Genomic DNA, 72,089 nt, shown 5'->3' with positions numbered 1-72,089 from the left:
AAGGTCTATTTCTGACTAATTTTCTGTTTCCTGTTAAAGCAAGTGGCGTTTTTCTCCTCCTCAGAAATGCAGGCTTTGCAATACTAAATTATTCCACAGGTGTTTATATCCTGTAGTCTTCCCACAGTGATGTTGTCACAAGAAACAAGGATTTCCATAACAGTCACTAAGTTCATTACACAATGCTGGTTAACTTCAAAAAAATCTTTGTGGTTCCCTCAGAAAAAATTTGTCTTTTAACACAAGAAGTACTATTTATTTTGAAGATTTCTTGACCTGTTCTCTCCATTTGGACTGTTTTATGATTACAATAGTCATTTATTACCCTGTCATGCTGAGAACACATGAGACAACCCTCACATACCTGGCTTATGGCACCTCAATGATCTGTTACACAACACCACAAGTATCTCTCTCATGTGTAATTATTGCCTCATTCCTTTCCTCAGTGGAAAAGATTTTGCAAATTATTTACATACATATGTGTATCTATTATTTATACTTGTATATTTTTAGATTCATAGATTTTTAACTACACAAGGGACTATTATAATCATCTATTGTGACCTCTTGCACAACATAGTGATTCCTTCAGGAAAACCAGCAAGCTAAGCTGTGGCTTATTTTTTAGCAAGACATCTTATTTTGAAGACTGCATACAGGGATATGTCACATTCCTAGGTAAATATGCCATACTGTGTATTTTAGAAAGAAACTTTTTTTAAATTGTATTTGAAACTGAGAGCTGAAAATGGAGACTGCTAGACTTTTGCACAGAATTTGCAGACAATCCAAATGTGCCAAGCATTGCAATAGAAACTTCTTGCTGTGGTTCAAGTGCGAAACACTTGCAGTCAGCATTACAAACTTTGCAAATGAGAAACAAAAGCATGAATATAAACATTACTGTTCAGAAGGGCAAGCATAGCATGTGGCTGGCAGGACTTAGGATATTAGAGAGGGCTTTACATCTCTGAGGTTATGCATTGTTATAGTTGGTACCAGTGCCAACTTCTTCAAAGCACAGAATTTTCTAACCATTGAACTGTTCAAACACATTTTAAACAATAAAAAATCCAGAGCAGGTTGTGAAAATCATACACTCTGCACATATGGAGTCCAATCTCATGGCCAGACTGGGTTCAGAGTGTGCAGTGTGAAGATTGCAAAGTGACTTTTCACATTTGTGGATACAGATATTCCATCAACTGAAAATATCTCAAAGGAAACCCTTAAAATATTAAAATTGTCCAGTGTTTTCACATGCTGTTTTAGCCTGGTTTCCTTCATCCAGTTCTGTGGCAATTGTGTCCTTGAACTTCCTGATGCAGCTGAGGAGAGGGAGTCTTTGTGTGAACAGGCACTTCTGCAGACTCTCATATTTTCACAAAGTGAGAGAGAATAGCCTAGTCCTTGCTGTTGGCTCAGTTTGCATAGACACATGAATTGTTCTTGTGACAACACTTCACTTTTCTCTAACACATGAGCTCTAAGGAGATAAAACAATAACTATGGCAAATTGCTGTAAGCCATAGGCTACAACTGTCTTCAAAAATGACAGTGATGAGCACAGCCCTCTGACTTTACATACTGGATTTTGATGCTCTACAAAGTTCAACTGAATTTGCTCTGAGATGTCTAGCAGAAAAGTCATTGCAAAGGAATTATCCTTTGCAAAAGAACTAAGATCGATCTTTCTAACCACAATTTTCTAAAATTACCACTTTTATTTTAGCCCAAGTAGAGATGTCAGATAAGTGCAACATGGACCTCCACTAGAAGACTTCTGAAATTCCACTCTACAAATATTTTGATTGAAAAGAAAAAAAAGAATAAGCATCCACAACTGTGGAGAATAAGAAAAATGTCTTCATTTTAAAAGAAATTTATGCTCTGCTAGGTACTCTTCTCCAGCTACAGAAATCCAAGTACAGGAACCCAAAGAATTCCAGTATCAACCAGCATTATCCTAAAGCTGAAAGTAAAATCAAAAGAAGAACACATTTTGATTCTAAAGACAATAATTATTAATCTTAGCAATAAAAATAACAGCAGCTAGACTATTATGCTGTGAAGATCATATCCTACAGCTGTATTAACTCCATGATTACTTGAAAGATAAATAAAAAGATAGAGTGGCCTGGATGAGAGAGATGATCCTGGATATAGAGATTTCTTTTCTTCTAAAAGTACTGAGAAAATTTTATGACAGTCAAATGTACATTTAAGCTGGAAACTCCAAGTTAAATCTAGATACTTGGGATTTTGAATCTGAATTGCTAATAGGGAGAGAGGAAAGCTGTTTAAACTATTTTTATTCAGTGAATTAAACCAATACATCTTAGAGACTACACAGATTGCAAGACTCTACTGAGAAAATGCTATGCCTATGCAGGAAATTTCAAGATTTGTAGCAAATATTGAAAAATCTTCATATTCTCACCATGCCTCAAACCTCTGAAATTCACCTGACTATATGTGTGCTCAAATGTTCTGTGCCTAAGACCCTGATTCTGCTTTAAGATGTTTTAAAACCAGGAAAATAAAAAATAAACACACACACACACAATCTGATTAGATCTTCCCTGTCAAATTAAGTCCAGTATTCCTGTGTAAGAAAGTTTCCCCCAAAAAATAATTAACCAAAGTGACAGCCACAACATTTTTGAGTCCTCAGTTCTAGTAACTAAATCCTTTTTTTTTTTTTAATTCAGAATATGAAATCTGGTAAAAGTAAAAAAAAAAGATTATGCAACTAAATTTCAAACAGCACATTAACAACAATCTTACTTTGCTGAGATGCAAAAGCCTTTTACTGCATGAATAACAGGTGCTTAATGAAATTCCAGTTAAATACAGAACTTGAACTTACACCAAAGATCATGGAACAAAAGTGGGGGCTTTTTGGCATGACTAGCTCCTCTTAAACATTGATGAAAATTTTCTCCCTGGTCTATCACTAGCATCTGCAGGGTGACATACCCCTGACTTCAGAGAGTGAGAGTAAGAAGCAAAATTGCTATTTGACAGAAAATTTCTAATTTAATAGTTGAATTTACTACATTTCTGTCCTAAATTTTAGGACAGAAATGATTGTTAGAATATTTTATTAGACTAACTACCTTGTCTTAACAATACCTGTGGAATTTTCACCATGCTAGCCTTGATTTAAAAGTAGTGCTGAGGAGGAACGGGGTCATATTCCAGTGGTTATTCCAGTGAAGTTTAAAAGCGTTAACAGCCCTCAATCTGTGCCATTGTCATAGTCAGGCTTGTGATCCTAGCCAGCAGAAATTCTTTCAAGGAATTATTTATGTGATTATTAAATGGGCCAGCAAGACAGCTGAACTGTCTGCCACTGGCTACAGAGGGACCCGTGGTGTGAAGATGGTGCAATATTTTTGAGTTCTCCCCAGCACTGTGAGCACCAGTGCTGGCCCCATTGTGGTGGGTTGCCCTGGTGTACTGAGCACACCCATCTGTAAGCTGCAGGGAAGAAACAGGCATTCAAAAGAGCAAGAATCTTTTACGTTTTTACATGATGACAGCAAAAACCATAAGGCTGCAAAGTGAAGGACAAAATATTGCTGTTAAGAGCTTACTGGATTGCTAAAAGCTATTAAGAAAATGGAAGCTATTAACATCATGCCAAAAAATGGTTCAATAAAGTGGCCTAATGTGAAATTGAGATACTTTGTATTACTCTAAAATGATCATACAACTAATGAACTGCAAACTCTTCAGCAGAAGATGATGTCTCCCACCCATGTGCACAACTATGCCCTCAAAATGTGACACTTGACATGGCTAGGTTTATCTGCAGATTTTCTGTAGACACACCCTGTGGGTTGTACACCTACATTGTAAGAGTAAAGTCCCAATCCTATACTTGTTTTTCAGGAGAAAATCCATCCAAATCCAGTTATCAGTAAGGATCAGTAACTAGAAAACTCTTAAAATCTTCAATCCATCAACCCTCAGTAAATATCTGCCTTGTGCACAGTGTCTTTTATTAGAAAGGGAACAACTAGCTTTGAAACCTCAACTAGAGGTTCCATAAGCTCTTTTAAAAGTATTCTTCACTATACTATATGGGCCAAAGCACATTGTCTGTGAAATGAACAGAATATATTTTAATTTATGTGGTTTATATACTGAACATCATAATAATACTATAAGAATATATATACTATTTTTCTTTTAATATCAACTATAAATATAATACTTTACAGATCTATGAAAATTATAGCAGCAAAACATTTTAAAATTTATTCTCTAAAAGAAATTCAGTTGATTACCAAAAGGCAGTTTTGAACCTGGATGTTTTCTGCAGATTGTTAAATTGCTGTCTAGAAACAACCATGAGAAACTCCACAAATCAGATTTTCATAGACCTTCATAACATGTTATCAGTTTGTTGTTGCAATCAGCCTCACACAGCTGAAAGCAATAGCAGTTTTTACCAGTGAATCTCCCTTGTCAGGTACCAGTCTAAGAGTCTGTGCTTCTTTTGCACCCAGAGTATTAAGACAAGGAGATATGGAGGCAAAAATAGAGACACCCAAACAGTCAAGAAATCCAGCTGAAATTATTCTGCTGTGAGTTCCAGGCGTTTAAATTCTATCCCTTTATTCTAAGAAGTGCCAGTATAAAACACATTATGTCCTCCCTATTTTTCTGTGAAAGAAAAGCCCACAGTATAAGAGGAAGACTTGTAGAAATGTACTTACCTGAGATGCAACAACTGAGAAATTGAAAGTTCTGATTTCAATTTTTGCATGCTCTTCCTGGCCTAAAACATCTGAACTTTTCGATGTGAAACAATCCTAACCTCAAAATAGTATATCTATATAATACCAGCTGAACTATCTTTTGCTAATTATTTATTTTAGTCTCTCCAAGATAGAAAGGAATTAGAGTGCTTTGATGAGAAATAATGGTCAAATATATTGATCTGTACTGCAAGATCTGCAAGTGAGCCCAAAATGAAATTATCACAATTTAAAATCATATAAAGTAAGTATTGACTGTCTGCAAACTAATTCAAATGTGTCCTAACACAGAACAATGACTGCTAGGAGCACTGGAACTGGGCAAATTGACAAATGGTTTGGATGAATCCTATTATTAGACAATTATTCATCAGAAATAGAATGGAACCATCAGGTTAATTCTGATGACCAGACACTGTTTTAACAGAACAAGATACACTCTTACTTCTTTTGCAACAAGGTGATGTTCCTTGAGGTCATAAATGTGCCTTCATATGCTTTGTGTGTTTCATAAGCCCATGTATGTATGTAAAAATATGCTTACATGTGTACTTTGTAGGCAGACAAATGGATTGGCAGCTACATACTCAAACAGTACACATGCAGTGCATTTAATCAGAGCTGTGAACAATGTACAGGCAGAGCAGATTGATTAAGAGGATTTTTACAGGTTCACCGGAAACCCTCAATAGCCCTTGACTATAATCAAAGCTTTAAATACAATAGCAGGAATTGAGTAGCAATCGAGCTGGCACCAGAGAGGCTAACTCTGCACATCAATACTTAAAAATAAAAGTTGTTGTGTGAAAAAGAGTGCTAAGCTGGAGAAGTGCCAGCCGTTGAAAGCCTACATTTAAGGCTGAGTCTAAGGACTGCCAGTGCTTCTGAAGGAAAACTGGAAGAGCAGAGGATGGGGCTGAAACAGCAGCACCCACCCACTGTGGGTGGGGCTCAGACTGGCAGTCTGGCACCTGTGCTCCACTTGTGTCAGCTGGGGCTTAATTTTCCTGCTCCCCATTAATCTATCTGAGGAGGATACTTCCTTTTCTCACAAGATGTTGGATACCTGCATGTGAAAATACAAGAGAACACATCAGCACGTTTTCAGAGCTGTGCTAAGGAATGACAACAATTCTTAATACCTGACCTGATAAGTGCCAAGGCCCTGATCCTGTAATGAGTGGCATGTGTGCTCAAATTTACATGCTGTAATTAAACCCAAGGAGACTACTTTAAAAGCCTAGAGTTAAACAACAAAAAGTTTGTAATGTGAAGTCTTATCTTTCATTAGAGCTGCAGATATAATTGGAAAAAACAGGCAGACTTTCCTGCGTACAAGCCCTGTTTCATGTCTTCAGGACTTGGCAAATAGCCCGGTCTTTGCATGATTGAAGCCCAAATGTTATTAGCAGTGTTTCACTAGGTATAAATGCTCTTGTAAAAGGAGCTTATTTAAAAGTGGAGTTTCTTTGCTCGGAATCCTCCACAAAACAACCAAAAATTACACTTTATTCTCTATCTGACTTCTTGGATCAGTAAGAACAATATGAAAATATTAAAATAATGCAAAGAGTCAGTTTGATCATTGGTTGCAAGGTGGTTTGTCTTGTTCAAAAAATAACTGAAAGTTAACTGAGCCAAAGCATGTAGGAGAAATTGACTCTACAATCCAACATTTACAGAAATCAAGTGGATTATGGAAGACCACCATTGAAGCCTCTGGTTCAGCAAACAAGTCATTCATTTTATAAAGCAGAACAGCTTTATCAAGGAGATTAGTGAGTTCTCTTTCAGAAGAGCCAAAATCCTCGTGATGAGGATTCCTTGGGATATGGGATTCATACCCCCTTTACAAAGTTGGGAGGCCCTTTGACTACTTCTGAACCATCCGAAATCGTGTACCTGTGGACATTTTTCTCTACAGAAATAGCTTATTCCTTTTCAGAAAAGGTATCTACCTTCAAAACAGATATCTACCACTTTTAAAAATCTATTTTAAAAACTATAAGAGCTGTTCACTTTTGGAGTGAATTCAGGACTTTCTAGTTTTTGCCTCTAGTTCTTTCCAATAAATTCTATCTCTAGTAAGTTCAAATCTGTCTCTGCCTTTAAACACATGATCACAGCTCTCTCCCACCTTGAAAAGGAGCCATGAATATGAACAAATACTGGCTTCAAAAGTTTGATACAGAGCTGGATAAAATTATTACATTGTTTTCATCAGCTTCATTGAGCTTTGGATCACCCGCACAGGTGTCAATTAAAGATGCTGAAAACCATGGGATAGGGTCTGTTTCTCAAAATATGAGGATGGAGATGGGAATACATGTGACCAAGCCCAATGGTCCTAACAGCATCTCCAAATTCAATGGGGATTAACTCTGTAAAGGTATGCACCAGTATGCTCCACTTCCACACAGCAATCTAATTTTGAAAAATGCTGAAAAAAGCATTTCACCAAAAAGCACATTATCTCTTAATTCCAACAGTATAGTGTTTGGCTTTCTTAGCTATAAGTGCACATGGCTGGGTCATGTCCAGCCTCTCATCTACCAGCACCCCCAAGCCCCTCACTGCAGGGCATTTCTCAATGTGTTCGATCCTCAGCCTGTGTTGATACTGGTATGGCCCTGACACAGGTGTAGCACCTTAATATCTTCAAATGCTTCACCTTTTTCCTATTTACAAATTGAGCCTGGTTAATCACAACAGATAATGAGAGGCAGAGGGAAAAGATTTCTTTTCCTATGAAAGTAAACCATTAATTTCCTTAGAAGCAATTTGTCAGCCCTTGATCACTTACTGGAAAGCACTGATTCAATTAGCCATAAAGACTTTTTCAAGGAAAACATACTTCGTTCAATTGAGAACAGAACCTAGAAAAGGATGCAAATATTGAAATTTGGCACAGTATTTGTACAGGGATATCTTGTAATCAGGTAGTTATTAAGGCTTTGCTAGCCAGTCTGTAAATGTAAATGTTACATTTGTTTTTTGTTTGTTTAGGTTTTTGTAGTTATCATGCTTTTTTATTATACTAATATACTTTGATGATACACACTGAAAACTTAATTCACACAATAAAGAATAAACAACAGGTATGTAAGAAATCTGCAAAGTATGGGAAGGGGCAATAAAATCCCTAACTGCCTAAAGCAGCAACACCTACTAAACAAGAAGTTTGTGTGGTTGAGTTGCAGAGGACTAATTCAATTAACCTGTCAGTGAGATTGCCTCCTGTCAGCTACCTCTGGCAAATCAATGGATAAATCTATATGCAAATAGATAGTAAGGTAACTACTATTCTTGCATTGTTCAGTAAATGCAGGGAAGTGAAAACTGACCCAGAAGAGAAGTCACTGTGGCAAATATAGTAATCATGTAAATGGTTTTGGTAGCTGGCTAAAGGGGCATACAAATAATATAACTTATGTTGATTTGGCAATAAGTGTAAACCAAAAAAGTAAACAATATATGAGTACTTTACCAAATGGTGAGCATCAAGTTACAACCCTGGCATAACCTGGAATAGTTTCCACTGAAATTAATAATTATTCCTGTTTAATTTGAATGTAAAATTTCAGAAAATATCAGGAAGCCATGTCCAGCAAAGGTTGTTCTCATGTTTACTGCTGCTATCCATCAACACTTACAAAACTTACACATTGACCCATAAAATAGTTTGGGTTTTCTTCCAAACAAAAGGGAAAAATGAGAAAATCCTGAAATCCTGCAACGTAAATCTGACTTCCTCTTGTGATTAAGTTTCACTTCATCTAAATTTGTGCTTCCCCAAAAAGGTCTGGTATCCTCAACTGATATCACAACTTCAGACAACTGTAACTAGAGTGCAAAGTTAATTGTCTCTAGCATCAGAAGGAATGCTTATTGCAGAGCTGAGTGTGTGATACAAACACATTTTTTTCTCTGCTAGACCAAAATATAATTTGGTTTATTTCTTTGTGGTCCTTTCAGCAATGCAAGTTATTTACTTAAATTATGAGTCCAATTCTCTCAAGTGAGAGTTGGCTCAAAATTCTTACAGTTAGAACTGACCAAGAAACAATAAATATATGTAAATAATGCATTTGTTAAGAAGCATAAGCAATTGCTGGATTTAGTTATTTGGTAATAGCTGAATTAAAAAATATATTCACAAATAGTTCATTCAAGACAAGGTGTTTATCAACTACATTTTTGCAACAAATATTTTATTATCTATAGGGAATAACCTTTCCCTTGCTTTGGAAATGGATTATATTGTGTTGTTTATATGAGTAAAAAGATCTAAGTGTTTTAACAATAGTTAGGATGAGACTAAGTAAAAAAAGTAGAGAGAATCCTAAAAAAATAAGTGCTTTTCTCCTACTTTTTAAATTATTTTTTGTCTATACTTTGGAATTCAGGACATTAAAACACTAAAAGCATTTCCAAACACCTGAAAGTCTGAGAATCTTCTTTTTGTGATAACTCAAGTACAGCTAGCACCTGTTCTTTACCTCCTAAACACTGCAAAGTTGAGTGAAATTAGCACTAAATGTTGATGTTTAGTTAGAAGAATAGAATAGTTTGGGTTGGAAGGAACCTTAGAGGTCCTGTAGTGCACCCTGTGCCATGGAAAAAGACACCTTCCAATAGGTTGAGCTGCTCAGTGCTCCATCCAACCTGGTCTTGAACACTGCCAGGAATGGGGCCTCTACAATTTCTCTGGGAAACCTGTCCCAGTGCCTCACTACCCTCATTGTAAAACATTTCTTCTTATATCTAGTTTAAATCTCTCCTATTTCGGTTTAAAAACATTACTCCTTATTCAGGCACTACAGATCCTGTTAAAATGACTGTCACTGGCATTCTCATAGGCCTCCTTCAGTTACTGAAAAGCTTCTATTAGATCTTGACAGAGCTTTCTGTTCTCCAGGCTAAACAACAGCAACTCCATCAGCCTGTCTTCCTAGGAGAGATGCTCCTTTCCTCTGATCATTTTGGTGTCCCTCCTCTGGACTCACTCCAACAGGTCCATGTCCTCCCTGTGCTGGGACCCCAGAGCTGGATGCAGCCCTGCAGGTGGGGTCAGAGCAGAGCAGAGGGGCTGAGTGCCCTCCCTGTCCCTGCTGCCCATGCTGCTTTGGATGCAGCCCAGGACACGTTTGGTTTCTGGGCTGTGAGTGCCCAAGGCTGGCTCATGTCAACCCTCTCAGCCACCAGAACTCCCAAGCCCTTCTTGGCGGGGCTGGTCTCAAGCCATCACAGAAGGCCACTAAGTTGGTCAGGCAGGACTTGTCCTTGGTGAGGCTGTGCTGGCTGCCCTGAATCGCCTCCATGTGCCTTAGCAGAACTTTAGGAGGAACTGTTCCATTATATTTTTAGGCACAGAGGCGAGGCTGGCAGGTCCTCCTTTCTATCCTTTCTTAAAATGGGTGCAAATTTCCCTTTTTCCAGTCATCAGGAACACCACCTAACTACCATAGGTTTTACCTGACATCATGGAGACCAGCTTGGCAGCTACATCAGCCAATTTCCTCAGGACTCTGGGATGCACCACATTGAGTTTCACAGACTTACATATATTGAGCTTCCTTGGATAGTCATGAACCTGATCTTTACGTACAGTGGGAGGGACTTTTTTTCCCCCAGTCCCTGCCTTGCAGTCCATCTACCCAAGAGGTATGGAAAGAGAGGTTGTCATTGAAGACTGAGGCATAAAAAAGTTGTTGAACAGCTCAGCCTTCTCCTTGTCCATTGTTACCAGCTGGCCAGCCTTGCTCATGAGGGAGGGAGGTAAGCTTTCTCTGACCTTCCTTTTCTGCCCGACACACCTAATCATTCTCTGCATCCCTTGCCAAGTTCAGCTCCAGCTGTGCCTTAGCCTTCTTGACCTCATCTCTACACAACTAGGCAGCATTCCTACACTCTTCCAAGGATGCCTGCTCCTCTTCCACTGCCTGTGCATTTCCTTCTTTCATCTTAGTTTGGCAGCAGGTCTCAACTCAGCCATGCTGGTCTCTTGCCTCTCATTTCTGTTTTCCTGCATCTAGGGATCAAGAGCTCCCACACTCCCTGGAAATAATTCTTAAGGATCTACCCCCTCTGTTCTTCTCCCTTGTCCCCGAGGGCGATTTCTCAGGAGGACCTATCAACTAATTCCTTGAACAACTGCAGGTTTGTGCAGGGTGTTGTGTCTTCATCACCACCCACATGGAAGATGGTAATGGATAATAATCTGAGACCTGTACCAGGCTAGGAAGTCTCCTTGTGACATTTCCTAGAATCCTAGTTGTATGCTACCATACATCACCTGCTTATTCAAGTGTTTTATCAATTTAACAATTGAAGTTGAAGCATCTCAGGAGACCTAGTGCTGAAATTTTTGCCTGAATAACATCCTCTGTCTGAAAGAAAAGCACTCAGTTGTCTAAAATGGAGTGTCCTATTACTTTTCAGGGAGGCTTTTGGCTGGCAGTATTTAGAAAAAGTAGATCAACATTTGCTCTAATTATATTTAGCATAACAACCTTATTTAAAATGTAAATCGTTATAGTTTTTCTTTAATGTTACTTGTAATAAATCTACACTGCATTAATTCCCCAAGTAAGGGTGCATTATTTAGTGCATAAATTAAAATAAAAAAAGTCTTTAAAAAATGTAAACTCTTTACAAATAATGGTAAATACAGGTACAGAGCAAATTTACAAAACAGGAAGGGATTTTTATGACTTGGTTAAAAGAGAATATTTTTTTTTTTTTGTGACTTCAAAATTTCTTGAAATTTTTTTACTTGTTTTCCTTCTTTTAAAGAAATTACATCAAAGACCTACGACCAGAAATACTTTGACATGTCACGTAACCTTTCCTCTCCTTAGGCATTTAGCAGGTGTCAGTGAATTCAGTATGTTTGATTACATGCAATGCTCTTCTCCTTAGGTAATTGCAGAGGGGATGCATGGTTTTAAACATTTCTTGAGGCAAAATCTCCATAAAAGAGGAGTCAAAGAATATTTTGACTGCTTCCTCAAAACCTTGAGAAGGAGAATCACTAAGGAAAAAAAGCTGTCATACAATAAAAATATGCCCTATTCTCTTGTTTCAGGACAGCACTTACCACATTTTTAAGTTTAGCAAAACAGGCATTTTGCTGTAGTGAACTGTGCTTGTTATAATCCTTATATGGAAAGGCTTTGCAAATTTTGAGACTGCAGATTCCCTTGAGAATGCCAATGCTTTTTTCTGATGTTGAATTCTACTCTGTTATCAATGGGGTAAATTTAATTTAAGATTACCAGTAGGATGCCTTTTGCAAGGAGGAAGCTGCCTATGTTAGACCAACCTTCATTTTACAGAGCCCATGGAACTCAGGTTCACAACACCTTCAAATTTCACATGGAGTCCATGCAGTTCCAATGTTTCTCTCACCCCCCTTCATAGCTCACCAAAACAGGTTGTCCACACAATTCATCAAGTTTTCCTGGCAATGTGAACAATGGGAACTGACTTCAGCAGGTGTTCACACAATCCCATGGATGACTTCCTATCCCATATGTAATCTTTTTTTTCCTCATACAGTTACTAACACAGTTCTTCTCAAGGAAGTAGAGAGATGAAGTAGAATATTAAAATTTCACTTGGATTACACCAAAATTACAATATTATAAAGTACCCTTTTAACACCTATAATGTGGAAAAATCGTAGAGTTTGTGATACATATCTTCTGTCACTTCCAGATACCATAAAAGCAATAGCTGATACCTACAAGTATATCAGATTTAGGTGTGAAACATCCTGCTATCAGGTATAGTATTGGACAGAATGAGACAAACAACTGCCTGTGTTTGTGTGTGTATTAGAATATACAAACTGCACATATGAAAATATGAGAAAAATCAGACTGTCCCTCTTTTTCATTTTACCTTTTTCATTTTAGTTCCAGATTTCCTTCAACATATAAGGCATAGGCAAACTGCATCCGTGTTCATTGAAAAAAAAAAAAAGAAGAAAAAAAGAAAGAAGAAAAACAAATATCTCCCCATGAGTTATCCCACTTACAACAATCTACCAGAAGCACAAGGGTCATTTATTCTCTTTTTCCCATCAGACTTACTGGTAAAGAAAAACTGACACTCATGGCCACACCAGCTGCACATCCCTTACTCTCACTGCTCTCCGTTGCTTTGGAGATCTGTCTCAAGACAATTTTCATTTATTATTTTGTTTTCTTATACTTTTTATATTTAATCTGATTTTTTAAATGCTTCTTCCTTGTTATTTCCTCATCCCTATGTATACAGTCAATGCTATGGTTCAGTCAGTCTGAAAGCAAAAAAGCACTGTAAATATTTTATTTCAGATATTTCACATAAGTTTGAACATGTTCAGGGTCAGTTGCTACCAAAACACAAAACACATTTTTTACATACAAATGTTTCGCTGACTAGTGATATTTGATTCATAGTTTGTTTTTTAATTCCTATTGTGCTCATTTATTAATGTCTACATCTTCCTGTAATGAACATTGTCCCTCCATTTCTGGGAATAAAAACAGGATAGCTTGAGGTAAAATAGTGTCACAGATTTCTAAGTCCAGTGTTTCTTTCCAAATAAAAGGGGCCTTCTTAGACGCAAGAAGAGATACAGTCTACACATGCATTAATAGAATCTGCTTGTTTTCTCATTTCACACATGCAAAGCCAAGAGGATTTTTAGCTTCAAACAGTCAAAAAGATCTGGAAGAACTGGTACTTCCTCAGCCAAGCCTGTGACCAGAAATAGATGATAAGAATGTTTTGTATAAAAGAAAATAAAGAAACAAGGCAACACATTTCATTGTAAAATGCTTTCTCCCAGCACTATGCTGCCTGAAATGCTAGAAGGTTTTTGTGATACTAGCTGGAACTGCTGTGAGGTAATTATATGTAGTTACATAAAGCAGCCTAATGCTAGGCCAGCAAATTGTCTAAAAGAAGGGAGTGTATTCCTTGTTAAATGTTTTGTCATGATGACCATGCCCTTTATTTATCTCTAACACAACATGCTTATTCTGCCCCATCCACTGTTTTCACCCTGCAAATTTATGAGGCTCTATTAATCTTCTGCCCTGCTGACTCTCTCTGTTGCAAAGTGTCAGCAGACTTTTGTACCTTGCTAATGTACAAAGTGCTTCTTATGAGTAATATCAGCATTTTGCCTTTTAATTGCACATATAATTTTTAGGTCTTACAGCTAATAAGGGAATTGAGACCACGGTTCATCATTGTCTTGAATGGTACTCCAGGGGTGCAGGGACTGTAGAAGCTCAGAGAAGAATATACTTGTCCTCGTTCCAAGCAATAGTTTCTCTCATTACAGCAGCTCCATTCACACCAGTACAGTTACAGGTTTGCCAGCACTTCCATTACAAGCCCAGCTTTTTGGGGTTTCCAAATTGTTGTAGACATTTATAAAACATAAAATACATTCTATCAGCTTAGCTTTTTTGTCATTATGACGATGTTTTCTTTTTTCCAATGAATTATTATTGCTGTTGTTATCATTATTATTGTTATTTTAATATTGGTGGTATTACTATTATTATTATTACTATAAATTTCTATAGAAGTTAATTTTAGTGTTTTCAATACCTCTTTATTTGCTGAGGGAAAAATGTTGTTTTGAAGTCCTGCTGAAAACTAGCATTCCCCATATTTGAATTGTTGTAAGTTTGTTCATAGTTGGTTTCATCTTTTCCATCCAAAGCCAAATTAGAAAAATTATAATGTAGTGCTAATTTGGAACGATGAACAGTAATTTTATATTAACAACCTTTAACAAGGAGTTTTCCCCTCATCTTGAAATTCATATTACTAAGGAGTGTTGCTATTGTTCAGACAATTGAGGGGAAAAATACAGGTTTTTCTTCTTTTCGCATGGAAGTCAAACACAGACAAGAACTCGTGGATCATATACAGGAGGATTTGAAGTCTATGTGTCAAGTTTTGCAATTAAATGTTCTCTCATAAGTACACAAAGCAATAAACAGTAAACAGACTGACTATTGGAATATCATGCCATGGGAGTTGCTTATAAGCAAATGACAGTCTGTCCTTAACTGTGCCCTTACTGGGCATTACTTTTTTGTGGAAAAAGCCACATAAGAATGAGAGGTCTGATACATTTTTCAGATCCTGCTAGGAATGGTGCAAATAGGTGTATTCCTCCGGTGTATTCCTCCTGTTGATAAACAGTGCTGGGAAAATGGTAACCACAGAGGAGAGAGAATAATGAGAACAATAATGAGGAGAATACTCAGGTACTCATCTGAAACTGCCTCAGTCTTCAATAGCAACTTCTCTTCCCACCTCTTGAGTAGATGAACAGCAGGATGGGGAGGGGGGAAATTACCCCCCACTGTACATAAAGGTCAGGTTCATGACCACCTGAGGAACCTGAATGTACAAAAGTCTACAGGACCCAATCAGATGCATCCCAGAGTCCTGAAGAAATTGGTCCATATAGTTGCCAAGACCATATCAATGATGCCTGAAAAGTCATGGCAGTCAGGTGAAATCCATGGCAGTCAGGTGAAGTTCCTGATGACTGGCAAAAGGGAAAATGTAATCGTCTTTAAAAAAGGTAGAAAGGAGGACTCTAAGACTTGTAAGCCTCTCCTCTGTGTCTGGGAAGATCATGAAACATCTCCTCCTAAAGGAGGAAGGAGGAACAGGAAGGGGATTTGAGACAACCAGCAAGGCTGCATCATGGGCAAGTCCTGCCTGACCAACTTATTGGCCTTCTGTGATGGAGTGACTCCATTAGTGGACACGGGAAGGACTACAGGTGCCATCTACCTGGACTTCTGAAATGTCTTTCTCACCAGCCCCCACAACACCCTTCTCTTCATTTGGAGACATGGGTTCGATGGGGGGAGTGTTAAATAAGTAAGGAATTGGTTGGATGGTCAGATCCAGGGAATGGTGGTCAATGGCTCAGAGTCCCACTAGCTATCAGTGACAAATAGTGTCCTTCAAGGTTCCATACTGGGTCCAGTGTTATTTAATACCTTCATTATTGACATAGGTGTAGGGATGGAGTGCACCTTCAACAAATTTGCAAATGACACCAAGCTGAGTGGGGTGGTTGACACACCGAAAGCATGTGATGGCACCCTGAGGGACCTGGATGAGTTCAAGAAGTGGGCCCATGAAAATCTCATGTGGTTTAACAAGGCCAAGTGCAAGGTGCTGCACTCGAGTCAGGGCAACCCCTGGTATCAACACAAGCTGGGAATGAACAGCTGGAGAGCAGCCCTACCAAGAGGGGCTTGGGCGTGCTGGTGGCTGAGAAGCTGGACATGACCCAGCCATGGGCACTTCCAAAAAGCCAAACGTGTCCTGGGCTGCATCCAAAGCAGTGTGGGCAGCAGGGACAGGAAGGGAATTCTGCCCCTCTGCTCTGGTGAGACCCCACCTGCAGGGCTGCATCCAGCTCTGGGGTCCCAGCACAGGGAGGACATAGATGTGTTGGAGATGATCTTTATTGCGCCTTCTCACACAGGCCCTTATATGATTGTATCCAAATTAAGAACCACTTTGGGTTCTGGGTCATAATGCAGGGAATGTGGGGAGGAAAAAGGGACTGTCACTATAGGACCTCCAATGATACTTCTGTCAGAGGCTGATATGCTTCTTCATAATCTCAGATGGTTCATACCATGCAGATCATTTTTATATCTCCTTCCCCTGTTGCACATCCATATCTGAGTGAGATAACACTTCTGAACTTCTCATATCTTCCCTCTGGTTTCCTCATTCTTGCCCCACAGTTTATCAACATTGGCATCATGTTGGCCATCCATCTGCAAGTTTTTAACATTTGGTTGTTCTCTCATCTCCAGTTCCAGTACTGTTGTTATAAAGTGATGTATTATTCATGCAATCCAGGGCTCAATTTCCAAACTTGTAGACTTCGTACTATATTACCATCATAAATATTGATTTCAAGCACCCACAAGCATTTTTAGTCCTTCACTGAAAACACAAAAAGAGGCATCTGTACTCTGTGGAGCATAAAATCAAAAGCTGTATACACATGACACAATGGGATGCCAAGCTAGAGATCCCAGATAGATGTCCAGGCACACAGTGAGCACTTGCAGATATGTACTGGGGCCTGCAAGCTGTGTAGCCACATTTCCACACATTTGGGAGCTTAGACTAATGAGTGTGACCTCTTAACGAGTTTGGAGCCTTCACTGCATTGATACATCTACACTGTTTCCTCTTCTGGAGTCAGTTCACTGAATGGTGGTGGCATGTTGGCAGATGGCTTTAATTGATGGGTTAGATTATAATAACACCAAAGAAAGGACAGGAACAAAGGCCATAGTTTACATAATCCTGGCATTAATTTTGAGCATTCAAGTGGTTTTGTTCTCTTATGAAAGCTTTTTGTTCATTTGTGAGAAAAAGATTATGAGATGAGCAGCAAAACCTGCATTACTGAATGCAAAGTGAGAAAGGTAAGGAGGTTTCAGACAGGCTCTGTGTGAATGTTCACAAACTTCCTCATTAACTGTATCCTCACTCTGGCTTCCTGACTCCTTGTTTACTTTGGTGGAAAAGATTACCCCAGTTTCAATTGAGCAGAGCCTTATTGCTAACACTGTTATCATAGTTCTGAGGAAAAGATCCCAATTATACGCCTCCCAGCCAAGTTTCTCAGCTGAGTTACGAATGATGTTGCCACTACATAATCAATGATACCTGCAGGATCTGGAAATCCACTGTAAAACAGTCTTAAGAGATACTAATACTTATTTGTGTGTGTGTGTGTATATATGTATAAAAATATGTCATTTATAAAAAGTATGATGAATAAATACTTTTTAAAAGATCTATATATTAGAGAGAAGCAAGGTTCACTATATGGGCTCTAAGTCCACCTCAGCATTACAACAAATCCACAATCCTCTCTGCAATACTCTAAGCATCTTCAGAACTGCATGACAGAATTACAAGCCTAACATTTTCCATCATCCTCTGTGCTACTGAATTTAAACAGTACTCTAAAAATTCCTACTAACATAGCATTACTGATAACAGGAATAAACCTATACATTTGCATTGGGTAGATTTTAATGAAAATTAGATACCAGAGGGGCTTCTAAAAATATTTTTAGGCCAAAAAATAGCTGTCTTAATGATATAACTAGTTGTTCACAACATAAAATGCTGAAGAAATATAGACATTCTCATTAGTGTTTCTAAAAAGGTCACCCAAATGTTCAGTATTTGATTTTCTTACATTTAAATTGCCTTTATCATTTCCCTCTTTTATTATTTTTTTGTCAAAGTTTAAAATATTTTTTGTCTTACCTATTACAAAAACGTCTTTCCTTCTGTTTTTCTGCCGTTTCTCCCCTCAAAGATATTGTGTGATATTCCACAGAGAAATCTTAACTTACTTTTCTAGTTAAAATTAAAATTGTTTCTAAACTTCTGAGGCTTGTATTACTTCTGTTCTTGAAATGTTTATGAAAAATCCTGTCTGCATGAACTTGACTTCTTTATTTCTTTTTTTGGCTCCCCTTTTTAAACTAGCAGTAAGTACTGCACATAGTAGACTATCAAATGCTCTTAAAACAAAGCTAGACTACATTAATTAATGTTGTATGTGCACTTGAAGTGGGTAATATAGTTCATCCTCTGGCACTCAGCTCATTAATTTCAAAATGTATGTTACTAAACCTCTTATCTTGGTTTTAGCTAATTAAATTATTAAGATGAAACTTAATAAAATCAGAGGTTTTAAGTGTCATTCAAGGCACAGCTACAATTAAGAGATCAAATATTCATAATTTTAGAAGACTCAACCCAGCAAGATTACTTTTGTGTGTGATCAATTCTGTGCTGATTTTTTCCCAAGCTGAACTGTCTTTATTTCAATAATATTACTAATTGCAAAGATAGACAGGAAATTAGTACACACCACTCTGAACAGATAGGTTAATTGAGGTTCAGTCTGGTATTGATATGTACATATTATAAACCATATGGAATCACAGAGTAACCTGGAATTACTACTTTGCAGACAGTCAAAATAACAAGTACCCGGCACAGAATCACAGACACATTCCTGTTGGATGAGACCTCAGAGGCTTTTTTTTTTTCCTGAACTCCTGCTCAAAGCAGGAGCAGCTTCAAGGTGACACCAGGTTGCTCAGGTCTATGTCCAGTCAGGTCTTGAGAACCTCCAAGGGCAAACACATCATAACCTCTCTGGGAGATCTGCCCCACTGTTCCCATGGGAAACAAAGACTTCCTTGTATGAAGCCTGAGCAGCTCTTTTTCTTCAGCTTATGCCCATTGTATTTTGTTTTTTCATCATGCAACACTATGGAGTATTGTGGGGACCCTCATGGTAGGAAGGAATGATGAATCTGACTCCATGTTCTCAGAAGGCTAATTTATTATTTTATGATACTGTATTATATTAAAGAATACTAAAATATACTATACTAAAGAACACAGAAACGATACTTACAGAATGCTAAAAAGCTAATAATGAAAATTCATTACTCTCTCCAGAGTCCTGACACAGCTTGGCACTGATTGGCCAAAGAGTGACAAAACTCACACCAGAATCCAATGAAACAATCACCTGTTGGATAAACATATTCCAAAGAAACAAAACACGGGACAAGACAATGAGATAAAATTGTTTTCCTTTTCTCTGAGGCTTCTCAACTTCCCAGGAGAAAAACCCTGGGGAAAGGGATTTTTCAGAAAATATGAATGTGACAATAAAGTGCCTTGCTCTGTTTCTTCATGGCATCCTTGTAAGTTTTGGAAGTCAGCACACAACAGTTAGTTGCTGTATCTGTCAGAGCTCCCTTCCCTGACCCACCTGGAACTGGAAAGGTTTTTCACAGGATTCAATCTGGGCTGTAGCCTGTGCTTCTGACTGAACACAGAAGAGCAATGAAGCTTTAAAAGGTAGCTGCCATGGACGTGCAGTAGAAAGTGGTTTGGTGTAAGACCTAAGGTGCAGTGGTGGAAGGATGATGAAAGATAAGTTCTGGGGCCACATTTTCATTATTTTGGCACATATCAAGTCAGAAAGTGTGGTTACTCCAACACGACACAGTGTATTATGCAAATCTGGACTGAAGAAACCTCCCCACAGACAGAGCCACAGCTCATGCCACATACATAGAGATTATTATTCATAGACAATATTAGCAACTACACTTGGCTTGATCTTATTCTCCGACTGACACCTGAAACTGGGATATAACAGTCTGTAGAGTTGGGTGGCCTCATATTTAATACTAAGTAGCCTCACATACAGAGGCTATTGAGAAAAAACTAAGTTGTGTTATGTGGGTACATCCCACATGTTTGTTAGCACAATTTTAGAGAAAAAGGTCTCCACAAAAAATAAGCTTGAGACCACTCAAGCTTACAAGAGATGTAGCACCAAGGAGCACATGCACATCACAAGAGAGGGGGATGTGGCTTAATTCCCATTTTAGCAAGGTAAGTCAGCCTGTTGGTAACACTGGCCAGGCCATTGCCTCTGCTGAGCTACGCAGGACTGGCCACGTATTAAACTGTTGGTTCAGGATTGGAACAAAGTATTAATTTAGGTGAACTGGAGGCGTCTTGTCTATCTGCCAGATCTATGCATGCACATCTAGATAGAAGCATGGCTGCTCTCACAGGAATGACCGTTTTCATTTAGCAAAAAGAATATTAAAATGTATTCTCTGAATTAAAAAAAAATAATATTTGAGGCAGCTAAGATGTCTGTCCAGCTTTTTTCTACTTTTATCTTCTGGGGATGCTTAAGTAAACACCCACAATCTTCCTAGGGACAGACCAGCTCAGTGAGTAAGGTTTGTATGCCATAAAAGACTCCTTGTCTATATTCATTTTAGATTGTACCTACAGAGGATTTATGGAAACAATACCTAGGTGGCACTGAGGAAGCTTTCAGTGCTATTTACAGACAATTTAAAGGAATAAACCTGCAGTTACGCCTGTGTTTGCTTTCCCTTGTGGTCTCCCTGCAACGCTTTCTAATCCTATTGTGACTTGATAGTTTCACAGCAAAGTGCTCCACAGAGGCCAGTAATTGGCACACAGGTTCAAATTAGATTGCTGTGTGTTTAGGAAAGCAGGGGTCATTTCCCATCAGCACCACTCATTAAGAAGCAGAGTACTAAGTTTTCTATTACAAAAAATACTAAAATGTGCGTGCATGTTTGGGAGGGAGGTTTTATGTATAACCTAGAGCACAATCAGAGTGTGATAAACAATATGCAAAACAACTTTGGTAAAGGAATATATTAACTATATACTCAGCAACAATTTTCTTAATGGTGCATCTATCTGCCAGTTGTACACAAATTCCTTTTCACCTTGTAAATGTGAAGTTAAAGTGGGTGAATTCAGAAGCAGGCTTGGAGGCAGCTGGAAAGTTGGCCTTTTATGCCCCTGGCTCTTGTGAATTTTAATCAGGTTCCCAGCGTTAATTGCACATCAGCCAAGTTTCAGTTCTGGCATACTTCAGGTCTTAGCCAGCTCCTGCACTTGCTGTGGGCAGGAAAGAGAAGCTGGGGTTCAGAAATGAGTCCATTGGGCCCCAAATTAACTGAAAGAAGAGAAATAACATTAGCATGCATGTGAAAGGAGGCTAAAAGGCAGGTTGAATTAAGAAAAAAAGAAATAATTAAAAAATACTTCAAAATTAGCAAACACTCTATGTAACAAGCTTAATTGATCCTGGCAACAAACAACTAATCATTTGATAATGTTTAAACAGAGGAGAGGTATTTGTGTAATTTCTGCCTTACCTGGGGCACCTGAGTTTCTTGAAATCCTTTCCTCTAGGATGACTAAGGGAGGTGTCTGTCTATGACCTACCTGTGACTCCTTCAGTACCAGAGTGTGTGAACTGCTGCACTCATATCTCTGGGGAAATCTCACTTGCTAGGCTTTCATCAACCATTTTTAACTCACTGTGGTAGAGCACCACCTCTGAATAATAGCCTGGTATCCTGCCAGAAAGATACACCCAGGGTGCAGCTTCAGGTGGGTGCAAACCTACACCGCTCTGCTGCAGGGAAATCCTGTGGGAAGAGAGTGCCAGTGTACTCCTAGGGAGCATATTTCCTGCTCCTCCATGAACCATGGGCAGGGGAGAGGGAAGGTCACTGCATGGAAATGGACAGAAGGTGGAAGGAAAACAAGAGGATAAGTATGCGGGACTTGGTGGCAACACGTTCACCTGAGGCTGAGCAGATACTAAATGTTGGTCCGTGCCCTGAGGAATGGGAAGTTTTTCACATGATGCCTTGCACTTAACCCCTGGAGAACCTCCCATCCCTTCCGGACACTTAATTTCATGTACCTGTGTCAAGTTTCAAATCCCAGTTTCACAGCAGTGTGATACAGGAGACAGATGGGGTCTGGCACCTGTATCTCATACTATTGCCTGCTCCATCTCTACTGGATCTTCATCTGATGGATCCACACCATCATCTTTCTGTACACTTCCTCCATTCACTGGGTTCAGAGCTGATATGCTGAAGTCAGACTTTTAAATTCAGCTCCTAGGGCACCATTCAGGTGACCCTGTGCTTAAACTGCTTTGTTCTTCCCTTCTTTATTCATTAATCTATTGTGAAAAATGTTTCTTGAACCCTTCCACAAGTCCCAATGTCTCCCATGGTGGGGAGGGAATTGCATGAGAAAGGCCCAAATGGACCAAACCAGGACCTGTAGCCTGGTGCTATATCCTGTAGCTGCTGGACAGCACACTTTTGGACTCCACTAGTGCCCAAAAGTGGATGCCTAAGAAAGACTGTAAAGACAAGAACACGCAGGGTCCTTTCCCTAGCACTGTCCTAATCTCCAACTGTTTCCAGCTATGGGTCTTCCTGAAATAGCCTGGGATTTTATGTCTCTAGTAAGCATCAGTTTATTTATTTTTGAAAGATATTTGTCCAATATCCTTTGAATTTTGCAAACTCTTTTCTTTCCAGGAAAACTCTTATTCTACTGAAAGCAAAAAAATATTGAGATTGTTAACTAAATTAACTAATATTTCCTTTCCCTCTCCCCTCAGCAGAAAGATGCATTTTTCAGACATCAGAATGGAAAAATAAAAACTGCTGTGTATGTGAAACACAGATAGCACTCGTCACTTTCACTTGTTCCTTCTGACGTGAGCCTTAAAGGTACACTATAATGATGCAACCTGTCATGGATAGTGATTTCAAATCTAGGATGATGATACAAAACAAGCAAAAAATTATACCTGTCTGTGGAGTTTTGCTGTGTAAATGAAGTGAAATTTCAGTCAGTTCTGGCATTTCTCTTTTCCTCTCCCTAGTCACCATCAACCCATGTTGTGCATTATGATTCTTTATCTGCATTATTTTTCATATCCAGCATGGTAAGTCACAGCTTTGCAGAGACCCCTTATCTGTACACTGGGGATTGCATTCCTCTGTCTTCTCATCATATGCCCATTGAAATGTGAAATCCACAGTCATCTCTGGATTGAAAATGTGCCAGCATGTAAAGTATTAAACAGGAATAAGGTCTTTACTTCAATTCTGCTGAAATTTTCCTTTGTCTCCCTAGGATTTTACCACATATTCACTAACATGCTGAGAATACATCTTTTTTTCTTGGTATGGCAACAGAAACACTGCTGCTTTCTGAAATCTCATTCATTGTCATTGGGCTTTCACAACTATAAACATGTGGGGGGAAAAAAATCCTGCTTGTCTGCTTTTTGTCTAGAGAAGACAAACCGTGAGAAACCACCACGATATATTCAGAAATCTACACTTGCATGTGGTGTCACACCTGAATGAAAGGCACTGGTGCCTTTAAAGAAACTGGGGAAAGATCGAGAAAGACAGAAGGAAGAAGTGAACACAATGGAAATTTGAAAGTTTATAGAAATAAATGGCTTTGTAATGTTTTCTTTTATCTGCTGAATCAAGATCCCAAGTAGCCTGGTATCTCGTTTCCCAAGATGATGATCACCAGTAGTGGTGATCTAAGAAGTGTATAACCATGTTATAACAGGATCAACAGCTGATAGAACTTCTCCAGAACAGTCTATCAGTCATCACTGAATTTCTAAATTGAGGTATTTCCGATGGCCTAGAGTAGATTTTTTTTTCCATTCTTTCATGCATTTTTGAAACAAATGACATTTATTCAACATCCACTGAATACTTCTACAGCTAAAAGGAATCTCTTTTTTCTCTTTTAAACCTACCCTTCACTAGTGACCAAAGAGAAATTCACATTGTTGTATTCAGCAAAGAGAAACCTTCTGCTTCACTTATGTCCCATGTCATGAACATGAGAGACTGACCTATGATTGAGAGTTTAAATCTTTCCAGATAGAGCAAAATTAACAACAAAGTCCATATTGAAAGCCCTTTTAGACAAGATGTGCTTTCATTGACTTAATAGTACCACAAGGTAGAATTAAACAACTTTCTATCTACAAACATACAAACTTCTTGTCCCATCTATTCCCTTTCACAGTTCAGGGTAATCAGGTTTATTGAGACCATCACAATCAGTAAAAAGTCACTAGTTGCACAGGTCAGAGAATCCAAGCACAAGCCCTGCTGAGGTCATTGCATTTCCTCATATGGTTTCCCACATGGAGTGTGTTCACAGTGAGAGGAAGACTATGATAACTAAACTCCTGTGATGTATATTGCTCAGGATTAGCACAACTTCCCAATGGCTCCAAATATGGTCTAAATTCTGTTGGTCACCCCTATTACTTGTCAAAATTTCTTTTTATGTGTACCATTTCTAATTCCTCTCCTCTCTTTTGAATTGATTCTAGAGATATTGTGAAATCAAAATAATTCAAAAATCCATTAAGACATTTAAATACAATAATTTCATTGATAGAAAGGATGGTATGTAACTATCAGAACAGTCTAACTTGTGTCAAATGACACGTTCAGGTCAAAGAAAGTTCATTCCTAACAATGCAAATCACAATTCAGTGTCTCAGGAACAATATATGTGGAACAATGTCTGCAACATCAATAACAGTTTTTTCCCTTATAATTATTATTAGCTTGGTAATAGTCGTTAGTGACCTATCTCCTTCTGCTGATTTAGTAAAGTGCACCTAATAACAAGCAGGGGTCAAATGTACAAACCAAATGACACTACATTCCCTAGGTACATGGAGCAGTTTCTAATGATGTCATAAATGCCTCGCAGTGTTTATGTCTCATGCACTAAAATTAAGCCTATTAGAGTAAAATATGCCAATTGAAAACATTACCAATCTTGCCTGGAATATAAAACAAATCTTCATAAACAGTTCTAAAATGACAAACTACCTCTGTGTTAGAAAAGCTGAATCTCTAAAATAGCTTTTATTTCAGCTCAGAAGTCAAGGGTTTAAAATTTTGCATATTTATTATATAAATAGTGAGAATGAGAGGAAGCATTATCACATTATGACCTCTTTTTTGCAAGAGAAATTATTTCTTTTTGCAAGGAATTAACTGTGAATTCAACAAAAATACCTTTTTTGAGAATCCATCTTTTTCATAAGAACAAGAAAGTATTGTCCTATAATTTTAGATTTTATATGAATATTTTAGCAGAGAACAGATGACCTTCTCTTAGACAAAGAGAGTTGGTTCACAGTTCGGGGAAAAAATAATGATGCTTATATCTATCTCTGTATTAAGGAAATCCATAAAATCAGCTAGTCCCTCACTTAACTGTGCTGGAACCCACTCAAGCCATTGAGTTTAAAACTGTGTTATTATTATTCTTTGATGTCTGTAGCTTAGCAGCATAAAGCTGGTCTCCAAGCACTTACTCTCTATAAAGAAGCACAAATGTTTGGCCTTTGGGCTGTAAATATTGTGTCACCATTGATTTTTAACATATAAAGTGTATTTTCCTGAATGTCAAGTATTCTCAAAGTGCAGGGACTCCCATAAGCACAAAGTGTCAGGAATTAAAGACAGTTTAAAAACAGAAGCTACAAGCAAAGAAAGAAGAAAATAATAGCAAGAAATGAGAGAAATTGAAAGAGTAACTAATATGAACTTGCCAAGTATTATCATTTATCACCCAGATGAGAATGTTGCTTGGTGAACATGTCCATGATACCATCAAGAAACCTTTCTTACTACATAAGACATTTTTCTTTAAGGGTTCGTGTATTCCATGCACTGGAGATTTTTTTTTCCCCAGCTAAATGATAGGGTTGATTTGGGGATCAGATATGCAAACAGTGACAGTGTCAGTACTTGAATGGAAATGTGACTCTGAAAATGACAGCACTTCAGTGTTTGCTATTCCGTGTTCTATCAGCTGGTTTGATGTTACTTTGCCGAAGCAGTCTCCTTGAGAAGGTGTTGCAGAGCAGGATCCTCACTGAGCTGGGGAGGATAGACTAGAATCAAGTCACCACCTTCTCCTGGGACAGACACAAGTTCTGTGTCCCCTCCAGCAATGTTTGCATCCTACCATGAAGTACACAGGGATGACTGGAGGGGAACTAGATTCCCCCCTAAAATACCTGGGATGAATCCAGCTGAAACAGCACCTTGGCAACACAGCTAGGAAGAAAATCTGAGGGGTTCAGTCTAGTGGATGCAGTGTTTTATAGTGCAGGCTCAGGCAGCACAACTCTTTAATGTCTTTTACATAGACTGGTGGTCAATCACCAGCCTACCCACTAATAAATAAAAAGAGTATTATTTTTTTTAATGATTATTCAAAGCAGATGCATCTCCATAGTTTATTTCTATAGCTAGTACTGACAGACAAGGTTCCTGACAGGGCAATGATGACTAGCTTGGGGCAGATTCCTCCTTTAAGTCTTCACCTCTCCCACAAACTTCTGGAATACTTCCCTAAACCAGACCTTTGAATAGCAAATTCAGTCCAGACTGGAGGAGAAATACTGTCTTTCTTCTCCCAAAAATATCTTCAAGCAGCTGTACTGTAAAAGTTGTGATGGCTAAAACCCTGTTTGCTTTTATCTTTCCCTATCCCACATGCTATGATCCATAATTCTTTGAAGGATATTGCACATCAGATTCAGAGATTTCTTTGAACTATTTTATCATTTATTGTGTTTACTAGATGTTTCTTTCAGAACTTCAAAAATAGTCTGTCATCCATCTCAATTTTACCTGCCTAAGAACAGTCAAGTTGCTGTCAGATATTGTCTCAGACATTTACATAAATATTGACTATTTAATGCAAAGCATTCTTTAAATATACAGGCACACATGCCAGTTCCTCTTAAGAAGGTTAATGAACTCTAAGATGTGAAACATTTAAGGACCATTAAAGGAATCCTTTTGATAAAGGTTGCCTCTGAGACATGGCGAGGATTTCCAACTCCCAATGTTAAAGCACTCATCTTGTCTCAGCAACAGACATCCAGGGCCTGGAAAACCTGCCCTAGAGACCAAAGATACTCCTTTTATTTAGTATATCAAGATGAAGCTTAAGAAGTTATTTGACAAGTAAAAAACTGCAACCATAGGAAAAAGACTTCTGATAGCAGGTTCTTTATGTATAAACAAAAGTGTACCAGTTTCTCAGAGCTAGGGGTAAGTATGTTCAGGAGTAAAAGCAGGATCTGGTCTATTCAGCTAACAAAAGCTCAGGAATTGCATGTATACTATTCCAGTTACCACATTTGAGATATCTAGCAAACTGATACTCCTAATGGACACATATCCTTCCTGTTTAAAAAAAAAAATTCTTATTCAAGTTAGATATCAAGTTGAGGTGTTTTCAAGTCTAAACAAAGTGATTACATTTTTGGAACCATTTTGAGAGTCCTTCAAATATTCTGAGAAACATCTGGATTTTTGTTTGTTTTAGGTTGGGTTTTTAGTATTTATGTAAGAATTTAATTGAGGTCTGCTTTTTTAAACACCAAAAAATTTAAGGAAAAACTAGGTAGAGAAGATCTCCCCCAAAATATTTATTGCTTTTAGTTGCATTACCTCCTGGATAACAGCTACAGTTAACAGTTTCATCAGACATTGAAAGAAAGAGCCTCTATGTCTGGAAGTGGTTCTAAGAGGCTTAACCTCAGCTATAGGGTGATGTGATGGAAAATTTCCAAGGTGAAATTCCGTGTCTGGTGGTGATTAGGAGATAATACAAAATGCATCTTCAGCTGGATGTAAAACATTTCTGAAGAAGAGCAAAGGAAGTGGTGATCTACCTACTAAGATGTGCAACTTGTCACACAATATCAGTTCTTAGCTGCTACCAATAGATTTGAGAGTACAATTTCAAGGTATATTTGAAGCACTCATTCAGACCCATTAGCTCCTGAGATCCTCTTTCCATGTGTCTGACTCTGAAATGGAAACTAAATCCTCTCTGTTTTACAAACAGCTACCTGTAGTTACCATGATCTCCAAATAGAACCAAAGTCCCCTTATGATCAGAGTTCTTGAAGTTGTGGTTGGGGATCTTTCCTCTGGATTTTGCATGTCTAAATGCTAGTATGTATTTGTGGCATATAACTTCTGATTGCTACAGATGGTTTTAAAATAGGTACTGTGGATCAAACTGAGAGAAAGTAAAACCTACCAATTTACCAAAAGCAGTTATTGTGGCTTTGACTTGTCCTCCCACCACAAGGGAGAATTTTCTTTTTTAATAAACTAAACCATTACAGGCAACTCACACACACACACACACACACACCCAAAAAAAAAAAAAAAAAAAAAAAAAAAAAAAGATCCAGGGAGTCAGTAAACATTTCAAATGTTGTTACAGGTACTCCTACACATTTTCAGAAAATTGTTTAACTTTATATCTTAGCAGTAAATTTGCCTTAATTTGCCTTTCTCTCTTTTTCACCCACTTTGAAAGACGACACCAACAATTTAATGTGCTCTGGGAAATATGACAATGGTTCATGTTGTGCAGGAATAGTTTTGAAAATCTAAAATACAGCTATTGATTGTCTCAAACTATTTAATCTTCAATTAGACATTGAACTTTAGAACTGGCAGAATATACAAGATTTTTCTATCCTTGAATAGCAGTTCATCATTATCTATGAATAATACATCTTGCTACAATAGTGCAGTCAGATACTGGTATAATTAGATACATTTCTGAGGTCTGCCTATGGTTCATGCATCAAACACCGATCCTTCAGGCTGCCTTGTATAGGTCTATAGGCTTGGGACACTAAAGAAATGAACACAGTCGTGCTAACAGTGCCCTCACTCCAGTTACAGATGTAAGATGACAGCCACTGCTCCAAGGCATACTAATTACAAAGTATTTAGCAGTCAGTCTCTAGCACACACCTGCCAGAAGCAGAGAGGGGGGAAATGTGATATCCTTGTTTCTTATGTTACACAGATCCCAGCTGGAAGGTAAGTTCTTAAGAGGCCAATGACTGTACAAACCATATGCTATCACAGTTCAATCACGCCCACAGCTTTCCCCATTTTAATGTATATTTGGCATTACGAGGTAATGTGGCATCTTCAGACTAATCAGACAGATACCTTGACTGGTGGGAATATTACGACAATACAGTGCTACAGATAACATCCATTTCATTATGCTAACTTGTGTTTCTGCATAATGGCTCCAGCTCCTAACCTGTTCTAACTATAACATTTGCCAGGATGTAGCCCATTTCATATAGACACAGATTTTGTTATTTCAAATTATGCCTACTGTGGATCTTAACATTTTGACTCCAAATAGCTCCTAGAGAAAAAAGAAAACAGCTCTGTCTGCTTACAAATTTTGCTATGTAGATCTACTTTTAGTTGAAAGAAATAATACTTAAATCAGTTAGAAACATCCTAAAAAAAAAGATAAATATAATATGTCAAATTTTTGTTGTTTTTAATAACTAAAACCACCTTTAAAGTCATACTTATTCTAAAGTCTTATCAAGAAAGTGGAAAAAAAGGATCAGAAGGGAAAAAGGAAGAGCACACCCATTTAGTGATGCTCTGCTATATAAAAAGAGAAAGGGGAAATGAAATAAAGAATAGTTTAACAGCGCTGCTTTTCAAAAGATTTCAGATGTGCTTATCAAATTCTATGTTTATAATTGGTTTCAAGAAAGCCAGGCACTCTCAAACTTGGGGAAAATTGAATTTTATTTTTTCCTTACACTGGTGAAGGAGAGATCAAATTTATCAGAATTAGGGAATTGCTTTGCTTTCACATCATAATACACATTTATGACTGCTGAACCCAAATTTTTCTACAATGGTATTTTCACCTGATTGCTTAGACCCCTGGCCACCAGGCTAACAGAGTTTCCCAGAATAACTCCATGGCACAGTTTGGCTTTGAACCCACAGAGTCTGATGGCAGGCTTAGTCCTCTGATTTACAGCAACTTTAATATAATTCCATATTGTGTCCATATTGGACAGAACTAAAGGCAAGAAACCCTCAGAAGCTGCCTGGTATCTGAAGAGAGAGATTCAGAACCAGTGTGGCAGCAAGCCACATCAATGTGCTTTTGTGGGCTCAGAAAACTCCATTTCATACACATTGAGTCTAACATTAGCACACAGGGGCACAGGTATTCAGAAGAAGAAAAGAGATTCCCTAGTGCTTTGACTACATATTTGCCATTCCAGTCTTAAGACTTCTGGGAAGGGATTCCATCTTGTGCCATGCAAAACTTTCACCTAGTAAATAAAAGATGCAATCAAATTGCATTTGGCAAAAAATTTTGTGGAAATATTTTTAATGAACAAACTAACTGTAAAAGATGTTTTGCTTTTTGTTCTCATTCTCTCCTCATCCCTGAAATCTCATCACTCTTTCTTGCTTTTGATTTGTCAAAGAGGGAGAAAGAGAAAACTATGTAGAAGTACAAATATATTTTATGACTAATCACCTGAAGTTCTTGTATGTAACTTCCATTTAACAAAAGTACCTATGCTCATTTTTTGTTTAAATTAGAAAAATAAATATAATTTCAAACATCATCCCTTTGTGAAAAACAGCTGTTTTCATTGCCATGAAAGAGATTTGGAACTCTTTTGGTCCAACTGTTCAGTTCATTTGTCAGCTTTAACTGATTAAAGAGGAATGAGAAAAGTGACCTATCTTATCTCTTACCGCTATTCTCTCCCCCTTGTCTTGCCCAAACAAAACAATCTCAATCACCAAATATAAGTCATACCTCAGTGAAATCTCTTGATGATTTGCATACTGGTTGTTTTTGAAAACTGACTGAATAAAGGTTCCAGGATTTCATCTATTGTGTGGCTTTACATTCTTGGCTAAATTGTATTTTTCAATAATTTAGATTTATGTATCTTTCTGTGTCAGTGGAAAACTCAGGCTCTAACACAGTGTCTCCCACCCTTCTGTCTTTAAGGTGCAGATAAATATGGCTAATAAAGGGCCAAACTAGACAAGTAGAAAACAGAAAAGGTGAGAAAATAACAGTGACATATCAGAAAGTTACTGTATTTTCCAAGGAAGAATTCACCAAAACTCCCATATCCTCACTTCAGAAAATATCGTGCTACCATAAAATCTGTGTGCACATCCAAATCCCATCATTTAGACTCACACTTCCCTTCACAGAGCTCAGCTGTAGATGTTACTGAATGTGTTCATTCACATTAACAAAAAAACCATGTCCTTAACACTTTTCTCACCACAGTACTGCTGCCAAACAAGATAAATACCGACCAAGCAAGGCTATGGTGCACAGATGCTCTCCTGTTCCTATTCCGTGATCCCATGGGCTTTACTTGCTAGTGAAGGAAGAGTAATTCTTCTGTATGCCTTTATTCCTGCATGGTTGACACTTTGCATTTGACTGTGTCTGCCTAGGAGCCCACTAAGCCAAGGAATAGAGTACCAGAGGCTAATCCCAGTGTATGAGCATTGGCAGAACAGAGTTCAGCACTTTTCCCTAAAAGCAGGACTTGAACTGCCTAGGGAACCAAGCCATTTCTCTTTGAAATGGCCTACTAAAGATCTAGACTTCTTAAATTACTTTCTCCTTTTCCAAGTGGTGCCCTTGCTTCCAAACTACTTTATAAATGGAGCAATAAGAGCTACAAGAAGTTGTATTAGATTACCAGAGATAGTCTCTCTTCTCGTAAGAGTTTTAGTCTGTTATTCTCAGTGTGTTTCATTTAGACCAATTTCTAGTTAAATACTTGATTGCTAACTGCATTTCACTGCTTTGCATGAAGAACCTCATCTGCTTGCACAGTGTGTTTAGTGGACACACAAATGTGCAAGTAGTCACTAACAATATTTTGTATAAATCTGCACAGTCATAATTGAAAAAGAAATCTAGTGAGATTTTGTGACTGTGCTACGCACAAAACATGACAGAACATAGCAATGTCAGCAATGATAATGGCACCTCTTCCTCAAGGATAGGTGAGATAGGAGCAACATTTATATAAATTGCACATATATCACATTTATATTAATTACCTGCCTGTGTAGCCATCTGAGTCACTGCCCACGAGAAGCCAGGATTTCTGCATCCATCTCTTCTGTTGCATCACAGGAGAAGGCACCCAAATGGCCTGAGGAACCTGACACTCAGATCTATTCCACCACCTTTCTCCTTAAACACTTTCCTGAACATCTTCAGTCATGACAGCCAGTTATCCATATCCTATTGATCGTGTTAGTAAAGCATATTGCAAATTCTGTAGGGTAGAATTGCTAGATTTTGCTTTCTCCTTAAACACTTTCCTGAACATCTTCAGTCATGACAGCCAGTTATCCACAGCCTATTGATCGTGTTAGTAAATAGTAAAGCATATTGCGAATTCTGTAGGGTAGAATTGCTAGATTTTAAGCTAAGAATGTCCACAAGAGCAACCATGGATCAAAAGTGGTTAGAATGTTTGGGGTGCAGTTCCTAAAGCAAAACACTCCTTTAATACTTTAAACAATATTACACCTTTTTTTCTCCTTAAAACTGACATTTATTATGAATGTTTCTTGAGTATACAGTCTTGTGTTTTATCTTTATAAAATAAAATATCAGGCTTTGTTTCACATTTATTATTAATGCAAGATACACCAATCTCTCTTAAAACTGTTGTATCAGGTGATATTTGCAGGTGCAATTGTTTTGTTTAGCACAAGTTATTTCAAGAAAGGGACACAGATAATGATTCCCTCACAGTCCACAGGTTGGTATCTCAACAGGAAGCTGGACACATATCTGTATTTATAATAAGTGCTCATCTACAGACTGTTCCACAGCACCCTGCCTCCAGTGCCACGAAAGTGCATTCACTAACATACTCCTATTTCCAGTTTCACAGATTTCTATATGCAAACAGCACACCATACACACCCCCATTATGGGAATGTCTGAGGGGAATAATCTTTACTTGCAATCAGAGGTCAGTAAAAACACAGGAGTGTGCTTTTGAAGACTGGTTATATGCACTGCTGGTGCTGGTAATGCATGTCTGGAAAGAAAGGGAGCCTGATGGAGCTGGGATGCTGTGCTGCCTATGCAACAGTGAAGTCTTGAAGCTGTTAAGAAATCTGTCTAGAGAAATAGAATATTTTATTTTATTCCTTAAAGATTTTTTTTAATGGTGAATATCTGTTAATATGTTTTGGCAGCTACATCTTGCTTTTTTAGATCTAAAAGACAAATATTTTTCAAGTACAATAAGGGCAGTTTTCATGCTTATATTTTCATTATTGTTCTCTCTCAACATCTAATGGCATAAAATTAGCTTTTCTCTGTGTATCAAAATACTAACGCTGGATACTAATATTTAACCACTATGTTAAAAAAGCTAAAAAAAAGTCATGCTAGGAGTTGCTGCTTATCTCTAATTCAAGTGATCAGCCAACATAAAACCAAATGAACCAAAAATGCCCAAGCTGACATTATGTGTTTGGTGGGTGTAGAGACTGATGTGAAAGATGCTGTAAATACCCATTCATGAAATCCTTCACTATGATCAGAGGTAATATAGTCTGAGAGTAGTTGAGTATAATTTCTGGTAATACAGACATTGAAATGATGACAGGGACCATAAGAGGACATAAAACTCATTTTAATTTGTGGGTACTTTGCCTGTATCCATCCAGCAGATCTGAGAAAGCAAAAAAAAAAAAAAAAAGTATGTAATAAGACAGAGAAAATTATTTAAGGAAAGTCAGTGTTCGAAAATGCCAACTCTTTGCCATAGCTGCTAATTTTGAAAGGGACTTTTAAACTGAAGTATCTCTGTGTGGAAGAGTTTTCTGAAAGCCTTGTTCAAACTGCAGTGGGGAGGCAGCTAATTTTCCATGTAATATTAGCTGAGGTGTGGAGGATCCTGAGACGATACAGCAACACAAAAGAGAGCACATGACCACAGTATTCGTTTCAGTGAGTTCAGTAGTACCATCTACAGACAGCACATTAAGTAATGAGTTCTAGTAGTCCAGTCAAGCTGCTTGTGCCATTTCCCTACCTAAATATTTTATATATAAAAGTATCACTGGGACACCAACAGTGAAATTATAACAAGAAAGCATGCCTCTCTCTCTTTAGTGCCTAATATCCTTCATTTGCTGGATCTTGCAGCACAGAAAGAGAGAAGACTAAGCTGAGTTAGTTGTAAAATATACTCATATAATACATTCTCTGATTTTTGCCACCAAACCAAATATGTAGTGGCACATGCCATTGTGACCTTATGGCGGGTGTAACAGCCTCTAAAGCTTTCTCAGCACTACCTCATGTGACTAAAAATGCAATAAACCCATTTAAAATGTCTAGGGGTAAAGTAATACACTGTCCACTTTTAAGTGAGATGGGGAAATGCTTTTTGTTATTATTTGTGCAATCCATACCATTACAAGGTGCTCACAAATAATCACAGGCATTTGAAAGGACTGGCCCTTATTTCAGGAAGTTTTACATCAGGAGACTCAAAATACTAATGAAAAAAATGGGAGTAAAGAAAATGAACTCTGAAATTTACAAATTATATTAATCTTATGATGGAAGTTTCAGAAAAAGACGGAACAAAGAGGATGAAGTCTTCTGTATGTGCTCAAAACTTGTCTTTAATACTAGAGAATCTATGGAGCACACTGTACAACACTATAGGCAACTGCATCACATACTACTGATCTCTAGTAGATAAAAGAGAAAAAAAATAGACTTTAAACAGAATACCACAATATTTGTTTACCTTTGTTTTCCTTTTTTCAAAGCATCTTAAAGATTCATAAGGAATCAATCTAGCTGCTTAGGTCAGTTTGAGCAAAAGATAATTTAAGGCTTCCAAAAATGTTAATATGAGTGCTCAAATTTATTTGGTTAATTGCTGGAATAATCAATAACTAATTTTCATTCTAAACCAGGTCCTTCATGTGTCTTAAATAACCCAATGGAAGATCATTTACATCTCAATAACAACCCTTAACAATGTCATGTCATCAAAATCCAAACTAAATCTCAATAATGTAGGTTAGTGACCAGTAAAGGACTTATTACCTGGGTCAAGTCCTTGGGGGCTATGGTGAGCCAATTGGTGAACGCCTTCCTTGTGTGTGGCTTTTGCTTCAAAACACGAGCATGTCATCCCACAGGAATGGTCCCATTATTTGGTGCTATGTCATTTTCTAAATGGTTATACGTTACACATATTTCAGGAGCCTGCAGCAGATTCGTAATATGAAGGTCAACCAAGCATAACAAAACAAAACGACAACCAAAAAAGGAAGCCAAAACAGACATCAAAGTAATATGCAGTAGAGTGTTTTAAAATAAACAAATAAATAAAGCTTTGAAAGCTTATTTGGATCTTTACCTTGCTTTCATTAAAATGTTTCTGCGTAAGATGGTAATTAGCAGAAATAGGAAGTTAATGTATATTAGTCTTATGTACAAGCTAGGAAGAGAGAAAGGCATAACTATTTTAAGATGCATTTTTAACAATGCTTTTGTGATGCCAACACTCTTGCTGATGATATTGAAATTTTTATGTTAATTAAACAACCCCTAACCACTCAGTACATCTCAGATATATACACTTTGTAATTACCTCCATTATTGAAATAGCTAGTTTGATTTATCCTTGCCACAGTAACATTCTAGCTTCTGTTATTTTTGTCTTTAGAAAAACATAGGTCCCAGTGAGGGAATATAAAACTATTACTGTAAATTAAATATTAAAGCTAACTTATTTTTGCATAAGAACATTGTCAAATAATGGTGATAACTATTCCTAAGAAATGAACTTTTTTTTTTTTTTGGAACACAAATTAAAATCTAATTTTCAGTTCTTTTGTAAATTCATATAGTTAGCGGGTTTAGTTTTACTGATGGCAGTAGCTTAACAGGGAGCTATTATAGTCTTAGCTTAGTGATTAAGAAATACAACATTTGTTGAAGAGCTAGGCCTTTTAGTCTAGAATGGATTATCACTTGATCCTTCCTTAAGCATTTTTATACAGGAGTGCATTATCCTTGGAGCCACCCTGGGCTCCATGCCTCATTAACCTGGGTGTTAGATAAATCAAAGGCAGCCTCAGAGACAAAGATAAGCAAACTGCAGGCCAGCAAGACGATGATGTATGGATCCAGGAGGCTAATAGGAAAGTATTGACAGGAAAATGGTGTGCTTATCCTGCAATCACTGCATATTGCAATGAGAGCTCCCAAAAGCAGATGGGATACACTTCAGGGAATGCAGGAGTAAGAGATTGTTAGGCAGAAATGGATCTTCACATCTTAAATTCTAACAAGAACTTTCTTTGGGGCTGCACTTCAAGCACAGCAGAGAGGTTAATACCCAGGCAATTGCAAACTCTAAAAAGTGAATTCATGGTAGGAGTAAACATTATTATTATTTTAAGATTGTAATATAACCACCAAGGCTGAATTTCGCATATGTCAAACATTAAAGCAAACACACTTTGAAGAGACAATACACAGAACAAAATTCCATATGCTGAGAAAAATAATTTCTGCAGCCTTCTGCAGAAAACAGCATTTCATCTGTTAATATCTTTCCAGTGAGGAAGGAGATGTGATCGGAAAAAAATTCTTGCAAAACAGGGTTCATTCTGTGTTTTCCTCTTCTGCTTGTTTTCCCTTCAGTTTGAAAGGTAACATATTCTAAAGAATCTAAGCCCTAGCCACACATCAACTCTTAGGTCCCGTAAGTGGTCTTCTTCCACTATTTGGAAAAGATAAAAAGTGCTCCGAGTTTTGTAAGACCTGCTTCTGATTTTCTGAGGTTTCTTTTCCAGGACTCAGTTCACTAGATTGATTTTAGAAGGATTTGTTTTGGGGGGGTTAGGTTTGCTCTTTTTTTTATTATTTTATGGGGGAGTTGGTGGGTTTTTGGGGTATTTTTTTGTTTTGGTTTTTTTTGGGTTTTTTTGGTTGGTTGTTTGGGGGGTTTTTTGTTTAAAACACAGATTAAAAATTAGCTGCATTAAGGGAAAGACCCTGTTTTGGGTTTGTTTTTGGTTTTTTTTTTGGTTTTTTTTTTTTTGTTTGTTTAAAAGACAGATTAAAAAATAGCTGCATTAAGGGAAACACCGTCAGAAAGTTTTGGATCAATCTCAGTATGATCATATAGCTCCTAGAAAATAAAGTTGGATATGACATGACTTGTTCTTCCCTTTATTTTTTTCCTTTAACCATGGTTTACTGTAATATCTTTTGTCTTAAATGTGCTTAACTACTCTTTAAAAATAGTAGGTCTGCCCCCCATTCATTTACCATGCTGTCTTTTTCCTTCTGTACTTTGACTGCCATCCTAGTAATTTTGAAGTAATATTCCTGTGGACTGCCCTGGGACCAGGATCAAGCCCCAAGCCTATATCCTTAACAGCATTGATCTTATTTTCCCCAGTGTTGACTTACTGGGGACAAGGGCCAGGATGAACAGCACTCAGCAGCATCCTGAAAAGAGTAAACAACTGAAAATTGGGTTAAGCTACACAAAATATGATTTTTGATACACAAAATTTGAGGTTATTTCACCAAGCCTGGACCAGCCAGACTTTTTAATACCCAACAACAGCTGGTGTTCAAAAAATGAATATGCCCTGAAGGAAGGGGCTATTTGCAGAGATCCTCTGTCTCTTGCTGCAAAAGTAGGAAAGGACATAGGCAGGAAATGACTCAAGTGATGGAGAGAAGGAATTCATGTTGTCCCAGTACTAAGGTACAGACGACTAACACACTGGGTTCTCTCTGTACTTCTGCCATGGAGATACCAACCACATCTGAGTACATACTTTATTCTGCAAATCTCACTTTCTCAATGAGTACCTTGAAAAGAAGCGTGGTCACCGCAGGTGAACTGATGGGGAGATGGACACCTCTGGGACTAAGTGTCAATTTTTGTTTCAGGTTGCTCACCTCAGCATGCCTGAGGCTGGATGCTTAACGGTGCTTAACAAAGGAAAATTTAGAAGGTGAGATGTTCCATTAACTCAGTACAATCCATACCTAATAAATGTCACCATAGTGTATGGATTAAGGTTTGCACATGACACTCCTAGGTGGAAACTCAAGTTAAAGGGAGTTTATATACTTGGCCTTTGGTACGTTAGTTTCCCTTGCTGTGTACTCATCTGGTGTTTTCCTGCCTTCCCACAGCCTATGTCTAGCCTCTCTTCTAAAATTCCACCTGGCGCTATGACTACTACCTCCTCCTCATTTGTGTTCCCAGATAAACTGCTCCTTCTTTTTTGGCAATCTTGGCATCAGTAGGGAAAAGGATAAAAACAACTGTAAGCAAACTTCTCTGTGGTTCCTTGGCTGATAAATTGGAAAAATTTTGTAACATGCTCAGAGAGTGCTGTGGAGGCAAACCTTGTCTCTATGCCTGCTGCAGGTTCTCATAGTGAGAAGGAGGAGGAGGATCCAGAGCCCTTGGTGCTGACTTCAGACATCAGTCCCCTTTCCCAGCAGTTCTGTGAGGCCAAACCAATCTCCACCAAGCAAGTGAAAAGAAAGCAAGCCATGGATTTATGATTTGGCTGAGATTGGGTAGGTTTTAACAGGGATGGTGAAAAAGTATTATCTGTAGTTTCAGCAGCATCTCTCTTTTCTGGGATGCTTGATCTTTTAAATAAAAGGTTGAAAAAATGCTGTTTCTAGCAAAATTCTGGGGGTTTTTTATCATCAAACCTATTCCCGAAAATGCTGAACAATCTTTGCAAATTTTTTTTCTAAACCAATATTTTTTCAGGCAAAAATATGCCACAGAAAATTATAGTCCAAATAGTCAAAGAGCAGCTGAATTAAAACCAACTGAACAAAGACTTTCATAAGGGAAAATTACACAGAACTTCATGTATATGTTCAGGAGAGCTCCACCCTAAATTACTCTGCTTTGAAAGAGCTATGGAGCTTTGAAAATTACTTTCTTTTCATTTAGCTGTTCTGAAACAAGGCTTCAAGGAAATATCTAAGAGCAGTGTTGCTCTGAGCCACCACAGAAAGAAAAAAGACAACAATAAACTATTTTCCAATTCTGAAATTTCTAGTAGCAATATTTTTCTACTAAGGAACTTTCACATTTTTTGGATGTTATTCCACCTTCTCTCTCACTACCTCTTCTCCCCCACAGAATATATAATTGCTGAATCTGTGATGTATACAGCCCTGAAAATTTGGGAGTTTCTTCCTTGTATTCCAAAAATCCTTCTGTCATTTTCATCCAGGGGAATACCAGATGTGTTTTCTGTGATACAATGTTTCTGTTTGCTTGTGTGACAAAGTGTTGTATAAGATTTTCTATTAAATTTGGGCATTGCCAAATGGGATGAATCAAATCCTACAGAAATATAGAATTGATTATATAGTTTCACATATAGGCACAGTAATAGTTATGACTAGATATTGAAGTTGCTCAGTAAGTCACAGGTCCTATTGCTTTTCTCTGTGACACTGGTTTCCAACCAGTTTTGGAAACTACCATCATCTACTGAGTTGGTTAATCAGAAGTTACATACATTAGAAAATCTGTCCTCAATGTGGGTTCAAATTATACACTTTTGAAAGGATATTTATTGAGCTTTTCATTACAAATTTTTATTATTCCAACAAATAACATGATAACAAAATGAAATTTCCTGAATTTCAAGTAATGTTACTATTATGCTAGGCAGGGTAATACTACAAATGTCCGCAGGGACACGTGGACCATTTGTCTAAGCTAGATGCTTAGAAACTGAGCTGACCTTCAAATTTACTTGATATGTTAAACAAAAACCCTCTATATCATGGATGCTCTAGGAAACCTCCAGTCAAGCCATTATACCAGCGATAGTAATGCAAATCACACCACTTCCAAAGCAACATGCTTAATAAATTAAAACACAAGTCTTATTTACCTACTTACTCAGTCAGCATGAGTCGATTCCCTGACAGGTTTACTAAAATAACGCTTACTTGTTTTGCTATCATCACTGACAGGAGAAGAAAATGACAAGTGTATTTTGTAGCTCAGCAGGCAGTTGGACAATTTTGCAAGGCTTAATTTTATATATACATATATGTGTGTGTGTATATATATATATATATACATGTATATGTATGTTATGTATATTATATATTTTCATATAGTAATAATATATAATAAGAAATATAATACTATAATACATTAGAAGTACTATACTATAGTGCATGTATATATATGCACTATAATATATATATAACATATAATATATATATGTATGCATGTATGCACAGTAATTCCGAGTGTGAACAAGGCATCCTGAACATTCTCCCCCTCTGAATACTAGACCAAAATTAACTAAGCGTGGCCTGAATGCTGTGCATTTTCCAGCCTCTTCCCTGCTTTTGATTTGTTTGCTGCACTTTATCTGGTCCCCTACACGATCCTAGGGAGCAGGTTGATTAATGCCATGCAGAGCAGAGGAAGGGGTGGTCACAGGCAGGTGGGTACCCAGAGGAGGGGCAGGGACCAGCCGCTGTCCCGGTGGTGGCAGCGCTGCCTTTAGCATCCCTCTGGGGGTCTGCCTGTTATCTGCCTGCCCCCACGGCCAGCAGCTGTGCTTCCCGATGGCCTGATGGACTGGCTCGTGTACCTGGGGACACAGGCAGGGTGCATCCATTACTCATTTGTGACAATAACCAATCGAGGAAGATGTAGAACTCAATTCCAGCAGAAAGACCTATAATGTTGGAGTCAGGAGGTTATCGCTGTGGGACCTGCACCTTGCTCCTTACCCCTCTTATCGAGAGCTTTACGGCCCCTGCTGGAGCAGCATCTTGTACAGCTGAGGGCTGCAGATCTGGGGCCCAGATTAGCATGCATCTTCCTAAATGCTACAACATTTAATTAAAATGTAGACGTTAGTCAAATTGTTACTGGCTGAAAAGGTGCTTTTGGTAAACAGGAGGCAAAAGCTAAAATGTTTTAGCCCAGAAGGAGCTGTCAAACAATTCCCTTAAATCATATCTATGTAGAAGATTACATGTTTCTCACTATTCTCATTTCACAGTGAAACTTTATACAAGGGACCAGCACAATCCCAAATTCATGTCATAATGCCTGTTAATCCAGGTGAGAACCTGTGATTAAGGACTACCTAAAAACCATAGCACTTGAAAAATTACAAATGACTTAGCTTTTGATAAAGCACAGATGTCGTTTGATGGCTGCCTATTCATATTGAAATGTTCTGAGAAGGAGCCCGGCTTTTAGAGACAAACTAGTTTAAAACAATTCAGAGAAGGTCACTAGGATATGTGCAACACAAGAAATGTAGAACTCACTTGGTGATTTAGAGACTTTTCTCTAAATATCTTGATACTAGGAGGAGCCAGGTAGACTTTTTAGGCACCTTGGTTGATTAAAATAACTTAAACTTATGAAAGAACAGATAGAAATAGTACTCATTTATCATTAATGCCTTAAATTATATTTAGGAAGTTCTTTTAATCAGTCACAGAGACCACAGATTCTGGGAGTACCTTAGCAAACTGTGCCTGAACTGGAAATGGAAAGAAATAGTTTAAAAAATGGTTTTATCAAGGATAGAAAGTCCTGGGTTAACAGTGTAAAATTCTTAATTGCCAAATTAGTGGAAGATGATATCACCATATGCATCACCAGAACACGGAACAAGAATTTACATTTATTCCTGCAGAAGACTATAATCCTATTCACTTAGCTATAAATCAGTAGATCTAATGAAAATAGCATTCAAAAATAATCTGTAATCTTTTTACACCTTCTAAGAAAAATTATATTTTTTAACTGGAATGAATGAAAGGTTCAACCACAGAATATTTAGGCATAAAACTGACAATCAGTTTTATGTATCTATCTCCATTTATATCTACTTTCTTTAGGAGAGTACTTCATGATATATGAATGGCATTTTAGCATAGCTCATTTTAGTATGCTTTCCTCTGTGCTTTTCCCAGGTTTATTAACATATTTTAACCTTTTTTCAGCATTACCAATGTGGACTTTAGCAAATATTAATTATTCAACAGCATCAAAAGCCCTATAAAGGTAGGATGAGAATAGAGACAGCAGTAAAGAACCTTCTACTTTGCAACCCTAGAATAAAATTAGCCGAATTAAAAATTATACTGCATCAGAATAAAAGCAGGAGAAGCAAAACTTAGAGAAATATTTCGGTCAGCGGGAATAAGAACATCCTTGAGAAGGTGAGAGACAAAAAAAAGGAGATAAATAAATTTGAAACTGGAAATAAGCAGAGTCAAACAAGAGCTCTGGGTATTGAAAATTAGTATTTGTCTGAACAGAGAGGAGCTTGCAAAAGAAAGATGGGAGAGAGAGGTGGTCACACAGTTACTGAGTGAACACGTCTACAGCTGGGCTACTTTGCAGAGGCTTGAAGAGCCAAAGCACCATGATACTAAAAGAGAAGAGCAGCAAGAACTGCCAGGTGACCACTGACCAGAGTGTTCCCTTCTTCTCTGAAAGGGCCAGAGCAGCCACTCTGAAATACTGATGGCTTGAAAAACCTGGAGAGAGTTCCAGCAGTTTATACTTTGAGGAGTGCAATCAATTATTCCTGTTCTCAATTGAGAAATCAAACCCCATTAGAGAGACAGGAATGAGCATAGCTAAAATAGCTAAAGCTTGGCTGAGGATCTGGGGACTTAACAGCTTTTTTATCTGCAGCTGGACAATACAAAAGAAGTGTCTAACCCCAGTCTTATGAAAGAAGATTAAGAGCACTTCTTCCTAAATCTCTCCTGTGAGATGTTCAGACTTCAATATTTCAGGAAATTCCAAGCTACTGGAAAAACAGCAGAGCCTTCATACAATAGGACCTTTCTGGAAAACAACACAGCCCATACACTATAAAACTGTAGCTGTCTGGATTACTGGTTCAAGCACTAGTACTGTACAAATGTGCTGTCCTTCCTGCTATGGCTAATGCACAGGCCTGCCAATGCCATGCCTGAACACAATTCAAGGAACAGCTCCAGCCCAACACTGCTCTCTCCCATTTGTAAGGGGAACTAACTGCGCTCTGCCCTTTGTTCAGGGGGTTGGAGAGCCCCTGACCCACAAAGCTTACTAGTACAGACTTTAGGTTCCTTGTTCCTAAAGCTGATGTAGTCTAAAAGACCGCATGTACAGACACCACAGGGGCAAAGATTATAAAATTCATAGAATCCTTTATGCTGGAAAAGATCTGAAGTATCATGAAGTCCAACCATAAACCCAACACTGTCAAGTCCACCACTACTAACCCATGTCCCTAAGTGCCATATCTACATATCTTTTAATTTTTTAACATGTCCAGGGATGGTGACTCAACCACTTCCCTGGGCAGCCTGTTCCAATGTTTGATAACCCTTTCCATAATCAGGTTTTTTCTTAATATCCAATCTAAACCCCCGCCCTAGTGCATCTTGAAGCCATTTTCTCTTATCTTGTTTCTTCATATCTTGGGGAGGAGACCCACCTCCACTTTGCTACACCCTCCTTTCAGGTAGTTGTGGAGACTGATTAGGTGTCCCCTGAGCCTCCTTTTCTCCAGGCTAGGCATCCCCAGCTTCCTCAGATGTTCCTCATCAGACTTGTGCAAAATTAATTTACTTCCAAAAGCAAACCCAGGCAGCTCAGGTTTGCCTCTTAGGAGGAGGTTAATTGTTCTCTGAAGGTGCTGCTTCTCCTTATTGGCAATCCATAACACCCAGAAAGATGATATCAGTCTTAGATTTTAGATGTCTAAAGTAGGCAAAATGAATTCTACTTCTGTGACTTTTTGACTGTTCAGACCATGCAGCATCAAGTGTGCAAATCAGAAACACATCCCTGCCCTTCTTCTCACACATTGGCATCCCACATTATTCTCCCTAACAGTGAGATTTGGTTCTCCACAGGTAGAAACAGAGCTTGTTTTCCAATTCACTCTGGTTTGACTGCAGCAAACCCAGAAAATGCTTGTGAGATAGTGTCAGAAAACATTAAAAGGAGAGAAAGCATGGTGGAAGAATAACTACTGTGCAGAAGTAGTTTGGTATCATCTAGACATCTAATTTGGTATCATCTAGATAGGAACACTTTGAAATATTATACAGCTTAATTAACTTCAACTAGTGTGCTTTTCTGAGTTAGCCCTCTAAACATGGGGTGAATCTGCAGTAATAACTTCAGTCATTTTTAGGTCAGCTGTAGATTTAATTAGGTAAGCTTGTGAACTTCATCTTAGAGATGAGGCAAACAAGTTCAGATCTGTGTGGTTAGATCCAGTCAGTTCAACCTGGTTTTTTTAAATTAATATATCATAAACACTTTAAATCAGTATACAATAAATTAATTCACATTGTTTTCCACCCTGTTTAGGAGCCCCTGGTCACTGCCTATGACCAAAATTTTTGTGAATGTAAAAGAATCCACCCCGTTCTCCAGCCCAGTTCTAATTAACAAAATTACACTGGTGAAAAGGAAAATGCCTGGGCTGAGACTGATCTTGATTGAGCTTGTGTTGTTTTTCATCAACTATAAATTAAATCATCATCAGAAATGCCCTTTGTGTCTCTAGAATGGCTCACTAGTCACAACTAACAAAAAATTAACTTTTTAAAGTAGATCTGGATAGTGCCTTACATGTACATTTCAACTAGACCACTTTGAAATAATGTGTCTATAACAGCAGCCTAGCTCACCACAGACCAATGATAACATGTTTAACCATATCAGCTGTAGTGACACCCGAGCTTCCTGTAATGTTCATGAGTATGAGGGTTTAGTTTTTCTTTCTTTTTAGGATTTTGAGGTGACTCCCTTTTTTTCAGGCTATTCTCTTCATTTGAAAAATCAGGAAAATTGAACTGCACCATATCTGAATAATATTTTCAAAAATACAAGTGAAAGAAACAGGAATGTCCTTTAATCTTGTAAAAAAAACCCACTAAGAACAAACTGCAAGCCTAATATTTTATGACACAGGTGGTTTTTTTGGTAGCAATGTATTTCCACCAAAAAAAGAGCTAATACCTGTTTATCTGTACCACATTTGACAGAGCTGTTGGAAAACTGCTTGGCAAAAGAGCACCCTGAATGTCCTCATAGACACCAGGTAGAACATGAACCAGCAATGTGCACCTGATGCAAAAAACGTAAATAGTGTCCTTAATCACATTAGAAAAAGTGCTACCAGCAGGTCCTTCACCTTTTTTCAGCACTGATGGGACCATACCTCAGTGCTGTGTTCAGTTCTGGGTTCCTCAGAAGAGGAGAGACATGCACATAGTGGAGAGGGTTCAGTGGGAAGCCACAGGAATTATGAGGAGACTGGAGCATCTCTCATATAAGGACAGGCTGAAAGAGCCAGGACTTCTCAGAGTGGACAAGAAACAGCTCAGGAGATTGTTATTAATGTGTATAAATACTTGAAGGGAGGTTGTAAAGACAAAGCCAGACTCTTCTCAGTGGTCCCCAGTGATGGGGCCAGAGGCAGCGGGCACACACTGAAATACAGGAGGTTCCCTGAGAACACCAGGAAACACTTTTTTACCATACAGTGACTGAACACTGGCACAGGTTCCTCAGAATGTTTGTGGAGTCATCTCTATCCTTGGAGATATTCAAGGACTGTCTGGATATGGTTCTGGACACCAAGCTGGAGCAGAGGGCTTGAACCACATGACCTACAGAGGTCCATTCCAACCTCAGCTGTTATTTGATTCTGGAATTCTGTGATTTTTTTACTGGAAAATGTTATCACACTTCTGTGTGTACCCAATATTAATTTCCCCCAGAGTTACTCAGCGCAAATTATACAGCTTGTAACATAGTAGTACTTTCCATGGCAGCAGGAAACACTTGAACTGAGACTGCATGCAGTCTTTGACCATGTTGCATTGCCTTATACAAAAGTGGAGTTTGACAAAGTCTAGGTAGGTTTGGAACATCTCATGTTAAAATTTTAAGTTTAAAAAAATCAAGTATATACTAAAGAAGTTGGTATATGAGTTCCATGAAAGAATTATTAACTACATCTCTACCCTGTCTGGATGCAAACGTCTGTCTTCCTTTGAGACAGAATAAATGTATACACAGCTGAATTTCAGTATCACTGTATCTGATAGAACACAAAACTTCAAAAACATGTTCAAATCTCCATGAAGCATGAGAAGCCACTCCCAGCACATATTCGCAAACAAGGAGAAATTCTTGAACTTAATTCAGTAGAAACTGGTAAAACAGAAAAATTTTCAACTCCCTATCACTTCTAAATGGAGTTATATAGACAAAAGATTCAGTAGTAAAGAAAATTTTAAAACCACCTCAGATCAAAGGGTTCTGCTTAAAATCAGGAAGTCAGGAAGGATAATGGAAGTTTGTTTGGAGTTAGACTTCGTTACCACCAAAGAAAAAGTTAAGGCAAAGTCATGACAATATCTCACTAAGAATAGCTATTTATTAAGTCTTGGACAGCTGAAGAAATGTCAGAAGTCGGTGCTTCTCCTGTTTCTCTCCACTTCCATGATGGATTACACTGTCTAGGTGGATTGAAATTATATCCCAGATAAAAATATACATTATTGAATCTCTGAATTTTAAATTTAAAAGTTTAAACTTACCTTCAACTAAACTAAAGTAAAAATAAGCAGCTTAAAAAAAAAGTTTCAACTCTTTGATTTTCCCAGGAATTTCCAGTTAGAGGTAGGAAATTGTGCAAGTTTTCACAGCTTATGTTTTGAAGAGCATGATTTTATATAGTTTAGATTATTTAAGAGTAATTTGAATAGTAAAATAAAATATATAAACCTTCACATAATACAACACAATAGAAATTATTGGCAAAATATAAAATGCAACACCTTTGAAACAAAGTGTGGAAAAAAACCTAAAAAACCTACTATATTTCACCTAAAACATTCATAGGCTTTTAAAATTAAATCATTCCTGCTGTTTTTCAAAACAAGATATCACTGGAACCAATACACTTGTTTGATGAATTGAGACTTTTTTCAGCAAGGTTATTCTCTCCTATAGGTCTTTCACGGGAATCATACTGTTGATATTTTGTTATCTGGATAATTTATAAGGTGTTGATTGAGTTTTAGTAAGCCAAAGTTCAAGACTTTTCTCGGTCATAATTCCCAATCAGGCTAGCAGGAGTTCTCTTCAAATTGAGATGGGAAGCCTGATCCAACATAATGAGGTTTTAATGATTCAATGGAATTTGCAAAAGGGTCCTAATAAAAACTAACAAAAAAAAAAATTGTTAGTTAGTTTGCTGCTGTTAAATGTCACTATAATACTTAAGAGGTGGAAAACTGCTCACTGCGAAAGGAAGCACTTTTAACAAGGGAGGGAACTTAGCAAAATGCCAGCAAGGTAACTGACCACTATATTTACAAAATAAATCTGTCCCCTGCAAATCTCCAGCCTTCCCTTCATAGATCAGTATACAGCCCACACTTTAATTGCATTTAAGTCTGCTCATACGGAAGTTAAGAGACCTGCCCCAGCAAAATGTGATTCTGTATGGAGAAATAATTATATAATTAAATGTGATTTTCCTGTATTTTCTTCTCAATGTGTTTGTCTGCCAATGTTTTCCTCTCCCTTTCCTTCCATTATATCCCTTGTAACGGAGATGAAGCAGCCTTGGTTTTATCCTTCTACTGAGAAGGAAGGATAGCAGCAGGTCCACAGGAAGGATTCAAGATGCTTGCCATAAACCATCTACCACATACAGCAAACCAGGATTTTTTCCAGGATTATTCAGAGCCAATGCAAGCCTGCAACATACAGTGAAACGTTTGTCTTGAACACCCTATGGTGATTTTAATGAAGGAACAGTTGTTCACAAGTGTGTGGAACTCCCCTCTTTTTTCCTTTTTTTTCTTTTTTTTTTTTTTTCCCCCTCAGTTTTGTTACAGGAACTTAACTTTTAAAAGATTTCCAGGTTATTCACATTAAAAGTACCTTCATCACTGACAAGTACAGAATGCTTTACGAAAACTTTAGACATAAGTTTTCATATTTAAGCCTACAACATGATTCTAGTGAAATTACAATGTATATTTTGGAGGACTTCAGTTTCAAAAGCATAGCTTCAAGACTTACATTGGAGTTTGTGCAAAGTTTCAAAAACACCAGTGAACTGTAAACATATTTTCACTGGTCTGATTTGTGGATTTGAGATCTCACATATTTTCATTTTATGAAAATGTTTGTTAACTGTTAAAAACCAAAACAATGAGAAATAATAACACTAAATACAATTTAATCTTAATGGTACCTAAGTTAGTATTAATATATAAAATACATAGTTTCAAAAGAAACCTTACATTTGTATAAGAAAATCTCTAGATTCTTGAAGATTAAATATTTGTCTCTGATAGTTTTGATACTACTTGGGCAAAAGCAGAAAATGTAGCTAAGTATTGCACTAAAGTTTGGCTTATATAACTGAAAAATCCAATGTGCATAAGCTAAATATTTATCTGAACAAAAAGCTGTAGAGATTTGGTCATTCTTTCAATAACAGCCCCAGAATATTGTAAATGACTATCAAATTATTGAAGTCATCCTTTAAAATACAATCACACACAAAACAATTTTTTGTCTAACAAAAAGCAAAACATTTTATTTATATGACATTGTTTTACTGGCTGACCATTTCAGTTAACAGATATACTCTTCAATTCTGCACAAACTTATGCATAGGTTAACACTGAAGCAGAGAAATACATTCCTTGAGATCAAAGGTACAACACAGGCTGGATCTCCTGGTACTATGAAGAGTAATAAAAGCTCTGGGTCTGTTTTTTTTTTCTAATTTCCAAACTTGAAATCCCGTGCACTTTTTACCCAAGACAATGCATTTGCTTGGATCCACAGAGAATCTCAGATAACACCATGAAGCAGCTGTTTGGATGGACTACCCAATGGAACACTGCTATGGGCCATGAATGACCCTTTTCTCCCCCTCACTGAGCACTCTGTGTAACAAGATGCAAGAAGAGGCTGAGAAAAAAAAAGCTCAGAGCCTCTCCACAACTTTACTTATCTGCTACAAAAAATGCAATTGGCTTTCTGGATGTTGTCCCACTACAGTTTTTTCATCTTGAGATGTGCAGAATGGAGCTCCCAAGCAATTTCAGGGGAGGGGTCCTGAAGCCGGGACTGAAACCTCCCACCACGCTGTACCTAAAGCCTCAGATTTCCTTCCACTAAGTTCCACTGCCAACATGCACGATTGCAGTTAAACAATTGTTCACACCTATACATGAAAGGGGTTTTAGGCAGAAAAGAGAAATATAGACATACACCATGTGCCAGCGACCTCCGCAGTGGCTTACTGTGGTGAAGGTTTTAAAATTCTCTGCATACAAACAGTTAATCACCACAACCATTTAAAATGTCAGTGGAAAAAGAAATGGTTTCCAAGAGCATATAACTGCCCAGATAACTTTCATCAGCCCAGCCACATGAAAGACCCAGAGGCAACTGCAAAGCCACCATCAATACAAATGCCTGTGGAGTCCTCTCTGGTGCCAGATCCTGCTGCTTTGGCTGTAAACAATAGCTCCTGCAGTGATGCATCTAGGATCTCTGGCTGCCAATCAAGCAGGAAGAGAAGGAGAAGGAAGAACTGTCTAATGCACTAGAGTAAATGTACTATTGCCATTAAGTGCTATATTTTATACCTTTGTGGAGTAAGTGGTTTTGCAAAAGAGCAAACCTCCAAAATGTTAAAAACTCATTGCAGAGAAAATGTAGCGGCAGCTTTGATGCTTAATTTCTATGAATATGAACATTTTTATAGACTTCAGTCTCCCCACAAAACATTAGGCTAATGGACAGTTGGGCAATTCTTCTCAAATAACTTTATGGTCAGTCATTCTTGCATGTTTGGGTCAATCCAGGTGATGCCCATAGTGAGCAAGAAACAGCAGACGGTGTTTGCAACACGCATCCCTCCTCCTCATTGGTCCTGACACAGGCGCTCCCACTGAGAACAGGGTTTATATGCTGAAAGCAGACAGGGAAGCCGTGGTTTTAGGCTGCACACACAGCACACAATGAAGCACTTGCCCTTAGCAGTGCCATAATTTTGCACCTGTGTCTGAAGGAGTTCATTTTGTTTCACTGTGAACAAGGCTGAACATGATGCCCAAACTGGGAATATCTGATTTTGGTGCCCTTTTTTGGCTGTTGTCTGGTCTGTCTCTTGGATTAGGTTCATGTAATGGCTCAGATTATCGTGAGACTCAACCCGGTCATTTGTGTTCATTGTCAACTCAGGACATAATCAATTGCAAAAGAGCAGACTAGGCTCCAGTCTGCAAACACAAACTGTCTAGTTTTTATTAGGGTTCACATTTACCACGGTGGCAGTGCTGCCACTTCCATAAACCCATCTGAATAAGAAAGGAGTGACAGACTGCAATCCTATATATCTAGTCTATAATTACTCTGTATTTATTTAGATATGCCAGCAATAGCATCTGTATCAGGGACTAATTGCCCCTTCAGTTTTATGCTAGTAATTGACTACAAGCCCAGAAGTGCAGGCAGAAGGAAAAAAAATAGAAACAGAGAGAGAAAAAAAAAGTCTACTGAACGCTAAATATAAAACTATCTCTGAAAGCTCTGGTATTACTCAGATAAAAAAATGAAGCTATGAATAATTATTGCTGTCAAACTTCTCCTAATGAAAATAATGTCCACTACAAATGTATTCAACAATCGCAGACCGTGGCTGAAGTCACAGTGTAACCATGTGGCTCTCTCCTCTCTTAGCTGCAAGCTTTTCTTCCAAATTGAAGTAACTCTGCATTTATAGTTAGCTGCTAATATTTTAGGCAAATAACTGAACTCAATTGGCGGTTCTGAATTTATTACACATTATATAAAAGTAAACAGCACATGGGCTTTCTCTTTCTTTCTTTCTTTCTTTCTTTCTTTCTTTCTTTCTTTCTCTCTCTCTCTCTCTCTCTCTCTCTCTCTTTCTCTCTTTAAATGACTGGCTAATCAGACCAATTAGAACTTTTCTATAAATTCTTCAATAGGTCAACAGAATGCAGAAATTAATGCCCCAGTAGGGGTATTTTAGGATTTATTACAAATCCTCTTAAAATTATAAATATATTTCTAATATATTATTTTAAATATATGACATATATACAGGTAAATTATTAGTAATCAATGAGTTTATTTTTTCACTGAATTCCAAGATCCCATCAGTTCTTTACTGAGGTGATATTACTGAAGGACAGAAATTTACTTGTGAGTTACAAGATGAAAATCAGATTCAGCGTGTTCCATGCTATTTCTGTATCAAATATATGTTGCACAGTTCAAAATCAAGTATAACATAATATTAAAATAGCATAGGTGATTAATATTGGAGACTGGTTAATGCAAAAATGTTAGCTCTGCCTAAAGAGGATTATACTGTGAGACATTTGTTTTATTTTTATCAATTAGCTTAATCTTTGATTTGAATTCTACACCCTCTGGCATCAAGAACATGCTTGTTTCTTTTTCTTTTTTTTTTTTTCTTTAAACAAAGGATTATTCTTTCTCGAAAGGGGATTGTCAAGTTCTTTTATTGTTTTATGTCACACAGGGGAAAAATGCTTTTGAGGCATTACCTCTGAATTTAGCAGGGACGAGAGTTTACTGCTATATAATCATTAGTCAATGCAGTAGCTGAAACCTTAAACAAAAGAAAACAAACTACAAACAGGCAAGCATCCCCTAAAGGCACATCAGAACACCAGAGAGAGGAAGCACGGATTTCAAACACGGCTGCCCAAGCATGTGCTAAATATTGCCGCTCCTGACTTTAAACAGCACACTAAGGAATACAGCATCACCTTCTAGTCTTTGAAACAATACTAGGAAGCAAGAGAAAAGAAATTTGAAGGGTTTAGAAAATGTACTTTACTTCTACTCTTTTTCTTTATTTTGAGACTTCATGAAAATTCTATCTCCAATCCAGTAAAATCTTTCAGTATAAGGGAACCTCACCATAAAGCTATTAGAAAGATAGGACTAGACCTCAAATGCCATTTTTCTTGATATGTGCTTCACCAAAACAAGCAAACTGCCTGATCCTTGTGAATTGTCTCCCACAGTTACTGCTCACACTGTGGTTGTGAGCCACAACAAAGCTTTAGAAAGATTTTTACCGTGGCTCTACAATTGCATGTACAAACAATCGCCAGGGCCACATTTGCTTTCATGGATGATCACCAGCCTGGGGTAGCTGTAAGTACTCGGAAGGAGCTAATTAGAGAACTGTATTTCATCTTGATATACGGCCAAATACTATACAAATAATACATACAGTGAAAAGCATCTAATTTATGCTACTTGTGAAAAAGGAGGGTGATGCCTCTAACACAAATGAGAAACATTAAATACATTCTATTTTCTTAGTTTTTTTCTAATGGCATATTAACCATGAATTCAGAATATATTGTTGGTGTTATTCAAGAGAGTGATTGCTTCATTAATTTAAGTATTTGTCAACTCAGAATAAATTGTAGGTCACTGATTTGAATACAATCTACATCTGAAATTAACTGAGACTGTATCCAGCCTCCTCTGCAGAATCATTTTGACAATTTAGGGTTTCAAGCAAGAGTCCAAATTACACCATCTGATGATCATCCAACGATCTCTGCACCTTGAGCTCCTCTATAAAGATGGGTGTCCAGCATGCATAAGCTTAAATCTGTAAGTAATTGACTGAAAAAAAATGGCTCTTTCACAGTCCATCTCCCCAAGAGAACTGCCCATCCATTGAAGGATGTTGGTGTAGGGAGGGGCTCTCTGCTACTGGTACTTTATACCTTTTTGGAACTCAAGATTCCAGAACTGCTGCTTCAGTTTGCAAGATTGAAACTCACCACTTGCCTGTCTGTAATGACAAGACGATTTGCAGGAGTCATTGGGAAAACAGAGAAGACAGGAGGCACTCACAGGAGTTTATGAAATTCAGATGCAGAGCAATAAACTGATTCCAAGCAAAATTATAAATTTCACATGTCAAGAAAGGAAAAGTTCCAGGTAAGAATGACAGTTTCAAAAAGAGTAGGTATCAGAAAGAGTTATAAAGAGTTTTCCTGTGTTTGGTCTTCAGCTGTTTTTGTGAAAATATGGAAAGACAAATAGAAGCTGGATGAGGTTTTTTTCAGGGACAGCTCCATGAGGCAAATGACATACTTTGCCATATTTTATTCCTCAGATTGATTCTTTCTGACAAGAGCATGACCTCATGGAATGATCTCTAGACTCACTTCCAAATCTTATGACCACATAAAATCAACAGAAAGCAGAAGAAACTACTGTCAGAGATGTTTTTCCCAGTGTCACAGCACTGTGACTGCATGGTAGTGGCCGTGCTGGGTCCTCTTTTCCGTCACTGATGCTGGAGCTTCCCTTCAAGCAAAACCTGTCCTCTATTTGCAACAGATTTAAAGTTTCTGCAGTAGGATATAGTTTCAGTGGGACAGAAGAGCAAAAGACAAAGAACTGACCATCTCTTTTTTCTTATAAAGGACATGGGACTGACAGAAACTCTCCATTAGGTAATGAAAGAAAGGCTCCACCCAACTCACTTGGTGGTTGACACTGCTCTCAGAACTAATAAAGAACAAATGCAACAACAACCTATATGGTCAGATTTTAATATAAGGCTTTGGCCTAGCCTAGCTGTTATTAAAAAACACAATCCTTGAAAAATGGACTTTTTAGAGGTATTTTAGAAGTCTGATTTGCTTGAAATGCACTAAAGATGATACAAACTATATGCTATATTGCAGCCTTGGAAAACAGACCTTTCCATTGGATAATGATGTGGGATGAGAGATATTTCATCTTTCATACATTTATTTGACAATGATGAATTTAATTCATTCTATCACATTGAATGATACATTTATATTCAGTATGTAGTTTAAAATTTCATAAATGATTAAAGTCTTTGCCGTTTTAATTATAATATGAAGAGAGCAGCTAGAACTTATTTGCAGAGAATAATGTTCAAGTCAATAAATTTGGTAAGTTCTCCTGACAACATATAAATGATGACTTTAGTTGCCTGACTACCTGTGAAAGACAGCCCGATAACGAGAGCCCTCCTGTTTCTTTTCCAGCAGAGTGAAGCCAGAGTCCAATCACTTCCTAACTTCAACAGCCTCCTTTCAGCAACTGGTAGTAAACAATCCATAGAGCTTTAAAAGTTTTTCTATACTCCTGCCCTGATGAAAAAGGCCAGCCTGCCAAGCAGAGGACTGCAGACAGCTATCATCTACCAAGCCATGAGCTGTAATTTACTTCACAAAGAAGGAGAAGGAGAAGAAGGAGGAAGGAGGAAGGAGGAAGAAGGAAGAAGGAAGAAGGAAGAAGGAAGAAGGAAGAAGGAAGAAGATGATGATGATTCTTCACCCTGGGAGAATCAATAAGGGCTCTGAATACATAAGACAAATAGGTTTTGACTGAGCTTTGCCCTATGCAGGCAATAGTTTTTCTTTCTTGGTGCTCACCCCTCAACTGTTTGAATCATGGGGACCACAGCTAGTTAATCACTTGCACTAAATGCCAAACCAAAAGCCTAGTGCAAAGATTTCATTGACTTCTTTTGGCTTTGGATGAGACCCACACATTTCAGCCACTACAAGGAGACTGTCCAAGCTCCAGTGGTGACATTAGCACCTGTCCACAAGGAACTGAGCCAGTACAGGTAGCACACATAAATCATATGTCTGTTACTGTCTCTTCATGCACTTCAGCTCAGGCATTGCAAAAGTATTGGAAGGAACTTTGGCTAACTTTATGCAACCATATTCTCCTCTGGTCCATACAGAATAATTGAAGAGAAAAACAGTTGTTGAGCTGACCTTAACACAATTTTCTTCCTCACAGTTTGGAATACAGTATAACCTAATTTATTTTATTTATGGTCTTTTTTGGCCTAAGAAATATGCACAAAATCATGACACTCAGAGTGCTTATTTTAGAAAGATAAATATTTATAATCTTCTCAAGAAACTGTATAAAAACTAAAAAAAAAAATAATTTTTTCCTTTAATCCTAATTAAAAACAAAACAAACCAAACAACCAATGAGCCAACAAAACAACCCAACATATAAAGCAAATTTGGCCAAATTTTGTTGAAAAAGAAAAATGCCTTTAGCCTGAGGAATCAGATGCCAAAGTGTAGCCCAAAGTGGGTTAAACCAAAGGAATCAGAAAGTCTTCTGGAAACGGAGGGCAGATAATGGGAACAACAGCAGACCTTTAACTGTAGCAGTGCTGCTGGGTGCCTCTATAATGAACTGAAACCTACAATCTCCCAGGGTTAATAAGACACCTGTCTTGAAACTAGCAGTCATATTGGTTTTCCAAGCCTGCCACAATACTTAAAGTCTTGATGAAGTTCTTACTGTGCCAAAGGAACTTACTAACAAAGCCACTGAGTCAATTTAACCTAGTGAAACTGGACCCTGTAGACTGGGTTATCAGAGTTTTGTGTTGAGATAATTACAGCACTAAAGAGAGCATATGGGCTGTCAAGGCTGGCACATGGCCTGCGCCAGCTGTTACCTGGGTGCTTTGGAAAATCTACTGAACAGCATTTTGGACTCAGAACAGCTACATGTAAGTTTTCCAAGATATCTAGTGGGAAATCCTCATAATAAATTTATTTTTTTATATGGGGAAGGATTACACCCAATAACATGACTGCAAGAAGTACAACCTTAAACTTCAAAAGGAAACTACCAGAGGAAAACAATTTTGCATGGTAGTGAAGTGTAGCAATAGCAAGCTTCAAGTTGCTATAGAAAGTAAACTATTCAAGAAATTAGGTTTTGAGTAGCCCAGCTGAAAGCAATACTGAAATACTCCTACTTAGAAGCTTTCTAGAAACATGCCTCTGAGTCAATGGGATTTATCCTGTTATTCCTGGTATTGCTACTCCATGAAAAATGTCTTCCAAATGCAATGTCATAGCTAATCAATTACTAACAACAGTTATTATTGATTAGCTGTGATGCTCTTACAGGGCCTGTCTTTATGAGGTAATATCAACCAAGGAAAACGTTTCAAATAGGTTGTGTCCAGTGAGTTAGAGAGAAAATTTAAAGAGGAATCAAACAAAAGCATACCCAGACAGAATACAACAAATGGAAGAACACACACCAAAATTTCTTAACACATGAGGACTGGAAATTATCATTATTGGATCCAGGAGGATCATAGTAAATTACATTAAGTATTTAGATAAGTAGACTTAATCACCCAAACGGAACTTCCTAAAATGCAAGATTATTCTAACTTTGCCTGCAGTACTTGCAATATCTATGGTCAGAGAGAATGACTGGGAGACATGGAGATTGACAAGTAATAGGGGAGCCCGTGCTGAATTTCCAAAAACTGACCAGACGTATCAGAGTTTTGTGAGCAAAAACTGTTTGTCATTACTATGGTTGGGATTGGTGGCAGTGCACAGATGTGAAAAACCCCTGCAAGATCCCAAATCTTAGTTTCTTAAACCAAGTTAAACTTTAAAAGTTGAGGTAATGAAACTCCAGCTTCTGTTTCAAGTGACCTTAACAGGCAAAAACATAGATTCATTCCTCCGACATCATTACCTTCATAGACCTAATGCAAATATATCTCTATTAGTTTCACATAATTCAATTTCATGTCTTCATGAATCTCTCAAGAAATTATTGAATGGAAAATTTAAGATTTACTATCTCTTTGAACATGCCATTTCATTAGAAACCTAGTTAACCCTTATTTCCTCCTTTTCTGACTCAATAATACAACTTCATTTCTTATGAAGAAGGGATTGTAATAAGTTGCTTCAATTCATCATTTTCTGCATGCTGAAATTCTTAAATTTGTTGATCTACATCAGCATTAGTAATGCATGGAAAAGCTGAAGCACTAGTAATATTGGTACCATATTTTTTCAAAGCAAAACCTGCATTTTTAGCTCTCTAAACCTCTGGTTGGAAAGGAATGCATTCTGGAGTTGAAAAATTCAGTTATTAGCTTCAAATTTTTTTAACTCTGTCCTAAAAATGTTAGGAAATCCAATTGTATTACCTCAAATTAAGTGCATTACTGCATTATATTTTGCAAGCTTTAGCAAACAACAAAAAAAAATCCCCCAGAAGAATCTTAATTCTTATCTATGGAAAACATTAAACTGCTAAGTGCTAACAACTGGAATTAGTCCTTAAATCTCTAATGAGAATAATAAAACATGAGTGCAGTTTGTGCTGTAACTTGATAAGGCCTGAATTTACTTGCTGTTAGTAAAAGTTCCTGATCCAGCAGTATGGCGTTTTACTCCCTGAGGTACAGGAAACAATATCTGTCCTTTAGGAGCATCCTCTGTGGTAAGCACTTCTTATCAGGACTATCAAAGGACTAAGATAGCAGTGTAATATCTAGTAACAGCAGCTTTATGAGCAGATCCATTACTGATTTAAATCAATCTAAAGCAGGTAGTTCTGATTAACCCATTCAGAACAAAGCTGACCTCCTAGCAAGATTATTTCTTCTGAAATTAAAGCAAACTCTATCTATGCTACCAGATGTCACGTGAACTGAATTTAAGAAGTAGCAGCAGCAGAAGTGTGGACCAAGCATCACAATGTTGTAAGCCACTTTAAAAAAAACAACCTTGTATTGAAACCTTGTCACTCTGCAAAGATATAATGCTTTGCAATAGTAAAATTTAATATTCTTGAAAATTATGGTTTGAACTGAACTAGGATACTGTATGCAAAGGAATTGATTTAACTGAACCTGTCTAAAACCACCTTGCTCTCAATTTGTCTGAAAATCTATTTTTTTATAAAAGGCAACCTTCAATCACTGTTCACCACAATTTTCTGTCAAGACACTTATTGGAAGGCAGTCTTGAGAGTCTATTTGCCTGTAAATATATTTTTATTCTTTGCAATGGAAAATGTAATTGTAACTTTTCTTGAATGTCTAAAAGTAAAATGAAAATGTTGTGATCAGTCAGCAGTTTAGCAAGTCACAGCTATTTTAATTTCCAGTGTTTTCACTTAATGTTAATGGAGATTCCCTCCAAGTTTTAATTAAAAATCCTTAAAACCACTGCTTATATTTTTTCATATGTATTAAGAAATAAGGGGGTTAAAACCCAGTTTTTAAACATTCCTAATGTAAAATGGTTAAACTTATGATTTCCTAATATGGCCAGTAATTAGATCGCAGAGGTCTCTAAGCATTACCTTTTGAGTGGTGTTTAGGAAGACAAAAAAGCCACTGCACTCAGCTTGGCACAGCTGGGAAGTGCCAGTGCGCTCCCGGCCAGGGGAAGCCCTGCGCACGGACAGGCGCTCCCAGAGACTGCGAGAGCACATGAACAGCACACGCTGCCGACACCCTCTCACTGCCTGCTGACTTCAGGCAGCTGGACACACTAAATGGTCACCTTCACCATCATCCCGGGCCTGATCCTGCTCTTTGCAAAGTCAGTCTGAGCTAAATTATTGATTGCAACAGTCAGTCCCAAGTGTCTTAGGAGTTAATGGGATCGAAGTGACATATAATCAGCATGCGTAATTTGAGGAGCTCGAACTTCTTGGATTCCCTTGTGACTTATTTTGGAGACATTGCCTTTATTTCTGAGCTATCCCTCTGAATAGTAATAAGAAAGGAAAAGAAATTTGGATTCTAGCAAAGAAGATGCTTATTTCTCATCCCAATTTTCGTGGAGCTTGTTTAGAGTTTGACCTTGTAATCCTCCTGTAACCCTTCCCCAGTGACACACTTTCCTACCCTTAGCCTAAATCCACTCCCTACCAGAAATAATAATACAAAAAAGTTGGATAGCGTAAACACACACAAAAAGTCAGCATTTCTGTTCCTGTCTGCATTACAAAGGTTCACAGACCAAATGAAAACCCTTACACATATGAACTATTTTAATTAGTGTAATTTAGTATTCTCCACAAATGCAAAAGGTTACACTCTTACTGATTCTTTGATTTAAACAATTCCTATTAAACTGTGTAATTTTAGTTCAGTATGTGCTTTTGCAGTACTTTATGCAAACGTGAACTCTTTGAGATAACAAAATCAGCATGAATTTTGTATTAGAAATATATTGCAACATTAATAAAACAAAACAGCATATTTTCTTATGATAATATAGTTTAAAGAAATAGGGTTTTTTAAGATTCATACCATACAGGTGACAAACTATTTATTTACTCCTGCTTTTACTGGTAGCTGTATATTTCTTATTAGATAATAAATTTGATCTTCCAAACTATTTTGCTTGAGCATCAGAAAGTATCTAAGTGCTAAAGGAAGAGATGACATCTAAAATATGCTGCTGAAGTTCTCTCTCTTGATAACACTGGAAGCTGTTCTGTAACTTGATCAATTTCCTGCATCTACAGAATATTGCTTTTTAAGGCTGGTATGGGAGAGAAATATTAAAACAGGCTGAGATATTTTCAGTTCTTCAGAAAGATTTTAATTTCAGAAATTAAAAACTCTACTTTCAGTGCCTTTCCAAAAAAATCTTTAAAAAATCTGAGAAAATCCTCTTTTTTCCTCTATCAGATTTAGGAATAAAATTTATGCCCTTTATATCATATATTGCTTTAACATTTTCAAAATGAAAGCTAAAACCAGGCCCAGAGCAATAGAGTATAGTTTTAGGAGTGTCAAATTACCTTCAATAGCCATTTTTTAAATAAAATATAAAATCTTGAAGCAGACAGCAAAGAATTGTATTAAGGGCAAAATCTTTCATTTAGACATGAATTGAAAGAAACCACATCACTGAATCTTAAAAAAACACAGGAATATTGTTTCCTAATTGCCACAGAATGCATATGTCAGTAGTATTAATAACTATCAGGTGTCAGTTTTTAACTAAAGTTCCTCCACATTTATTTCTTTAAAGACACTGCCGTTTGGTACCTCTGCAGACCTACAGGAGCAGAAGAACAGTAGTATTTGCGCAGCCTTTTTGTTCCAGGCTGTAAATGTAATCCTGCATTTCAAGGTTACCAAGAAGGAGGGAAGGCATTATCATTGTTTTTTCAGTCTGACTGTCCCATTTAGGTGATGTACATACTCTGAGCAAATTAATTGCTTTGAATTTTACTTATATTTATTAACTGAGATTAGGAAAGGCAGTAAAACACTATATCAAAGCATTATGGAGAAAACAACCAGAATCAATCTTTTTCATTTGTCACAGACACCACTTATTTAAATCTAAAATATGTTCTTTGCTGTCCTTGATCTATTCTGGTAAATAATAGCTTGTACCAAATACAGGGCTACAGAATCCTCTCTTCTTTTTGAACATAAAAAACCAGATAAATAATTTTAAATATATATATATATATATGAAACTTCTAATAATTGGGCAACAACAACAGAAAAGCCCCTCCAAAACCTTGTCATCTTTTAGATCTCCACTTCTTAGCTAGATTTTATTTCCATTTTCAAAAATCCTGAGTGTATTCTTTTTGCAGGGCTACTTCCAGAATTTAATCACTGTGCCCCATCATTCCGACATTTATTTGGGGGCAAATCCTGCAATAACAAGAAATTCAGAAGGGCCTTGTAAAGAGAAAAAGACGAAATTGCTAAGTAATACAGTGCATTAGAACTCCCTAAATAAGGCAGCTGCACATCGCATTTCTCACTCAGACAATTGTGCAAGAAAAGCATTACCTGACTGTAATCATTTAGACTCAGAAATTAATTTAAAATAGACATGCTTGCATGTATCCAACACTGATTCGGTCTCCCCAGTTTTTGAAAGTTTGGTATCTGAAACACTGCAACACCATCGCCTGCTCATTATTATTTTTTTTAAACAAAGTAATACTGAATCTCCCACATAGGAAGGAAGATAAGTAACAATATAGTGCAGGCTCCAAGTTAAATCTGGTTCAGACAGCGTAATAATGATGTCATTAAGGCTCCGAGCTGAATGGGAATCAGACAGTGCCATAGTACAGCTGCAGACATAAATCTGAAAGAACTTTTTTGGCTACATTCTCAGACTTACCTTGAAAGATATTTAGGAGCTCCAGCAATGTGAGTTGAAAGAAATGTTCTCAAAGGGAGGTTTGCAGACTGAAGAACCTGTGTAGGCCTTATAGGCACTTTCTTCTGTGGCACAGGAAGGAACATTTTGTTAAATGAATAAACTAAGAGAAATAATTTCAGAAGAAGTGCAAACCAGAAAACAAATAAACCTTAATACTACCACAAATAAATGAGACTAAGGCAATTGTGGGACTGCTCAAAGCCTTTTTGCCTTGCTGAATGAAAGCAATCCCTAAGACTGAATGGGTAATGAGATCCTGGCTCCTGAGATTTTAGCTTTCTTAATCATGTTCATAATTAATTCAAGAACATTGATAATTTCATTACATTCTTTTTGTCTTATCAATAAATGATGTGCCTGCACTTTTGGTCCTGTGTACAGGGAGAAAGGAGATGCTTTGGGTAATACTGCACCAGGAATTGTATATGTATATATGTATATATACATGCATATATATATATATATATATATAATCTATATGACCTAAAATAGGGATGTGGTAGCTATTACCCATAACCAGGCCTCTATTATCAGAATACTATGGCAAGCAGTTACAAATAATTAATAAGCTTTTTATGCAGGAATGAAAAACCCTTTAAAGAAAAATATGCTGCAAATAGAATTCCTGCCTGAAAGATACGTACCTAGAAAAAAATACATTTTCAGAGATATTTAGGAATGGATTTCACATGAACTCAAACTATAAATATATTTTTAAGTCTCTCTAGATATCTTGCTTTAAAAAAAAATACCTTTTGAAGAAAAACCCAACTTCAGCTCCTTTTCCTATTTGGAGAGATGTGCCCTTCTGTTTGTCCTTCCAAACACATTTCCAGTATCAGCTTACATCTGACACCAAGCTATACTCGCCCTCTCAGTTGAAACTGTCTGGTGCTTTTTACATTGTGGCTTTTTTTTATTTTTTTGGGGTTTTTTTTAATGAAGACTGAAAGCTTTATCTAACAGTCATTCAAATGGGAAGCATCCCTTTAGGATTTACTGCTTGTTCTGTGTAATCTTCAACAAAGCAACAAATCAGTTTTCATCCATTTTTTTGTTGTTGTTGATTTAGAAGTGTCATCGATTTTAGACAGCAGAGTATGTAGAAGTGAAAGTTTCTGACTGCAAATAAATACTGCTGTGTTATTTGCTCTCACTTGCACTTTATTTCATTCTGACATCGGTGAAATCATCCATGGAGAATGTCCCTGTGCAAGAGAAAGCACCATAAATGAATCACAAACAGTTTAATAAGTGACTTCAAAAAAGCTACACTGACGAAACATCTACCACCCTGTAGGAATTTCTGTGTTCCAGCTGACTCTCTTTTAAAAAATAATAAAATCAAGCATTTCCTCCTTAAAAACAGGTTAAATATCAACTTAAGGACAGATAAATTCCTCACAAAGCGTTCTCCTTTTCTACTCTGTTGACACCAGCTTCATGAGGATGTTACTCCGCTGAAGGTCTCGGTGGCTCTGAGCCAGAACAGCATGTGACAGGTCACCCGGGTGCTACGTGTTCCCCCTTAAAGAAAGAACATTGATGCATGTACAGATAAAGGGTTTTCATTCTGAGGATACTTATCAGGGCTAGGGAAGGAAGAAAGCCTGAATTTCATGTGTGTGTGTAATGTTTTGGATCATAAGTAGCTACACACATATCACAGCTACTGTCAAAAAAAGAGACAGAGGAGCAATCCCTGGTTCAAGGTCAAATGACACCAACAGACTGCAGCCCATGCTGCTCACAGATAGTGCCTTGGAACAGAGGTGGCTGGAAAGACCTCACCCAAGGAGCCCAAAATACAGCTGTGGAATGCATCAGCAATTCAGCAGGGTGGACAATGGGGGCACCGCACTTAGCCTGGTCTCTCAACCTTCATTTATCTTTTATGACTCTGATATCCAATGAGGAGCCAAAAGGTCTGGTATTAAAGACCTAGAGCAGCCCTAGAACCTAAGCAGCTCAGGAGACCTGTGAAGTAGTTTTGGTTCTTTGAAGGGTTCCTCAAGGGGTGGGGAAGACAGCATAAAGGATATAACGACAGTGTAAAACTCCCTCTTCAAGTTTCAAGCAATGCTATATGAGGATAACAAGAGATAAAATCAGGTAAACACAGATTATTTAGGATGCTTGATGTCTTTACCTGGAAAGACAGGCCCTGAACCATCCTTTGTCATGTCCTTCCCAGACTACCAGCACTGTTCCTTGAGGCTGTAGAAACAAATCCAAATTGATTTAGGCAATCCAGGTACTCTTATTCCCAATGAAGAAAAGAATGCAAGTCTTGAAGAGGGCTTTACCCCAATGCTCCTGAGCCTTTTTGGCCATAACCACAAACCAAATTATCTGAATTGCCTCTTGGGGGGGGGGCTCATCTCCCCACTCATAATGTAAAAACCCTCTGACTACACTCTCAGTTGAGGCATTTTCAGGGAATACCTGGGGATACCATTCCTGGATATGATAAATTAAGAATGCTGAATGCATTCAATTAAGTAGAAAACACCACCCCCTTCATCCTTGCTGTTTTCAGAGGGCAGAATTCAAGATAAGTAGGTTCAGATCCTGGATTTTGATTAGGTTGTTCTTGCTGTAGGTCAGTGTAATGCCTTCAGGTGTTATGAATCCAAGCCTTATTGCTGAGATCAGAAATGGTAATCCCTTTCAAATTTAGGGCAACATTTCTTTGAAGCAAGTCTGAACTATAAATGATGGGGAAATCTCTCTGAACTTGATTATAACTTTTACTGCAAGAGCTGTTGACAAGATGCTAAGCATCTTTGGCTGGTACATGGGATTTTTCAAGAGTAGTCTCAAACCTGAAGCTGTTTATGCATTTGAAATACCTGATCCTTTTTTATCTGTAATTAACATATAGTCTTAGGTCACATATGCTTTATTCCTAATCTTTAAAATGTAAGTATTATTCCTTGAATTTGAAACTGTCTCATCAGAGCAGAAACCTTAAAATGTTCTAAAGATTTGGAGAACCATCCTGAAATTCTTGAGAATAATCCACACCACAGTTACTCGTAGTTATCAATATTTTTTTTCCACAGATAAGCCATCTACAAATTCACAACAACAACAATTATAGTCAAGTTTGTAGAATTTCACTTTAAATCCACTCATGAGCATGAACAAAATTATGTGGCATTTGTAGAATGACCTGATTACATGAGAAAGAAGCCCAAAAAGAGCAACACGGAGTCACTTAGCAAGGCAAGCTGTTGCCTGTGACAGTGATGTATGAGACATAGGTGATATATGTACTGGGTGGCTTTATCAGTAAATCATTGGGTTATTTACTTCCCTGAGGAACTGGACCTGTCCCTGGAAGAGACTGCACTGTGAGATGCACCAGTGGGGGATTAATATTGGCAAAACAGTCAATTTTGATTTGTTCACACAAAAGAATCATAAAATATAATTTAATAAATAATACATCACAGATGTACTGTCTCTTCTAAGTACTTTAAAAGGTAGAATTTGGATCTCCCTCTTATTTCCTTCATTACCATGAAAGGAAAAATCACCACAAAATTTGTTTTAAATAGAGTATTTAGCCAGCACCTCCCTGGCAGGGTGTAAACAGTTGCCCATTGAATAAGAAAAAGACAGAGTATGGAGCTCATAAACTGAAAAGATATATCACTTCCTTTCCATATTAAAGGTAGACAACAATCTCTACCACCTTCAAGGAACAGCTGTGAGGCCACTGCAATTTCAAGCTTCTATGGGCATCTGCTACAGGGCCATCCACAGGGACTCTCAAGCACAGCAATGGACAGGGTGCTCCCCAGAACCTTCAGCTGGCTGAGCAGATATAAAACCAGCCCTTTGTGCCTTACCTGTGCACAAGCATCGCCTCTGCTTGGCACCTGGGCTTCAGCACCTCGCCCTCAGATTCACGGCATGAACGTGCTGCACACACGGCTTGAGAGAGAGCTCAAAAGGCTGTCCTGGTGTTCAGCCTGACACTGATGTAGAAGTCCCTTAGTTCCTTGTCTTGTAGCAGTCTTTTTGTGTCCGACTTTAACAAATCTGAGTTAAAATCATGCAGACTGAAACACTACAGAATATGTACATGGTCAAAACTGCAAAATAAACAAAAAATAATATATCATTGACACAAACACTATACATATGGCTACTTACTACATCAAAAATTAGGAAAAAAGCTTAAATGCTGTAAACAGTTGCTGTGCAGAAAACAGCTCAACATTATAGAGTGTTATAGAAGTGCTTCTTCTAACATTAACACCATTTTCTGAAAAGCTTTACACAAATAAAGAAAAATCAGGCACTAATTTTCAGAGTAATAAAAGCAGTGACAACTTTATCACGGTTAATGTGCAGAAAATGACGGCTGTAATGCATAGCATACTATGGCAGAAGTGCAAACAAAATACTTTTTCCTCTTTAATTCCCCCACAGCATGGTCATTCATTGGAATTACACCACATTTCCAGCACCACAGAGTGAATCTGCCTTATTCTGATTTGGGGCTGCTATACATATATAACTTTTTTTCTTTCAGTTATTATGTGAGAACTTTGAAGAATCTCAGCCTAAAACCTACACATCCCTAATGCCATATGCTAATATTTCCAAATCAGAAATGTGAAGTACAGTGGATATGGTACTTACCTTGGTCATGAAAATATGACTGGACATTAACACATGGTCCAACTCAAAGAGTAGTGACCAGAAGTGCAATAGCTAATAGCTTGTGTCTGGTTACAAGTAGCATTCCTTAAAGCTTCATTTTAGGCCAAATTACATCTTGATTTTCATCCCAGACAAAGAAGTGGAAAACATCCTCAGGAAGTTCATGAATGACCTCAAGACTGGAAACACAGTCATTATGCTGGAGGGAAGCCATTCAGCAGGATCTCAAGAGGCTAGAGAGAGAAGCTTAAGGAAATATCAAAAAAATCAGTAAGAAAAGCTCCTAAGTCCCATTCCTGTGTCAGAATAACTCCATGGATCTGTACAGAGTGCTAGCAAACACTGCTAGAGAGCAGATTTGCAAAAGATAACCTAGATTCTGGAAGAAAATACATTGAGCATTTGTCAAGCACCATGCTCTTGCAGAGACATGGACCAAATGCAGACTGAGCTGTATTGACAAAATTATAGCCAGCAAGTCAAAAGACATGATTATTGCTCACCATTAGACACCTCTCTCTGCCTGCACCTGGAATAAACTTCAGTTTTGGACTTCCCAGTAAAAGATATTGACATGTTGGACCAAGTCCAGCCAGGGACCAGCAAGATAGCTGAAGGCTTGGAGGTGACAATACAAAGAGGAAGCTGAGACTTTACTCGGGCTGAGTGAACACAGCCCCAAGCAGCCTGATGTAGCTAAACCGCATTGAGTGGGGACTAGAACACCCCCTCCAGCTTGGGTTACTCCACTATCCTCTGAACAGAAAGGAGTTGAAAAATTTAATTATATATTCTAGACATAAAACCATAGTACACTCAGAAAATGCTCCAACCATGACCTGTACAGTCCCCAGTTCCCCGTATTTTAAACTGGAGAGGTGGTGGGTGAATTGGTGCCATCAGTTCCTTACAGTACTTCTGTCCATGCAACTCCTAGCACTGCCGTTTTTTCATTAATCACTTTAAACCTCATTTAGAGAACAACATTAATTGTATCAATGCTTTAAAACAACTATAAAATTTCTTCTCTCTCTAAATAGAGACCTTCATGAATGCTAAACCAATCATTACAAAGCAAAATATTGAACTGCTATATATATATACTGTAGCTCTGTTCTACCTGTTCTGACCTACTCAAATGTTATTTGCTTAAAGTATTTTTAATACCAAAAATTGACAGTGATTTCCAAGTCACAACAGCCATAGTCACCAAAGGCTTCTAGAAATGAAAATGTTTTCAAGGAGATCCTCTTTAAACAACAATTATTTTATAAAGGGTTAAATATCATAAATATGTGACCTAACTCCAAACATCTGCATTCTAACTGCCACTATTTGTTTCTTCTCCAAGCCTCAACTCTTTTTAGAGATCAGAACTACCTCTGCTTCTAGCAACAGTAGGAACATCATGCACTTTGCTTCTTCATATTATAGACAGTGGAAATCCACTCATATTCAGCATATATAAAGGTGAAATAATGTAAAAAAATGTTTAGGTAAGTCACACACACCTGACCCAGAAGGATCTAATAGATGAGGAACTTATAAGATGCTTTTTATGTGTGGGAAATATTTGAGCAGGCAAAAATATGTTATTGTAACTGTTTCAAGGAGCAGATGGGTAAGTACATGCATTGATAGTGACACAAAAGATGGAAGGCAAGATTGGTCAATGGCATGTAAGAGCTGAAAATGATAAAAACAGAAGAAAGGCATGGAGATTACCAGAAGGATAATTAGAAACACCAGGGAGAGAAAAATGTAGTTGTTGTGGAAATAACAAACATCAGAACAGAAAAGATCTGCAATAGATAGAACTTGCTCTAAAAGCCATGGAAGATATTAAGCATTTGCATTTAAAAAAAAAATCTTCTGATGTAGCTAGAAAGTAGTAGTCAGTTAAATACTCCTGAAACTAGAAGGTGCATTTACAATAATTTACATTTTAAAAGAAAAAAATAACAGTAAAGGTCATAGGAAAGAGAATAAATTTCAAAATGCTGTTTCACAACTTTGTACAAAATAATAAAGTGAGCTGCTTTTGATTGAATTTGAATTGACAGCAAAAAATTCTCATTTACCATTATTTGATGCTTCATTGAGTGACTTGTGGTTCGTTACCAGCTTTTTCAATTGATACATCTCTTTGCAGCCAAATAATGGATAAGTGACACACACTATGAAATATGCATTTCACTAAGAAACTGCTTTCCACATCTTGAGAACCCTGGGTAGTATTTATGCTTGAAATTAAACCAAACACTAAGCATTGATTTTAATATGTTTAGATGAAATCAAATTGCCCTAACTGCGTTAACACTGTGGAACATGCAGTAATCCATGTATTTTATAGGCTGATAAATCTGAAACTACAGTAAATGCATAATTATGCCATCAGTGATATCTGTTTCTGGTGCCTATTACTCAGATATCTTGCTATCTACAGCATTATGCATGAAAGTAACACCAAGGAAGCAATTCATTTTTCTCACAAGTTACTGAATCAGTTTAAATCAAAAATCAATGGCATTAATCAACTGCATTTGTAATTTCAAGGAACAGTCTTTTGCTTCCTTGCCTATGAAGTGCCAATTGACTTTGAGGAAGCTTCCTGCATGAAATATTTGGAGGACTGCAAGTTTGTTGAATCTCTGCTCATTTCAATTCCTAATGCTGTTGTTTTCCATATGCATATTAGCATATGGATTGTCTCAAGTCTCTTTCCATACTAGCCAGAGAAGCATTATCTTGATAATTTCCACTCCAGGACAAACATTAAATAAATAAAAATCAAAACCTCAGACTGCATATTGCTCAGATAAATACTGTTTTTTAATACTTAGAGAAAAAATATATACGACATTTAGTGCTAGGTTTGGTGATGAGATAAAAATCCATAAGTTTACTGATTTATAACATGATTTGATATGTGCTTTCACACATAGAAAGAAGAGAGGTAGAAGAAGGGAGGTCATCTGCTGGCAGGTACTTTTGATTAGCACATTTCAGTTTTGTATCCTATACAGGAAGAACATATTAATATTTACCTTCAAATGATGATGCACACTCTTTGTTATCTAAAAGCCTGGCTGCTGTTGGTTTCTACTCTTTCCTGCTGTCTGCAGAGGGAACAAAGAATGCTTCTTCTACCCCGAGTCCAGCAACTGAAAGAAAGCAGTTGTCAGACCAGAACAATCTACTTTAGGCACCATAAAACACCTAACCAGATAGGATTCTGAACAGCCAGAATTTACAGACTGTGATATTTTTTCACACACTGAGTATGTGGTGGTTCAGAGAACACAAGTTACAGAATTAATGTTTTACTGTTCAACTACTAAAGTAATTTTTTCAAACTGGGACTAAGGTGGCTAATTATTTTTGAAAGTTAATAATAAGATGTTTCATGCTTAATTGCATTGTGACCGTGCCTACAAGAGTCAGCTATTAATCAAGCTGTTATGTTCGATGCAGTACAAAGATAACATAATAGGATTGCCCTGGTTCTCTTTTTGCAAAAGCCAGCAAATGGTATGATTTTTACCATTACTTCTAGAAATTTATGCCTGGATCAAATTAAATAGTTCTTCCCTCTCTTTTGCTGCTCATGGTCCTTGCTGCCTAATTTCATGCTGTGTTGTTCTTGATTCTGAAACAAAAACAAATATGAAGAACAGTTCCACAAGGAATGCTACTGTAATTCTTTACTCCATTGCCAGAATTAATAAGATTTTTTCAAGGGACAAACTTCTTTTTTGTAAAACTGCTACTAAAATAAAAATATAAACAATTATTGAAAATATATAGTCACCAAAACCCCATTAAATTTATCTCTTAAACAGGTTTATTATTTCACTACATATTTGAATAAAGATTTGTCTTCTGTAGCTTTGGCACAAGAACAGATTTATATAGTTTATAGAAACAATTATTTTTTCTCCATCATCTACAGAATAGAATTGTTTAGGAGGTATGTGTACTTTGTCAAATGTTATTCTCTCAAAAACAATCTGTTTAAATATATTTAGATCTTTTAATAAATATATAGGCATCAGTATTTTTTATGGTTAGTTCACAAAGGCTTCTAATTTATCAAGCTTTTTTATTGTGTGTCACTGGAAACATGCACGAGAGATGCCTCACCTACACTAATATCACTGCTCTTTTATGTTATTTAGACAAGATTCAGCAATCTTAGGACTTACACAGATAATACGGTGAAATACATTCAATCATAACATCAAATTTAAGGGATGCCATCACCCTGAGCTTTTGGAAGCTTGGGAACACAAGGCACTCTTCAAAATTGGATATCTTGCACTGGAAGAAGTGCAGTTACCAGTTCTGGACTTGGCATCATGTTTCACACTCCTTTACGAAGCTATACCTTCACTGTTTTCTTTCTCAGGTATTACCTTGTCAGTGTCACCCAGAAAAGTTCAGCGCCATTGGAACAAATTAATTTCACAAATGTGTGGTCATCCTTTCCACTATTTTCATATTTCACCCATGGACTACTAGAGCATGGGAATGAAAAAGGAAACACATTTCTCTGTTATACAGCATGTATAGGATGCAGCAGGTATTTATTAGGATTATTAAGCTTTGCCCACCTATTTCTGTAGGATTTCCTGAGGAGAAGGCAGGTATATAACACATGGACAAAGCATACCAGGTGAGTCAACGGGCCTTGGCCAAGATGCCCTGGGAGCAAAGGGAACTGTGCCATTGCCTTTGCTAGGTTGCAGGTGAGAACAGCCTATATTTGCATTCTTGCACACCTGATGTCAGTAAAAACAAGCTCTTTTTTATGCCTCCCTTTAAAAATGTTTAAAAGCCAGCTGAGGAAATGGCTCTTAACACAACTGCTAGCATATTTAACAACCTCAGCTTCTTATTCCTAGCTCTCAATTTGTTTTATCCAAAGTTTAGCAGAACTGAGAGTGCTTGGGTTAAATAGCTCCTGCACTGGAGAAACTCCCCTCTCTGCCATTGCACAGGAAGCACAGGGAATGCAAAGATGTCTCTTTGGCAGCTGGTTCGTTCAGACTGCCAACCAAGCACGGAATGATTAGCAGTGCACTGCAGAATAGAAACTGGTAACTGTACCAGTGGTGCAGCAGCTACATCATCCACAATGACTGAAGAAAATACCCCAGTTTTAGATTTCTTAGCCAGCTTCACACTTCATACTCAGATAGCAGTTACAATGTACAGAGAATTGCATTTCATAGAATAATTTCTGACTTAAGAATCTTGACTCTTTTACATGTTCAGCAGGTCTGCGTCATTTAAATTACGTCTCCTTAATGTATCCCTCTTTCCTTCCTGAAGAGTATCCCTCTAAATTCTTTTACCTCACATTTCTTCCTATCAGAACTTTCCTCTTTTTTTTTCTGCTCTCCAATTTAAAATTATTCTGTCACTTCTCCAGTGGAAGTGGGGAAGTGCCCATGTCAAGCGTTTAGAATTAGATTATTTTTAAAGTACTTCCCTTCAACCACACCATTCTATGATTCCATGACATTAGTTATCTCCCAGATCAATTCACATAATCATTCACTGGTTTGGTTAATAGCATTAAGAAAATTGCTATAGTCTGTTTTCTTGCTTCTACTCTACTTACCTTATGAATCTCGTTATTATTTTTCTTCCATTTCCCCTCTTGTTTCAACATATTTATGTTAGAAATTCTATCTTCTTTAATTTCTCCAACTCTAATTCCAGTCTTCCTGCTACACTTCAACATTCATTTCTTTTTAGTTCTCTTCATGATTTCTGAAATAAAGTTATTCTACCTAATTCTGTCTTGTTATTTAGACAGGCATCTGACACACAAAATACAAAATTGTTTAGCAATTTGATCTTCCTATCTACTGAAAATTGACATAGTTAAGAGATTTAAATTAATTTTCCATACCTTATTGACCTAGTCATACATGGTTTTTGCAGATACGACTTTCTTATTCCAGGTAATAAATTGTCCTGTAGCTAATATGAATGGCAGGTCTACAGAATATTGCATTGTGA

The 72,089-nt window shown here is 37.5% G+C and overlaps 1 long non-coding RNA gene across 1 annotated transcript; it reads right to left on the bottom strand.

Moving 5' to 3' along the window:
• Positions 1–33,765: 33,765 nt before the first annotated feature.
• Positions 33,766–62,430, bottom strand: LOC120504798. Its single transcript, XR_005628120.1, has 4 exons — positions 62,135–62,430; positions 61,341–61,444; positions 35,286–35,447; positions 33,766–33,891 (listed from the first exon to the last, which is right to left on the bottom strand). It is a non-coding gene; the product is annotated as an uncharacterized LOC120504798 (long non-coding RNA).
• Positions 62,431–72,089: the final 9,659 nt, after the last annotated feature.

Source organism: Passer montanus, unplaced genomic scaffold (genome assembly GCF_014805655.1).
Source record: "Passer montanus isolate IOZ18808 unplaced genomic scaffold, ASM1480565v1 scaffold30, whole genome shotgun sequence".
Lineage (NCBI taxonomy): Eukaryota > Metazoa > Chordata > Aves > Passeriformes > Passeridae > Passer > Passer montanus.
The sequence above is the reverse complement of the archived record's forward strand: the minus strand, read 5'-3'. Positions and strand labels throughout refer to the sequence as shown.